Source organism: Mesoplodon densirostris, chromosome 5 (assembly GCF_025265405.1).
Source record: "Mesoplodon densirostris isolate mMesDen1 chromosome 5, mMesDen1 primary haplotype, whole genome shotgun sequence".
In the NCBI taxonomy this organism is placed as follows: Eukaryota; Metazoa; Chordata; class Mammalia; order Artiodactyla; family Ziphiidae; genus Mesoplodon; species Mesoplodon densirostris.
The window spans coordinates 115,845,736-115,917,354 of NC_082665.1; the positions used below are offsets into that span (position 1 = coordinate 115,845,736).

Sequence of the window (71,619 nt, forward strand, 5' to 3'; positions counted from 1 at the left end):
CTTAGCTTCTCAGCGGCATGTGGGATCTTCCCGGGCCAGGGCTCGAACCCGTGTCCCCTGCACTGGCAGGTGGCTTCTTAACCACTGTGCCACAAGGGAAGTCCGGCAACTCACCTCTTAAAGCGAATTCAGTACTTGAATATTTGCATTGAGATAGTTATTTAAAAGAAATGTAAGTTCTCACTGCCGTTTGCCATTCAGAAAGCACCCAGCATCCTGCTAAGTTCCTACATGCCAGTATGGGAGCTGGATAACCACCCTGCCTAAAAGCCAGCAAAGGCAAAGAGTAAAGACAGAAGCTCTGCATGTTTCTGTTAATCGTGGTAACTGTTAGATTCTGTAGTCTTCTGGTACAATTTCGTCTGTGTTTCTGAATGGCTCCTGAGCCCTTATGGTATTTAACTGTCAACTCTTACAACCCCTCACTCCCCAATTTTTTATTTTGAAAAATTTCAAAACTACAGAAAGGTGAAAGAATACCTACCTAGATTCACCAACTGTTAACATTTTGCCACATTTGTTTTGTCTCTCTGTCTCCACTTGGAGCCATTTGAAATTGCAGGTATCATGACATTTTACCCTTAATATGCATCAGCATGTTTCTCCAAGGATAGTCTCCTCAGAACCACACTTCTATTGCACTGATACAATAATCTTATCTAATATGTAATCTGGGGATGGGGTGGGGGAGGGGAAGTGGATGAAGGTGGTCGAAAAGTACCAACCTCCTGTTATGAGATACATAAGTACTAGGGGTGTGATGTACAACATGATGAATATCATGAACACTGCTGTATGTTATATATGAAAATTGTTAAGAGAGTAAATCATAAGAATTCTCATCACAAGGAAAACAATTTTTTCTATTTCTTTAATTTTTTTTTTAATTTTTTTTTTATTTTACAAATTTAATCAGTTATACATATACATATGTTCCCATATCCCCTCCCTTTTGCGTCTCCCTCCCACCCTCCCTATCCCACCCCTCCAGGCGGTCACAAAGAACCGAGCTGATCTCCCTGTGCTATGCGGCTGCTTCCCACTAGCTATCTACCTTACGTTTGGTAGTGTATATATGTCCATGCCGCTCTTTCACTTTGTCACAGCTTACCCTTCCCCCTCCCCATATCCTCAAGTCCATGCTCTAGTAGGTCTGTGTCTTTATTCCTGTCTTACTCCTAGGTTCTTGATGACATTTTTTTCTTAAATTCCATATATATGTGTCAGCATACAGTATTTGTCTTTCTCTTTCTGACTTACTTCACTCTGTAGGACAGACTCTAGGTCCATCCACCTCATTACAAATAGCTCAATTTCATTTCTTTTTATGGCTGAGTAATATTCCATTGTATATATGTGCCACATCTTCTTTATCCATTCATCCGATGATGGACACTTAGGTTGTTTCCATCTCCGGGCTATTGTAAATAGGGCTGCTATGAACATTTTGGTACATGTCTCTTTTTGAATTATGGTTTTCTCAGGGTATATGCCCAGTAGTGGGATTGCTGGGTCATATGGTAGTTCTATTTGTAGTTTTTTAAGGAACCTCCATACCGTTCTCCATAGTGGCTGTACCAATTCACATTCCCACCAGCAGTGCAAGAGTGTTCCCTTTTTTCCACACCCTCTCCAGCATTTATTGTTTCTAGATTTTTTGATGATGGCCATTCTGACTGGTGTGAGATGATATCTCATTGTAGTTTTGATTTGCATTTCTCTAATGAGTAAAGATGTTGAGCATCCTTTCATGTGTTTGTTGGCTGTCTGTATATCTTTTGTGGAGAAATGTCTATTTAGGTCTTCAGCCCATTTTTGGATTGGGTTGTTTGTTTTTTTGCTATTGAGCTGCATGAGCTGCTTATAAATTTTGGAGATTAATCCTTTGTCAGTTGCTTCGTTTGCAAATATTTTCTCCCATTCTGAGGGTTGTCTTTTCGTCTTGTTTATGGTTTCCTTTGCTGTGCAAAAGCTTTGAAGTTTCATTAGGTCCCATGTGTTTATTTTTGTCTTTATTTCCATTTCTCTAGGAGGTGGGTCCAAAAGGATCTTGCTGTGATTTATGTCATAGAGTGTTCTGCCTATGTTTTCCTCTAGGAGTTTGATAGTGTCTGGCCTTACATTTAGGTCTTTAATCCATTTTGAGCTAATTTTTGTGTATGGTGTTAGGGAGTGATCTAATCTCATACTTTTACATGTCCCTGTCCAGTTTTCCCAGCACCACTTATTGAAGAGACTGTCCTTTCTCCACTGTACATTCCTGCCTCCTTTATCAAAGATAAGGTGACCATATGTCCGTGGGTTTATCTCTGGGCTTTCTATCCTGTTCCATTGATCTATCTTTCTGTTTTTGTGCCAGTACCATACTGTCTTGATTACTGTAGCTTTGTAGTATAGTCTGAAGTCAGGGAGCCTGATTCCTCCAGCTCCATTTTTCGTTCTCAAGATTGCTTTGGCTATTCGGGGTCTTTTGTGTTTCCATACAAATTGTGAAATTTTTTGTTCTAGTTCTGTGAAAAATGCCATTGGTAGTTTGATAGGTATTGCATTGAATCTGTAGATTGCTTTGGGTAGTAGAGTCATTTTCACAATGTTGATTCTTCCAATCCAAGAACATGGTACATCTCTCCATCTATTTGTATCATCTTTAATTTCTTTCATCAGTGTCTTATAATTTTCTGCATACAGGTCTTTTGTCTCCTTAGGTAGGTTTATTCCTAGATATTTTATTCTTTTTGTTGCAATGGTAAATGGGAGTGTTTCCTTGATTTCACTTTCAGATTTTTCATCATTAGTATATAGGAATGCCAGAGATTTCTGTGCATTAATTTTGTATCCTGCAACTTTACCAAATTCATTGATTAGCTCTAGTAGTTTTCTGGTAGCATCTTTAGGATTCTCTATGTATAGTATCATGTCATCTGCAAACAGTGACAGCTTTACTTCTTCTTTTCCCATTTGGATTCCTTTTATTTCTTTTTCTTCTCTGATTGCTGTGGCTAAAACTTCCAAAACTATGTTGAATAAGAGTGGTGAGAGTGGGCAACCTTGTCTTGTTCCTGATCTTAGTGGAAATGGTTTCAGTTTTTCACCATTGAGGACGATGCTGGCTGTGGGTTTGTCATATATGGCCTTTATTATGTTGAGGAAAGTTCCCTCTATGCCTACTTTCTGCAGGGTTTTTATCATAAAGGGGTGTTGAATTTTGTCAAAAGCTTTCTCTGCATCTATTGAGATGATCATATGGTTTTTCTCCTTCAACTTGTTAATATGGTGTATCACAGTGATTGATTTGCGTATATTGAAGAATCCTTGCATTCCTGGAATAAACCCCACTTGATCATGGTGTATGATCCTTTTAATGTGCTGTTGGATTCTGTTTGCTAGTATTTTGTTGAGGATTTTTGCATCTATGTTCATCAGTGATATTGGCCTGTAGTTTTCTTTCTTTGTGACATCCTTGTCTGGTTTTGGTATCAAGGTGATGGTGGCCTCGTAGAATGAGTATGGGAGTGTTCCTCCCTCTGCTATATTTTGGAAGAGTTTCAAAAGGATAGGTGTTAGCTCTTCTCTAAATGCTTGATAGAATTCGCCTGTGAAGCCATCTGGTCCTGGGCTTTTGTTTGTTGGAAGATTTTTATCACAGTTTCAATTTCAGTGCTTGTGATTGGTCTGTTCATATTTTCTATTTCTTCCTGATTCAGTCTTGGCAGGTTGTGCATTTCTAAGAATTTGTCCATTTCTTCCAGGTTGTCCATTTTATTGGCATAGAGTTGCTTATAGTAATCTCTCATGATCTTTTGTATTTCTGCAGTGTCAGTTGTTACTTCTCCTTTTTCATTTCTAATTCTATTGATTTGAGTCTTCTCCCTTTTTTTCTTGATGAGTCTGGCTAATGGTTTATCAATTTTGTTTATCTTCTCAAAGAACCAGCTTTTAGTTTTATTGATCTTTGCTATCGTTTCCTTCATTTCTTTTTCATTTATTTCTGATCTGATTTTTATGATTTCTTTCCTTCTGCTAACTTTGGGATGTTTTTGTTCTTCTTTCTCTAATTGCTTTAGGTGCAAGGTTAGGTTGTTTATTCGAGATATTTCCTGTTTCTTAAGGTGGGATTGTATTGCCATAAACTTCCCTCTTAGAACTGCTTTTGCTGCATCCCATAGGTTTTGGGTCGTCGTGTCTCCATTGTCATTTGTTTCTAGGTATTTTTTAATTTCCTCTTTGATTTCTTCAGTGATCACTTCGTTATTAAGTAGTGTATTGTTTAGCCTCCATGTGTTTGTATGTTTTACAGCTCTTTTCCTGTAATTGATATCTAGTCTCATAGCATTGTGGTCGGAAAAGATACTTGATACAATTTCAATTTTCTTAAATTTACCAAGGCTTGATTTGTGACCCAAGATATGATCTATCCTGGAGAATGTTCCATGAGCACTTGAGAAAAATGTGTATTCTGTTGTTTTTGGATGGAATGTCCTATAAATATCAATTAAGTCCATCTTGTTTAATGTATCATTTAAAGCTTGTGTTTCCTTATTTATTTTCATTTTGGATGACCTGTCCATTGGTGAGAGTGGGGTGTTAAAGTCCCCTACTATGATTGTGTTACTGTCGATTTCTCCTTTTATGGCTGTTAATATTTCCCTTATGTATTGAGGTGCTCCTATGTTTGGTGCATAAATATTTACAATTGTTATATCTTCTTCTTGGATTGATCCCTTGATCATTATGTAGTGTCCTTCTTTGTCTCTTCTAGTAGTCTTTATTTTAAAGTCTATTTTGTCTGATATGAGAATTGCTACTCCAGCTTTCTTTTGGTTTCCATTTGCATGGAATATCTTTTTCCATCCCCTTACTTTCAGTCTGTATGTGTCTCTAGGTCTGAAGTGGGTCTCTTGTAGACAGCATATATATGGGTCTTGTTTTTGTATCCATTCAGCCAGTCTGTGTCTTTTGGTGGGAGCATTTAGTCCATTTACATTTAAGGTAATTATTGATATGTATGTTCCTATTCCCATTTTCTTAATTGTTTTGGGTTCGTTATTGTAGTTCTTTTCCTTCTGTTGTGTTTCTTGCCTAGAGAAGTTCCTTTAGCATTTGTTGTAAAGCTGGTTTGGTGGTGCTGAACTCTCTCAGCTTTTGCTTGTCTGTAAACGTTTTAATTTCTCCATCAAATCTGAATGAGATCCTTGCTGGGTAGAGTAATCTTGGTTGCAGGTTTTTCTCCTTCATCACTTTAAGTATGTCCTGCCACTCCCTTCTGGCTTGTAGAGTTTCTGCTGAGAGATCAGCTGTTATCCTGATGGGGATTCCCTTGTGTGTTATTTGTTGTTTTTGCCTTGCTGCTTTTAATATGATTTCTTTGTGTTTAATTTTTGACAGTTTGATTAATATGTGTCTTGGTGTATTTCTCCTTGGATTTATTCTGTATGGGACTCTCTGTGCCTCCTGGACTTGATTAACTATTTCCTTTCCCATATTAGGGAAGTTTTCAACTATAATCTCTTCAAATATTTTCTCAGTCCCTTTCTTTTTCTCTTCTTCTTCTGGAATCCCTATAATTTGAATGTTGGTGCGTTTAATGTTGTCCCAGAGGTCTCTGAGACTGTCCTCTGTTCTTTTCATTCTTTTTTCTTTATTTTGCTCTGCATCAGTTATTTCCACTATTTTATCTTCCACCTCACTTATCCGTTCTTCTGCCTCAGTTATTCTGCTATTGATCCCATCTAGAGTATTTTTTATTTCATTTATTGTGTTTTTAATCGATGCTTGATTCGTCTTTAGTTCTTCTAGGTCCTTGTTAACTGTTTCTTGCATTTTGTCTATTCTATTACCAAGATTTTGGATCATCTTTACCATCATTATTCTGAATTCTTTTTCAGATAGACTGCCTATTACCTCTTCATTTGTTAGGTCTGGTGGGTTTTTATCTTGCTCCTTCTCCTGCTGTGTGTTTTTCTGTCTTCTCATTTTGCTTATGTTACTGTGTTTGGGGTCTCCTTTTTGCAGGCTGCAGGTTCGTAGTTCCCGTTGTTTTTGGTGTCTGTCCCCAGTGGCTAAGGTTGGTTTAGTGGGTTGTGTAGGCTTCTTGGTGGAGCGGACTACTGCCTGTGTTCTGGTGGATGAGGCTGGATCTTGTCTTTCTGGTGGGCAGGTCCACGTCTGGTGGTGTGTTTTGGGGTGTTTGCGGACTTTTTATGATTTGAGGCAGCCTCTCTGCTAATGGGTGGCGTTGTGTTCCTGTCTTGCTAGTTGTTTGGCATAGGGTGTCCAGCACTGTAGCTTGCTGGTCGTTGAGTGAAGCTGGGTGCTGGTGTTGAGATGGAGATCTCTGGAAGATTTTCGCCGTTTGATATTATGTGGAGCTGGGAGGTCTCTTGTGGACCAGTGTCCTGAAGTTCGCTCTCCCACCTCAGAGGCACAGCACTGACTCCTGGCTCCTCAATTTGGGATGATTTGTTGTCTATTCATGTATTCCACAGATGCAGGGTACATGAAGTTGATTGTGGAGCTTTAATCCGCTGCTTCTGAGGCTGCTGGGAGAGGTTTCCCTTTCTCTTCTTTGTTCTCACAGCTCCTGGGTCTCAGCTTTGGATTTGGCCCCGCCTCTGCGTGTAGGTCGCCGGAGGGCGTCTGTTCTTCGCTCAGACAGGACAGGGTTAAAGGAGCAGCCTCTTCGGGGACTCTATTTCTTTAATTTTATACCTATATGAGGTGATGGATGTTTACTAAACTTACTGTGAGAACCACTTCATGATGCATGTAAATCAAATCATTATGCTGTACACCTTAAACTTACATAGTGCTGTGTCAATTATATCTCAATAAAACTGGAAGAAAAAAATGCAATCCATATTAAAATTTGCTCAGTTGTGCCAATAATGTCCAGTAATGTAGTTGATTTTTTTTTTTTTTTTTGCGGTACGCGGGCCTCTCACTGTTGTGGCCTCTCCCGTTGCGGAGCACAGGCTCCGGACGCTCAGGCTCAGCGGCCATGGCTCACGGGCCCAGCTGCTCCGCGGCACGTGGGATCTTCACGGACTGGGGCACAAACCCATGTCCCCTGCATTGGCAGGCGGACTCTCAACCACTGCGCCACCAAGGAAGCCCGATTTTTTTTTTTTTTCAGTTTAGGATTCACTCATTTAGCTGTGTGTCTCTTTAGCCCAGGTCCGTTGTTTTATAGATTGTCCCAAATGTGGAATTCATCTAGTTGTTTCCTCATGATTATATTGAGGTTAAATGCTTTTGCAAAAGCAGTACAAGGTGATGTCGTGTACTCCCTAATACACTGCATTGGGGGTGCAGAATGCCAGGCTGGAGTTCCACGGGTGATGCTGAGTTTGATCACTTGTTTAACGTAGTGGCTGCCAGGTTGCTCCATTGTAGAAAGCACTTTCCCTTTGAATTTAATAAGTAAGGGTGGGTGATACTTAGAGGGGTGTGACTATCCAGTTCCACAACGACCTTTCACTCAGTGCTTTCAGCATCCGTTGGTGATCTTGCCTGAATCCTTGATTTCGTTGATGGTTACAAAATGATGATCCTATCATTCCTTCTACATTTTCTCCCTGGGGTTCTTGTGTAAAAAAGATTCCCTTCCTCTCCCTTTTTTGAATATTACTATGGGTTCAAAAATCCTTTTTTAAAAAACTCAATGGTTTATAATCCAAAAGATTATAAGTGTTTTAAAACTGTGTGTTGCCTACTTTAGAAGTGGACAAGATGTATAAATTATAAATGTGAAATTTACCCCTATTCTCCCCCAACTCTGAAAAAAATCTCATCATACTGACCTTTGATTGTTGGGTCAGGCAGGAGTTAACAGTCATTACCTTTAGCAGTTAACTTCTGAAGATGTCACTAGCCACACTGTAAGTGCTTAATAGTCACATATGGCTGGAGTTACGTACTGGACAGCACCAATTATAGAACATTTCCATTATAGCAGGAAGTTCTCTTGAACAGCACTGTATTACAACATCGATGGCAGCACTATTTTAAAAAACCAAAACCCATTGGGTGATAAGGGTGTGTTACTGTAGGTTCATCCATTGTAACAAATGAGGCACTGTGGTATGGGATGTTGACAGTAGGGGAGGCTCTGTGTGCGGGGGGGACTGGGGGTAAATGGGAACTCTCTGTACTTACTGCATAATTTTGCTGTGAGCCTACAACTTGTCTAAATAATAAAGTTTATTAATTGAAAAATTAAAAAAATCCCAAACCTGAGAAACCTCTACAAGTCCACCAATAATAAAACAGATAAATTGTGATATATTCACACCATAGAATACTATTTGGCAATGAGAATGAACGATTTACGATTACAGGTGAGAATATGGACGAATCTCACAAGCCCTGATTAAAAAAGTGAGATACGTAAGGGTATATACCATTGATTCTGTTTCTATGTAATATAAAGTGAGGCAAAAAGGTTAGAACAGCGCTTAGGTGGGTGCTGGTCACGCTCTGTGCCTGCATCAGGGTGCTGGCTGCATCAATGTGTTGCTTGTGAAAATTCAGCTATCTGTACACTTATGATTGTGCACTTTCTGTATACATATTGCACTTCAATAAAACATTTAAAAATTTTATTGAGGGTCTACTTTTTGCTAACATAATGCCTTTTTTTTTTTTTTTTTTTTTTGCTGTACGCAGGCCTCCCACTACCGTGGCCTCTCCCACCGCGGAGCACAGGCTCCGGACGCGCAGGCCCAGCGGCCATGGCTCACGGGCCCAGCCGCTCTGCGGCATGTGGGATCTTCCCGGACCGGGGCACTAACCCGTGTCCCCTGCATCGGCAGGCGGACTCCCAACCACTGCGCCACCAGGGAAGCCCCTGCCTTTTGTTTTTAAATTGCTCAAAATGGTTGTTGTTTCCTCTTTATACTGGAGACTTTTTAAAAAAACTATTTATTTGGCGGCATCGTTGCGGCACATGGGCTCTAGAGCACGCAAGCTTATCTGCGGCATCCATGTGGGATCTTCATTCCCCAAACAGGGATCGAACCTTCGTCCCCTGCATTGGAAGGCGGATTCTTAACCACTGGACCACCAGGGAAGTGGAAACTTTTGAAAGCACCATTTTTCCTTTCTGTAGGGCCTCTCACCCTCACCTGGTACACAGTACGTTGAACACAACAGACAACAAATGGTTGTTAAGGGTGGAAATTTAAAACGATTTTCCTCACTTCTCCACAAAGACCGAAGATGGGAAAAGGCTGGTAAAACAAGGTGGCAGTAAGTAGATTTCTGGCTTGCTGCCGAATTTTTCCTGGTTCCCCGCCAAGAAAACATGCGCTGCTATTGGTTTCTTGAGAGAAACCACACTTCCTTCTAATTTCCTGAAAAGTAAACAGATGACAGATGTATAGCAGGTTCTACTTGAAAAGGGTGGCATAGTCCGTGTAATTAAATATTGGAAAAAAGATTTGAAACAAAGAATTTGATAATGTGATAATGATAATGACTGCACTTCGTAAATTTAAGTACTAACCTGTAAAACAAGGGTGAGAATACTTAAAAATAAAAATTGCGAGGATGCTTAACGAGACGTATTCTGGGCAGAAGCAAAGGTGAAAATAGAAATTCCCTTTTCGTGGTGTCCTAGTTTGGGTTCCTCAGACTGTAAACAAAGACTTAGGTTCAGTTAGTTTATTTGGGTGGCACTTCCGTGAAGCAGAAATGAGAAAGAGGAGAAAGTGAGACCGGGAAGGGAGAAAAGGTGAATTAATGAGACAGTTTTAGCCGTGGGCGAGCGTGGCTCAGTTCCACTGAGGACGAACATGTAGAATGTACACATTGGGTGAAAGGGAAGCTGGGGTGCTTACCAACTGGCCCCCATTCCTTACTGGTTGGGGGTTACCCCAGGGAGTGTTAAGCCCCCAGCCCTTCTAGACTGCCCTGTGTGCAGGCTGAGCAAGCTCCTGGGGTGCAGAAAAAGTCCTCAGGTGGGAAAGCAGAAAACACAGGGCTTGTGGAAAGCTGTGAGCCTGCACCGGAACCGTGTATTGGGCTGCAGGCGAACTCCAATTAGGCTAAGGGATGTGGAGTGGGTGGGGCATCTGCACAGACATCATCTCTTACCAGCAATACGTGCTAGGAAATTGAGTCAGATACTCTTCACAATTGTTACACACCCATGAATGTTAAATATCAAAGGCATACATCAAGGAATAAGTCCTCACATTTATGTTTGACTTTTGACAGGGGTATCAAAATAATTCAATGGGGAAGGGCTAGTCTTTTCAACAAATGGTGTTGGGACTACTGGATATCCACATGCAAAATAATGAAGTTGGTTTGTCCCCTACCTCACACCATATACAAAAATCAACTCTGGCCCAAAGACCTAAATTTAAGAGCTAAAACCCTAAAACTCTTGGGAAAAAACACGGGAGTAAATCTTAGTAACCTTTTATTTGCCAATACTTTCTTAATTATAATACCCAAAGCACAAGCAACCACAGCAAAAAAAGATAAATTTGAACTTCATCAAAATTAAAATTTGGTCAATGAATACTTATTAATGAACAAAAATTTTAAATTTCCCACATATAACAATTTTCAAATATACCAAATACATTAAGGTCGGTTAAAGGCAAGCCTTCTTTAAAAAAAATTTTTTTTAACACTTTTTTTTTTGGCCACACCTCATGGCTTGCAGGATCTTAGTTCCCCCACCAGGGATAGAACCCAGGCCCTTGGCAGTGAAAGCAGAGTCCTAACCACTGGACCACCAGGGAATTCCCAAGGCAAGGCTTCTTAACAGTGAATTCATGAACTTTGGGGACCTGTGAATGTTCTGATACATTTTGCAAAATTGTGTAGGTGGGAATGTGCATTTTTCTGGAGAAAGCATTTATAACTTCCATTAGATTTCCAAAAATATCTATGACACAGAACAAGGTAAGGATCTGAATTAAGGGAATAATGAGGCTCAGAGAGAAAGAGAGACAAAAGTAAAGAAGTGAGAGGCTGAAGCAGCCATAGTGTATTATAAAGGTGATTGTAAAAGGTCAACTGCCCTTGTTGGTCAACTACTCCTGATGGTCCTAAGTGCTGAGGACATCAAGGATCCCTACACCTAAAACAAGAACCAGCTGCTTAACTGCTACTTTTCTCACTCGTTGTGGGTTTGGCTATAGAAAAACCCACGCTCCCCTCTGGGGAAGAGACTCACGGTGACTTTCAACAGAGGATTATGCTCTTCAAGGGCTTTTAAAAATCACCTGTGCTAGCCCCATTCCAAGATCTGATATGCCTTCTGCCATATTAGGGGTGTGTTGGGTATGTGTGTGAGATGGAGAATCACAAATCTCATAATGTACTCAAAAATCCATCTAAAATCCCAGCATGTTTTAGTAAATTAAAATTGTTTAAATAATGTGAAATGTCCAAATTGCAGTGTAGCTACACAAATAAAAAATCCATGTGGCAATTTAATTTTAATATTTCTTCAAAAAATTCCCAGTTTACAAATTACTATGCATTTGTATATATGTTTACACAAATAAACATACATCATTTATTCCCTCATCTCAGATTCAGCCTCCTACAGGAACAGGTTTCTGGGGCTCCAAGATGACCCTGTTAATTGGAGTTGGTGCTCTGAGGAGCCCCCCGGTCTTCATATCAGCTGTTGGGTGTGAATCACAAGGGCAGGGTCCACCCTATCGCACCACAGATGCACAGTGCAGATGCTACTTCTGTTGCAGGCCAAATTCACGTATCCAGGTGCTTATAGAGTCTACGACTTTTCTCTTTTTTATTTCTGTTGCCATGTTTTTTCCAGGGCTTCCCAGCCCCCGTCTCAGAGCTCACAGTAGCTGCCGTCACCAGGCCACTCCCAGGCTTGTAGCCCATCACAGCCTGGACTCCTTTGGTCAAAGCTCTCACATTTTCCTAGGAAATAAGAGAAAATATTATTGGCAATGTCAGCAGTCTCCTTTACAGGATATGCACAGGATTGCTTATGGAGAACTCCAAGAGAGTGGACTTCCATCTCTCACTGGTCCTCTTTCTCTCCCCATTCCTTAATAAGTTTCTCAGTGTTTTGTCTTCACTCCATTCTCTTTGTCCTCAACTTTGTTTAGTCCATGGCTTCAAACAACATCTATAACTAGGCTCAATACCAGCTATTTTCTGGAAATCTCTATCTTGATATCAAACTTCAACTGGCCACAACCCAAAGTTAGTTAGAAGCTGACTCTCCATTCTTTATTTCGGCCAGTGGTATAAGAATCTGCCCAGCCCTGAAGATGGCACACACTCTGTCTTCCTTATCTATCACATACAGCCAGGCACTAAGTTCTGTGGATTCCACTCTCAAGAACTTTGTACATCTTCCCCCCTCTTCTCCATCCCCACTGCTCTAACCCAGGTGTTCATCAGCTTTCACTGGACTTTCACTTTCACTGCAAGACTCCTCAAATCCAGTGTGTACATTTCTATCAGAGTTCTCTATTCTGTATCTCTCTAGTCCTGTCCTCACAGATCTCTGATGGCCGCCTGTGGCCTGGGGAATCAAGTTCATATTCCCTCACATGGCACACAAGGCCACCTACAACATGGGCTCTTTACTGAAAAAGTCCACTCTCACATCTTTTTGCCTTCGTTCATGCTACTCCTTCTGCCTGGAAATCTGGCCCTCACCGCTTCTTCCAACTGACACATTTTTATTTGTTCCTCAAAGTCCAGCTTAAATAGCACTTCTTTGCTGTAGTTTAGCAAGGATGTGGAGAAATTAGAACCCTCATACATTGCTGATGGGGATGTAAAATGGTGCAGCCACTTTTGGAAAGTTTGGCAGTACCTCAACTGTTAAACTTAGAGTTCCCACATGGCCCAGCAATCCCACTCCTAATGTATATACCCAAGAGAAATGAAATATATGTCCACACAAACACTTGCACATGAATGTTCATAGCAGCATTATTCATAATAGACAAAAAGTGGAAACAACCCAAATGTCCAACAACTGATAAATGGATAAACAAAATGTGGTCTATCCATTCAATGGAATATTATTTGGCAATAAAAAGGAATACAGTACTGATACATGGGTGAACCTTGAAGCCATTAGGCTAAAGAAGCTAGTCACAAAGGATCACAGAGAGTATGATTCCATTTACATGAAACGTCCAGAATAGACAAATCTTTATATGGAGAAAGTAGCTTAGTGGTTGGCAGGGGATGGGGACAGAGGGGAGTGGAGAGTGAATGCTAATGGGTACAGGGTTTCTTTCTGGATTGAGTGGTGATGGTTACATAACTCTGCAAATATCCTATAACCTACTGAAACGTATATTTTAAAAGTGTGAATTTTATGGTATGCGAATGTTATTTCAATAAAGCTGTTAAACAAAATGTACTGGATCAGAAGTTAAAAAAAAAACTTTAAAACTTACCTGATGGAAAAAAGTTTTGTCCACTACATTTTCAATCTGATTTGCTTTTTTATTTCTGCGCAGCTGCATTTTTATTTCCCCACCATTTGCTTTTTTCTCTAGGAGTCGCTGGTGTTGATACTGAAAGGTCAGAGGATCTCTTCCAGGAGGAGGATGACAGTACAGGAGTTTACCCTGCAAAGACAACATGCATGGTAACAGCACATCCTCAGGGCCATCTGTGTGAGAGTCCACAGAGGAGGCCTCTCCATGGTGCACCCTCTGATGGAACTTTCGGCCTTTTGACAGCTGAGCTGAGTTTTGGTCACTGCAACTGGAGAGTCCCTACTTACACCCTGATGATGATCCTTAGTGTTCTCGAGGCCTACCTCTTCCCACAGCTCCCACACAAGAACGAAATCTTCCCTGTGCCCCCTTTTACCTTGTTTACCGTACTCTTCAGTACATGTATATGATTATACTTAAGAGAATATTTTCCAAAACAAAATCCAGGACGTAGTTGGACAGTGTGGCTGTACTAATGGGGACACTGGGCCTGCTGCTGTTGTCCACTGGGTGCCAAGTTTCCTCTTTCCACCATAAACACTCTAAAAACTGTGGTTGTTTTTAACTCATCTCCCCCACCCTCCATAGTTTTACAAATGGTAAATGAATAAATAATTCATCTATACAAATATTCTATTAACTGTTTTCCTACCGAATTTAAAAAAAAGAGAATATGGCTGCCCTTTTTTCTATGCTCCAAGCTCTGCTGATGGTGTATTGAGAAGAGGACGGAATAAAGTGAAATCCTCACAACCAATTAAGCCCCTGGAATGCTTTTTTGTGGAAAGAAGTAGCTTAATAAATAAAAACTATTGGGGCTAATTAAGTGCCAGGCACTGAGCTCAGTGATGTGCGTGCGTGCCTGAGTGTGTGTGTGTGTGTGTGTGTGTGTGTGTGTGCGTGTGTGTCTCCATACACTGTTCTCATTTATTTCCCATAATAATCTCATGGGATAGGTACTATTAATTCCTATTTTACTGATGAAGGAAACCCAAAACTTAGCATGTCCTCACTTGTAATAAGAGAATAACACCTCACAGACTTACATATATATATATATTTTTTTTGCGGTACACGGGCCTCTCACTGTTGTGGCCTCTCCCGTTGCGGAGCACAGGCTCCGGACGCGCAGGCTCAGCGGCCATGGCTCATGGGCCTAGCTGCTTTGCGGCATGTGGGATCTTCCCAGACCGGGGCACAAACCCGTGTCCCCTGCATCAGCAGGCGGACTCTCAACCACTGTGCCACCAGGGAAGCCAAGACTTACATATTTTTAATGAGATGACAAATGTAAAACATTTAGTACTATTCCTAGCAGGGCTAGCTTTGAATAAATGTTAGCTATGATTATTATTGTTACTGGACAAGTGTTGGAAGACAGGTATATAAACAGCTACACTGCAAGGAATACTGTGATATAGCTGCAGTAGGAACACCCAAGGGCTGGAGATGGAAACACTGGAGACATAAATTTATCACCTTCCCTGCGAATGGGTATTCAGAGACCTTTATCTCTGTCATATTATGTCAGTCACTTCTATGATTCATACGATGCTAGCTCTCCTGGATCAAGAACGTAATTCCAGTTACGGCACAATATCAATGAGAAGGTATCTCCTTTATAAACCAGCCGGTTGCCATTACCCTAAGCATACGCTGTGGAGAAAGAAGACCTACTTATTCCAGAGGAACAAGAAGCAGGGTTCACTTACATTGACATAATCCTTCAGGATGTAGCGTGCAGATCGAGGTTGGTCTGGCTGTCCATGTGCTGTCATGAATCCTCGCATACCTGTGAGGATTTGCAAAACCTAAGTTAGAAAATATCACAACAAAGACAACTGAAGTGATGGAAATCTAGCCTTTTCTGTTATTACACTGTGCATTCTTACTTAACCTTAAAAAAAAAACAAATCAATTAATAATGTAGAAAATATTTTGGTTAGCATTACAAAAACATCTGATAATCCAGGAGAATAGACTATATTGTTACATCTGATCTTCTGACAACCACCTAGCAACATGCTGTGACACATTCAACCTCTCTCTACTCCAGTCATTTCTTCTATCTCTCTGATTTTAATGATTGATTCCAGGAGGCTACTTGTACAATGCTATGTTGTCAATATTATTAGCAAAACCCAAAGCAACAGAGCAAGTTTTCTTATTTAATGATATGTCTACACCTTTTTCAGTTTCCCAAACATACAATGAAGATCCTTTTAATACTAACTCAAGGGCTTCCCTGGTGGCACAGTGGTTGAGAGTCTGCCTGCTGATGCAGGGGACACAGGTTCGTGCCCTGGTCCGGGAAGATCCCACATGCCGCGGAGCGGCTAGGCCCGTGAGCCATGGCCGCTGAGCCTGCGCGTCCGGAGCCTGTGCTCCGCAACGGGAGAGGCCACAGCAGTGAGAGGCCCACGTACCACAAAAATAAATAAATAAATAAAAATAATACTAACTCAATTAGAAGGGAGTAGCAGAGCACAGCGGGTAAGAACACAAGCTTTGGCCGACAGGTTCAAAACTCAGTTCCCTCCCATACTAGCTGTATGTTGGCTCCTTCAGTTTAGAAGAAAGTATCAATAGTTATAACCGTACACAAAAATACATTTAGGAAAAGGAAAAAAAAATCTAAAGATTAAAAAAAAAAAAAAAGGATTACAGTAAAATAGTTTTTCCCAAGTAAAACACCAAACCCAACAAAACTAAGAAGGAAAAACATTGTTGGGCTTCCCTGGTGGCGCAGTGGTTAAGAATCTGCCTACCAATGCAGGGTACATGGGTTTGAGCCCTGGTCCCAGAAGATCCCACATGCCACGGAGCAACTAAGCCCGTGTGCCACAACTACTGAGCCTGCGCTCTAGAGCCCACGAGCCACAACTACTGAGCCCGTGCGCTGCAACTACTGAAGACCGTGCACCTAGAGCCCACACTCCACAAGAGAAGCCACCGCAACGAGAAGCCCGCGCACTGCAAAGAGTAGCCCCCGCTCACCTCAACCAGAGAAAAGCCTGCGCGCAGCAGCGAAGACACAATGCAGCCAAAAAACACCCCCCAAAAAACAAAAAAACCCCACATTGTTTATTAAAGTCGTTAACTTCTACAGGGCTAAAGAAACCATAAATAAACACTGGGAAAAACATTTGCAGCACAGGTAACAAAGAACTCCTACAAATGATTATGACAAAAACAAATGATGCATAGAAAAAAGTGATTCTCAGAACACCAAATGGCTAACAAATATATGGACAGATGTTGAATTTCACTAATATTTTAAGAATGTTTAGTCATCTGTTTTTACAAACTGGTTTTGTCCTCACTCTCTTTGATTTCATCAGAGAGAATCAGATGAAAAATCTTAAAAGACTCACATTTATTTCAGTTTTATCTGGAAATCAAACCAGATGCAAAGTTTAGTGCAAGTCTACCTTTACCCATCTTTCAGGTTAGCACACTAGAGAGGTCTAGATTAGGAAATCTGGGTTCTCACTGAGGCTATGCCACTGACCAGACACCACCTTGGGCAAGTCATTTCATGCTCTGATTTCAGATTACTTGTCTTAAGAAAAGGGGGATGAGAGGTGGGGGAATCTTTAAGGCCCCTTCTTGCCTGTGATTTTGTGACTATAGCAGTCTTGCAACAAGTGCTTAGTATTCGTCCTCTTTAAAGTCGCTCAACTATAGTAAATTCAAGGTCTGATTTTAACCATATAAGTGTGGTTTATATCAAATCACCTTTCTCTGCCAGTAAATACTCAAAACAGCCTGAACTCCTTCCCTGCTGGGGGCAATTCCTTACAAAGGCAAGCCACACATGCATGGAAACTTTTTTAACCCCACTTTTTCTTTAGGTAGATATGCATCTTTCCAGATTACCTTTAAAGCTTGTGTTTAAGGTAAATAAATCACAATGAATTGGAGAAATGACAGACAAAGATAATTCCCACGCAGAAAAAGAAAAAGCCAACATAGCCTTAGATCAGAAGCCCTGTGTCTACACTTGAGTCCTAGGCCTCTCATAGGAAAGGGCCTGAGAGAGCCTGGGAAGATGTGTCTCCCAGGCACTTGATTTCTATGATGAAGACCTGGGGAAGAGGCAAAGGATACAGAGCAGCTCCTTCTCTAATTCTAAAAAACACTTAACACTGACGTAAAATACCACTCAGGCAGTGGCCGGCTCTCCCTCCTTTACTGCCGGACCAAGTCAGCTACCTGGAGGCCACTTGGTGGGCAAGACCAACAGGACAACAAAAATATCAAGGCTGAAAGATGACATGACAAATACTAAGGAAAAATTCTGAACTTGTACCTTTGCAGAGTATTTCTCTTAGTAGCTATACTATTATTTTTTGTTCATATTTTAAAATAAATCACAACTCACATCCATAAGCCGTCAACAGTTCTTCTGACGTTGGAGGTCGCTGGGGATCTTCATCTTCTCTAGGCCTTATGATGTCAATGCCGTATGTAGCTTCTAAAACACGTCTTGGAATATTCTGGCAAATGTAAGATTGTCAAGGAATCCGTTTCTTTGAACTGACCCCCTCCTCCTCCCCTTGGTGTCTTCTAAGAACATGGTATTTCAGCACCTCTGTGACAAAAAAACTTTTCACCTCTCCAAAGAAGAAGTATGACTATTCCTTAATTTAAAAGACTTTTCTCCCCTCTTTTAAACAAAGCCTTATGCACAATGATCACTTCCAAATGTATCCTTTAAAAATATTAAAATATTATCTCTGAAACAGACCTTAAAGATGACACATTTTTATGTAAATACACTATAGATTTGTGAGATGACCCTAATTCAGACATAAAGCACCGAGTCTTTGTTTCTAATCCTTACAACTATGTAAAGAGTGATTATTTTTTCCTCCCCTATCTATTACCCAGATTTTTCTTAAGCCCTAATATACACATAACAACCAAAATTTTGGCACAGCACAGAGGATATTAGTGATATAGGTGGGAGGTGATCTCTCATCTGGTCAATCGGGAGGATTCCGCTGCAAATCATCTCGGCTTTGGTAGAGACAAAGGATGGCATCACCAGGCCTGGGCAGTCACATAAGCAGAGGCCAGGTTCCACATAGAGAGTCTGAAAGACAAGTAAGAGGTTTATGCTGGGCATACAGCACAGGAAGGGAAAGAAGAGCAGCACACGAGTGGCAAAGAACTTCAGAAAACACCCAGAGGGAGGAACTGGCGGAGAAGGAAATACAGAGGCCGATGCTGTCGAAATACCTGAAAATGCTTGGTGTGACCGGGCGTGGCAGACACAGACACCTTCTTGTTGCCCATGATGGTGTTGATTGTCGAACTCTTACCAACGTTTGGGTAGCCCACCTAGAAGGGTGTCAGAAGGAATGTTTACAGTATAAGTTGGCAAGGATCACGGGATGCCGAAAGCCTACCCTATCTAACAAGCCTATCTAAAGGTAAGAACATTGGACTGGAAGTCTGAAGACAACCCTGAAAGCTCTCATTCTAGTATCTCTTGTAAGTGACGTTGACAGGTAGGGATGAACTGGGAGACTGTAGAAGATAATTAATATGAACAGTGGTGTAACCAATATAAGCCTTGAGAAAGTTCGTTCTTTGAGTTGGGCTTTGCCTGTCACCCAGTCTGCTCCCAGGATGCCCGTGGGCAACAAGAGGGCATCAATGTTCCCTGTGACGCCAGGGCCTGACTGATCTCTGGAGTTCCAGTGTAGCTACCAAAGGATGGGGAATACAGACCCTCACGGAACAATTTTATGACATATTTCATCTTACCAGTCCAACAGTAAGTTGTCCATTCTTCACCTTCTTTCCAGAGTGTAGCTGCTTAAAGATCTCCAGTAATTCCTGCTTCGATACCAGGTGGCTAAAATTCTGTATCTGCCTCTTCTGTGGGGTTTTCCTTCCTTGCGCCTCAGAACGCACAGCACAGCGTTCCTTCCCATCCTGGCCGCGCGCCTGCTCGTCGGGGCTGCTGCCATCTTCTGAGCACGTCTGCCAGTCCTCCTCCTCCTCCTGCCGACAGTCCTCATACTCGCTGTCATCTTCATCACTCCTGGCAACTTCATTAAGTGAAAGATGTTCAGTCTCTTTGTGTAGAGTTTCAGCTTCGTCACAACTGGAGTTTTCAAACTCAGCTGTGATGGCTTCTCCACTGTCTCCGTTTACTTCTTCCTGATGAAATAACAGAAACCACAAAAGTTCAGAAGTGTGTAACAAATGCACTCTTCACTCTGGTGAACAACATTCAGAGTTGGTTATCTAAGATGAACAGAGGACAAGGAAAGTTACGAAGGAGAAAGAAAAAGGGGAATAGAGGGAGAAGACAGCATGAGGATATAACCAAACTTTCAACAGTGGTGTCCTCTGGAGTGGTGGACCTTCACTTTACACAGTTTTGTATTATTTGAACTCTGTACAAATAACATGTATTACTTTTCTAATAGATAACTCTTTTCACCTATTTTTAATAGGTGAGCAAGGGTTTAGAAAAACCTGTATCAAGCTGAACTCCTTGGCAGTACGCTTTTTTTGCAATGGGCTGTAGAATAAAACAAAGCATTTCTCATGAACGATAAAACATTTAACATTCTCTTCTCTGCACAAAGCAAGAAGGGTATGATTTGTAATTTGAGCTTCATTGTATATTTGCATTTCAAAGACAGTGGTTTGCATAGTTAAGGAAACTGCTATTCTTTTATAACTGCCTTTAATAAATCATAGCACCATGGAGCATAGGTCCCTGCGTGTGAAGTATGAGAGCAATAAAACTCAACTCTACACATGGAAATTATTCACCAACCAACGATTTCCTTTGGAAAGAGAAAGGTAAAAATCATTTACGATTCATGGGTGTGTTAATCCTTCTGAATTCCTATGGATAACAAAGCAGAAATATGGCAATTTATAGTATTAACAAGCAGTATCAACAAGGGAGAATTGATTCAGATTTAGAAGTGATGGAAACCTATCATTTCCAAATAATCTAGCATTACAATGAGTAGCCACCACAGGAGAGGGCATGATGAACTCAGTTAAATAGGCATCCTACATTTTAGGAAAGAGATATTTTAAAAAATGTCAGGGAAAAAAGGTATGATTTCATTGTCATTCCTGGGAACTCAAAAAGAAATATGGAACTGGAAGCAGTTTCTATGATAAATGAGCAATAAATGTAAAGAAGTCACTGTGTGCTCTTCTGCAGAACACAGAATGTAAGCTGAACATGAATGTGTATTAGGAAAACTAAGGCTAGAAGCAGTTTTGGTTCAGGAAAAATGATAAAGGCAACAAAAGGACTTTGCAGTAGTTACATCAAAAATAGAAAGAAAGAAGGGAAAAGTCAGTCTTTTGGGGGAACACAGTGCAATTTAAGAGATGGCCAAGAGAAAATCAAAGTACTCAATTCAAAAAAATGTCCTATTTTTTTAAAATAAGAAAGGTTAAGCAACCATAGAGAAAGAACCAAACTTCAGATAGGTGAGAAAACAGCAAATATCTATTTTTAGTAAGTTCGTGTTTGACACTCAAATGACAGATGTGATTAGATATATCACAATGGTAGCTGGCTACTTGACTTGGAAAATCATGAATAACAGATTTCAGAAGACCTGGGAGGAATAAATAGGGTTCAACTTTTAAAAAGGAAGAAAGAATATCTTCCATAAATCATGTCCTGTTAATCCAGAGTCTGACAGGGAAGCAATTCCTCAAGTTAGGAAATTCCTCCAAACAACTCCTCCCCTGACAGCAACGGGAGGCAACAAGGGTTCCCTGAGGACAGATGGTGCAAACAAATCCCACTTCCCTTTGCAATCTACTCCTTGGCTGATAGGTCGGGGAATACCACAGATGTAAAAGATGAAATGAAACACATAAAGTACTCAGAATAGTAGTGCCTGGCTAGGAATAAGTTTTCTATGGGTTAGTTTTTATTAACAGTAATAACAGAATAACTATTGTTATAGCCTTTCAAATACATCTGTATGCATCACACTAAAATGCTTGGTACTGAGCGCTTATTAAGTCCACAAAAGTTCACAGGGCTCTATCCTTGGCTCTGGTCTACTCAACAGCGTTATCAATGACCAGAAAGAATATATAGAAGGGCCAATACAAAACCTGCAGATGATTCAAAGCTGGAAGAAGAGAAAAGCAAATGACACATGCAAAATGAATTCTACCTTGTTCCCAAATCACTAATATTTAAGAGGAACAGCATGATCCTAAGCTGAGCTAAAACCAAAATGAAAACCTTTTCCCACATGTAAAGACAGGATGAGATCTGCTTAGTAAGTCTTATCTTTTAAATATTTGAGGGATGTGGTTGTTCACAGGTTCAATGAGCCAAGAGCGTAAGCTTCTTTGAAAGGGGGTGAATTAACAAAAACTCTGAATTACTGGGAGTATCCTGATCACAAGAAATAAGAGTGCATGTCCTGGGCAAACCACACCTGGAATACTGTACTTAACCACCTGCCACCCATTTTAGGTGTGTGACACAGGCAGACAGGCGCTCAGGGTGAGGACTGCTCTGGAGGTCATGTCTATAAGGAGCAGGAAAGCAGACAATGTCTCTTCTGCAGAAGAGAGAACATGGGGAGAGAGGAAGAGGCCTCAGATCAAAGGTAGGGAAGCTGACTTAGCTTCACTGGACTAAAGAACTTTCTAACCTTGGAGATAAAAAGGAATGAGACACCTGGTGTCTGCCATTTAAAGCAGTCACAGAGACAGCATGTGACTGCCAGGGAGGTGGAGGGAAGAACTCCTTCACAGAGTTAGAGCTCACTTACTTGTGAGCTCACCAAGGGAGGGTGTTGTATTCATAGCACCCAGCTCAGCACACTAACCAGTCAGTAAACAGTTGATAAATAGAGGTGAGAGGAAAGGAGGTGGAGAGGAAAAGATATGACTTTAAGTCTCTTCCTGCTCTAAGATTCTATTACTAATTTCTTTTCATAGTTGGTTACCATTAATTTTTACTAGAAAATAACTCCTAAGCTGTTTCTGTAAAAAGTGGATTAAAAGATACAGAAAATAACATGGTATATCTTAATTTAGGACTACTTCATTTCTTTGTTTTCAAAACAAAGTCAAAAGAGAGTCTAATCAAGTCCAGAGAAGTTACTACATTCAGTTTTATCTGACTTTTTGTTCTGACTTCTCTTAAAAGCAATTACAGGGCTTCCCTGGTGGCGCAGTGGTTGAGAGTTCGCCTGCCGATGCAGGGGACACGGGTTCGTGCACCGGTCCGGGAGGATCCCACATGCCGCGAAGCGGCTGGGCCCGTGAGCCATGGCTGCTGAGCCTGCGCGTCCAGGGCCTGTGCTCCACAACGGGAGAGGCCACAACAGTGAGAGGCCCGCGTACAGCAAAAAAAAAAAAAAAAAAAAAAAAAAGCAATTACATACAAGGTCAGTATGAAACTTCCTATACAATTTTCTGCCTAAAATTAAAAAAAAATTAAAAATTATAGCTACTATCAGTGTGCATCATAGACCCCTGGGATAGCAGCCTATTTAAAAACCAGAGAAAGCAACCTTGTGGCTTACTTTCCTATAGATCACCCGACTATCACAGCAAAAGAAACAAATAAAACCCAACAATAAATAAAACAAATAAAACCCAAACATCAACAATCAAAAAATTTAAAAAAAAAACAGAGCACACTTAACAGAAGCCAAAATCCTCCTCCTTGAAACCCAACTTGAAAAAGTCCCCCAGGTTACCTTAGAGTCATCAATCAGTTGAATGGCTTCAGACAAAGCCGACCAGAAAATGACCTTCACATTTTCCTTTTCGAAGAACTCGGCCCAGGCACTCCGCTGCTCGGTAGTCATCAAGTCAGCCTTATTTATCAGAATAACATTCTCCTTGTTGTCATCAATTGTTTTCACATAACATTCCTATGCAAGATAAAGATATTTACATATTTCTCCAAAAGGGGGAAAATTAGGCTAATTATACTGAAGATCCCCAGCTATGACTAAAAGTTTTTACTGTCCCCAGTTTTAAATCATTCCCAATTTAAAGATTTTTAATCATGATACATTCTATGGATCCTTTCAGCAAGCTCTGAAAAGAAATTAGGTCATCTATACTTAGAAAAAATACTCTTCACATAAGAAACTGGAAAGGGTAAAAAGAAATGCTTTCCTGCCCAGTTTAAGTAAAACAGGTTCTTATTTCTTTAAATTATATAGTTCCTCTCTTTAATAATCTTGAATTTTTTTTTTAAGCAAAGTTAAAGAACTGTATAACTAGATTTGTCGGCCAGCGGGACTATCTTCAAGCCAAGTGATGATAGCTAATAATAATCTTACCTATTAATATAACAAAAATATTTTTGAAGGCTAAAAGGAAAACAAGACCCAGTGATTAATTCCCAAGCACAGCTCTCCATTAGGAAATAGACCAAAAGTATGAAGCTGAATTAATAAGAGTTTCCCCATTAAGACTGTTATTCACCAGTGGATTTTAAAATAATCAGTACTATTCCTACTCTGGTCCTCAAACAAAAATAGGAATACTTCATGTGTGTTCAGTGTCTTATTAATTGAAAGCCTGTATCACATTATTTCTTGTGATCCTCACACCTTAATGATTACCCCCTGTGGTGTTTTACAAGCTTAGTTCATTTGTAAAATACTACAGGAGGTAATAACTACGGTGTGAGAAAAGAAAGCTTAGTGGGATGGGTAAGTGAAGGGACTAGGCATATGCTAAAGTAAGCAAAATGCTATTTCAACTAGAGTCTCTTAAAAAAGGAGAAACACTGGCAAATGCCTATTACCAAAGTGGCTTCGAAACTAAAAGTAGAAAGTTCAAGTGTTTGTGCCTTCCTGCAGATGGAAACAACTGTTTGAAGAAAACATCTATCCAAACAGTCCCAAAATGCAAGCTCCTGACCTTGGGAGGAGCAGGAGGCCAGATTAAACAAAGCTAGAGGAGGGTGCAAAGGCCTGCCTAGGGTCACTGTTATCGGGGATGCTGTCCTCCCACAGCTACCCAAGGACTTAAAGTTTGAATCATGTCACATTTTACTTACCAAATCCTCACACCTAAATAGGAGTGGATTTCGAGCATCTACTATCTGGACCACGATATCACTGAAAAACAAATAAGAGATACACCAATCACTGTGAAGTGAAAGGAAATAGTAGCCAACACTTTCCACATATTAAGCGCTGATATATTTAACTTTTTAAGGTACAATTATCCCCAGTTTATATACGAAGAGGCTGAAGTTTAGAACAGCTAGGTGGCTTGTTCAAGGTCACCAGCTACTAAGTGAGGGAGCTGGAATGAGAACGCAAGCACTCTGGACCGGAGCTTGTAGTCTCTGATGATGTTTCATTGTTACAACTTTTATCTGTATCTTCTAGTAAACTCTCCTGGAGAGATCAAAGAGTATTCCAAAGACTTCAATCCCAGGTGAGGTCTACTGTATACTCAGTGCCTAGTTTACACTTGTGTTAAGTAAGGCCTCAAAACCCCTAATATGTCACTTGCTCACAGCTGCCACCATCAAAGCCTATATCTTATGTAAACCTAGGGCTGACATGTGTACATGTAGCAAATCATCATCCACCAGTTCCAAGAATGTGTTTAAATGGTAAAAATACAAAACAGCAAAATATCAACTTAAGTTGCCATAATGAAGCAGGAATGATGAGTCCAACATCTTCCATCACATGTAAGATGATGCAGCAATATGAAAAGTTTCTGCGGCTGACAGCAAGCCCCTCGAATCCCTCACAAATGTAGTGGGGACGACAGCAGCTGAGCACTGTAAGAATAAATACTGCACTTCTCCGGCAGAATCCTCCCTCCCTTCAGACCCTGTGGCTAGGAAAGCTACTTTAAGGGCCAGCTGTGACTGCCACTGGAAGGAAACAAGCTGTGGATGTGCTAACACCAGTCTCCCGCAAATCCGTACCTGGTCAGCTTTTCCTCAGGTAACTCCTATGCAACTGAAGGAAATGTATTAAATCAAGGTTACCATTTAGGGCAGAGCTTTTGACAAAGTGCATTTTCCTTCAGAATAGTTAAATTTCCAGCATGATCTTGTGAGTCAAAGAAACTCACAGACCTGCTAATTTATGACAAATTGCTTTTAAGTTCTCTAGTTAAGTGGGTCCTAGTATTTCCTTCTTTAAGGTAATATCTACCACTTTCCAACTGTGAGGATTTAACAGTAAATGCAAAAATGACTGCAAAAAATGGACAAAGCCTAATGAACTAAAATTACAAGGTCCACACACATTATGTCTACCTACCAAACAGGTAGAAAGAATAACCAGCTTAGACACACCAGTAAGAAAAGAAGGAAAGTTTAAGGCAGCTTGCTTCATGTGCTGAATTAGGATGCCTAGATAAGTGCCAGCTATGTACTGGGAAGGGTTGATGCAACACAATGGAAGCGCCTTGTCTTACTGGAATACAGCGTTCTGCCCTCCGTGCCTCGGCAGTTTCCGCCATTTCAATGACATATTATACATCAAATCTTTTCTGATAACTACTCTTGAAATTAAAGAGGCAGATGGCGTAGCTAGCCTGTTACCAAACAGGAGACATCTGCTTTACAGAACATATCAATAAATATTTCCTATTAAAAGACACAGCAGTAGTCACTTTATTGATGTTTCTATGTGACTCAGATCCACTTCTGTGTGATATAAACTATATTCCTTGAGTCAGAAGCATGTTCTCTCTTATAAAACCACAGAGAAATATCACAAAAAAGTAAAAGAGCAAGTAATGCTGTAATCCAATAGAAGCTACTAGTTTCAATAGTACAGGCTCACTCTGGGGAAACAAATTGCTTATTTAGGGGCATGAAAAGCAAGGGAAGGGCCTTGCTGTTGTTAAACCTGGAAGAACACATATGGCTACCTCTGTTCCCTCTCAAAGCCTGCAAAACATGAAAGCAAAGACTGGAACTCATCAGGACAAAGAGAAAGAAAGAACAGCAACTAAGAAATGTCAGCCCAATGAGAAGTGAGCCTGTTCATGCCCCAGAGCTCCGAGAAAGCTCAGGATTAGAAGCATCACGTCTAGCTTTCATGGCAAGAGTGAGGTAGAGGACTGAAATCATTCTCAGCAGGGAGCAATTAGGTCCACGCCCCTGTTCCATTCAGCCAGGCAGCCACACGTCACCCCGCAGCCCCTGTGGAGAAAATGAACCCTGGAGAAAATGAACCTGAGAGGCTCCTGAACTGGGACCTCAAGCAAAGGAGAAGGTGGGAAAGAGGTGCTATACTGAAGGGAGGAGGATTAAGCATAACTCTACACCCCAAATTATGGAAATGCCCAGCTCCCTTGTATTACACCACCACCTTTAGCCCTGTTCCTGGCAGGAGATAGTCCTCCTCTTTAAGAAACTGACTGATCCTAGGGAAAACACCCGTAGATACTAATATCTTGGCATATTCCAAAAAAATAAAATTGATCCCTGCTCAGTTACTGTACAGTGAAGTTCACCAGTGGGCAAACTCCACCCAAACAAAAGTCCTGTCAATCAGCTTTGTAATGCTTTGTTCTTAAATATGAACAGACAACAAACATCATTTGACATCGGAGGAAGAACTCTTACATAGAAGTCAGAAACCAGAATAAGTAGGAAAAAAAAAGAATGCAGAGGGAAGACAGACAATAAAGGAAGTAGGAGAAAATCTAGAATTAAATAGTAAACTATAAGTGTGCAAATGGGGGGACTCCCTCAAGCGTGAGGTTTCAATATTCCATATTGTTACCATTTATCTTTGGAAATAAGAAAACAGACGTTTTCAGCAGTACACATCCCAAATGCTAATGAGGCCCTGAAGGAGAGATTAGCTCACTCTGTTCCCTGGGAGAACCACACTGGGTCTTCCCAAGCCCCATTCAAGCCTGCATGGAGCCCACGATCAGGAGCAAGCTTCCCCTTTCCTCAGGCTTAGAGATTTGCCTTGCTACTCTGACCTCCTCACATCCCAGGCCAACAGCCCTGTCTGCCCCTGAGGGAGCAAGATGCGGGGGGCAGGTATATAAGTGACTTAAAAAAGAGAGAGAGAGATAGATAATTCACATATCATAAGATCCATCTTTTAAAAAGTGTACAGTTCAGTGGTTTTTCGTATATTCACAAAGTGGTGCAACCATCACCACTATCTAATTCCAGATCATTTTCATCACTCTAAAAAGAAATGTAAATAACTTCTACAAATTTAATCCAAGTCCTTTTTCTTAGTAACGGTGCTAAATGTGCTAATATTCTTTCCCAGGAATCCCAGTTAAAGCACCCTGTTTCCTAATGTTCTTACTGGGTATATTCTATGGACTAAAAAACAAACAAACAAACAAACAAACAAACCCACATCCTAAGGGCTCCTTGTTAAAAGCATCATTTCAAATATAAGGTTCATTTATGATCTCCAAAATTTACAAGCTGCTCATGCAGCTCAATATCAAAAAAACAAACAACCTAATCCAAAAATGGGCAGAAGACCTAAAAAGACATTTCTCCAAAGAAGATATATAGATTGCCAACACACACATGAAAGAATGCTCAACATCATTAATCATTAGAGAAATGCAAATCAAAACTACAATGAGATATCATCTCACACTGGTCAGAATGGCCATCATCAAAACATCTACAAACAATAAATGCTGGAGAGGGTGCAGAGAAAAGGGAACCCTCTTGCACTGTTGGTGGGAATGTAAATTGATATAGATACTATGGAGAACAGTATGGAGGTTCCTTAAAAAACTAAAAATAGAACTACCATATGACCCAGCAATCCCATTACTGGGCATATACCCTGAGAAAAACCGTAATTCAAAGAGTCATATACCACAATGTTCACTGCAGCTCTATTTACAATAGCCAAGACATGGAAGCCACCTAAGTGTCCATCAACAGACGAATGGATAAAGAACATTATATACAATGGAATATTACTCAGCCATGAAAAGAAACGAAATTGAGTTATTTGTAGTGAGGTGGATGACCTAGACTCTGTCATACAGAGTGAAGTAAGTTAGAGAAAAACAAATACCGTATGCTAATACATATACATGGAATCTAAAAAAAAAAAAAAAGTCATGAAGAACCTAGGGGCAGGACGGGAATAAAGACGCAGACCTACCAGGGAATGGACTTGAGGATATGGGGAGGGGGAAGGGTAAGCTGTGACAAAGTGAAAGAGCGGCATGGACATATATACACTACCAAATGTAAAATAGATAGCTAGTGGGAAGCAGCCACATAGCACAGGGAGATCAGCTCAGTGCTTTGTGACCACCTAGAGGGGTGGGATAGGGAGGGTGGGAGGGAGATGCAAGAGGGAAGAGATATGGGGACATATGTATATGTATAGCTGATTCACTTTGTTATAAGGCAGAAACTAACACACCATTGTACAGCAATTATACTCCAATAAAGATGTTAAAAAAAAGTTCATTTATGGAATCCTTATAAATAATTCATATACTCTTTGACAAAAATAGAAACCTTTTAGCTATCAGGATATGGAAAAGACTTAAAAAATCTCCCAGTCTCAACTTATCAAAGGCATTCTCTTCTTTTCAAAGCCCAATTAAAACAAATCATTCCTAATTTCCCCCAATACTACTAAAACTGCTCCTTCCTCTGCTCTGACTCAGCCCACTACCCTCTCTCTAATACAATAGGAATCACACTCCAGTTTGTATTTTACTAATACCTTAGTGCAACGATCACGTTTCATCCATCTGTGTGTCCCTGGTGCTTGGTCCTTTGCTTGGCCTCCCCCATAACATATTTGCTCTTTGCAAGCAGACACCTACCCCTTTCCCAGCCATATTTTCCATATTACCGGTAGGAACTCATACACATTTGCTGAAATAACTACAGGTGCTTCAGAACTCATCTTACAGAAAATAGTCACCACTCTTGCAAGTTTATCAATGTGTTTATCTAATAACAAACACCCCTTATATTTAAAAAGAAATACAGTATCCTACTTTCAGGTTTTATAATAATTCTCAGTAGCCCTGTACATAACTTGATCCTGTCCCCTCAGCCCCTCCCTGGGCTCACAAACATATATAACTTCCCAATCTAATAGACCGCCGCCACCACATACTCCTTACACAAAAAGAAAACAGTAACCTACCTTCTTTCAATCACCCTCCAGAGCTGGCGCCAAAAATCCAAATTTCTTTCAAATGGAGTCAATATCAGGTTTTGTTCCTCTTCCAACCTGATTTTAGAATGAGAAGTTTATACCTCTGCCAGCTTATAATAGTAGGGTTCAAGTAGTATAAACACCCAAATTCACTGCATTAAAAAAATAAGTACACAAGTATTAACTGTCAAATGATTTTTATATACTTTCTGCTGAGTCAATATGCAAATCAAATGCAAATTTTATACTTAAGCTTTTTAAGCCCTGAAAGTTTATTTAACATACAAAGTGACATTTCTCCCAGACATCTCTTCCTGGAAGAATGCTCCAGAGAGCAGAGATCAACTCCAGGGTGACTAATGGCTAGAGAAGGGTATGAAAAGGAGAAAAGGCCAGGAATGGAGCAATCAACTCACCATCTTTGTGCAAGGACACATGTGCACAAAGCAATGCGGTTTGCACACAGGCCAATTTGCACTTATAAGATGAAATCTACCATTTCCCTTTTAAAAGAACAAAGCCTTCAAAATGCAAATAGCAATGCAAGCACACTAAAATGCCTAACTCAGAATTTCAAGGCAATCTTCCTGTAGACTAACACTCACCGGACAAGTTGACGTCTCCATTCTAGAAAGCTATCTTTCTCTGCCTGTCTGAGTTCTTCTGCGCTAGTTTTTTGGTCCCACTTTGGTCTGCAACAATCACAAAGGAAAAAAAATTCCAAATGAGTTGCCAAAATAATATAGGAGATTGGGATTTAATAATAGCAGCTGAGAAAAGAAAGCAGAAAAACATGAACACCAAATAAAAAATTTTATATTTAGTGGCCTTGTTATGCCTTTTAATGTCTTATATTTTTATTCAACTTACCTCCTTGGGATACACAAGAACTGTTTGTTTTCTTCATGGAGTTTCTTAATTCTCTGGTTCTCCTCAAAAGACAGTAGTCCAGTTCTAGCCTCAGGAGGTACAAATTTAATATTAAGCTTCTCTGTTTGTAGGGAAAAAAAAGTACTGTTATTTAAGAGGAAGTATAGAGAGTGAATGTTGGTCATTACTTAGAAAACTAAAAATATGAGCACCTAAAACAGAATTTAAGCTTTCTTGATTTAGATAGATTCCCCTAGCCTTGAATTAATTATAATTTCTAAAGGAAGTTTTCTAGCCACCCCCCCAAAAAGAATACAAGAACAGATCTTTATTAAAACTTTCAAAAGGTCAACCACTTTTTCAAGTACTGATTTTATAAAACTCCACATGCTAAACGCATTTCATGGAAACAGAAGCAATAAGAGTGGGAAGGGATTGTAAACAATCATTACAACCAATCTCTTCATTTTACATGTGGAGAATAATTGTAAGCCAATGGGAGTGAGGGGGGAAGCAACGATTCAGCAAGGAGACTTACTCCAGTTAGAACTGGTAAACTACTTCACAGCTATAATTTATATGAAATATTTATGAACATCCACAATTAAGCTATATAAGAATTCAAAGGAATAAAAAAACGTCCAGTCTATGTATGAACCAGAGACCTCTGCTCTAGGGCTCTATCCCCCTCAAGTTGCTTCAGGCCCCTCTACTGTACCACACATGGCCACCTAGTCTCCCGGGCAGGTGACTCCACTGAGATAAGCACCTGAGAAGCCAGCTAAGCTCCTTACCAAAATGCCAAGGGGAGGTCCTATCCAAGGATAACAGGACATCTTCAGCAATGTTCCTCTTAACCTTGAAGCAAAGACTGCAATCTGCTACCCTCATTGGACCACCAATACTGCATGGTCCAGTCACCTAGAGCAGCAGTCCCCAGTCTTTCTGGCACCAGGGACCAGTTTCATGGAAGGCAATTTTTCCACGGACTGGCGGGGGGTGGGGGTGGGGTGGGATGCTTCAGGCGGTAATGCGAGCCATGGGGAGCGGCAGATGAAGCTTAGCTCACTCGCCCACCACTCACCTCCTGCTGTGCGGCCCGGTTCCTAACAGGCCGTGGACTGGTACCTAGGTTGGGGACCCCTGACCTAGAGTACAGCCAATTCAGTCCCCATTCTCATTCATGTCATCCTCAACCAATAGTCAGTTTAGCCTCATACTGGATAATTCTTTCACATTAATTCCTCCTTCCAATGGTGATCTCCCACCCAGTGTTCCCACTTTGCTTGGGCCAACCTCTGTAAACGTCTCCAGCCCCTTGATTCTTTCCTCTTCTCCCAGTGTACCACCCAGCTTGTAGCTTCATTTCTTTCCCTATTTGGCTAAAACCACATGGTCCATCCATTCCACCACTCTCCGACCAAACATCAAATTCCTTAGCCCACTGCACCGAGCCCACTATCCATTCTCGTTTTCATTTCAGTAATGATGCTGAGTTCTGCTGGAGGTAATCACACAATAATGCAGCCACCTGTCTCTGAACTGTTTTTACTACCAACACTTCTGACACCGAATGTGTGGGTTTTCCCACACCAACAACCAGTTCTCCAACTCTCCAGACACCAACTGGGTGTCCTACAATTCAATTCTATTCTGACACTAACTATCAAGTGACTTCCCCACTTCAGATGCCAAATCTCTGAATGTATTTTTATGGAGGCCCCATAGATTAAATCATTGGCCACTGGTGTGATTAACTCAATCTCCAGGACGTCTCTGCTCCCCAGTGGTTGAGGGAGGAGTTTCTGAAAGTCCCAACCCGCAAATCCCAGGGTTGGTTTCTGTGGCAATCAACCTCCACAAAGAAGTTACCTAGGGGCCCACCGGTCACCTCATTAGCATAAACTCTAGTAAAATTGCAAGGGGCTTATTATGAACAACAGAAGACACTCCTCTCACCTCTACCACTCAAGAAATTACAAGGGTTTTAGAAGCTCTTGTATCAAGGAACCAGAGGTGAAGACCAAATAGAAATGTATTTCTTATTAGATCACAATATCACATCGTTCTCTTACTTGCTGAATATAAGAAGTGAGTACGGCCTGTGCCATCTTTTAAAGGTAAAGAGTTCCCAGTGAATACTTAGCATTTCTCATTGTTTTGCTCTCCTGTGCAAGGTCAGGGATCCATGTGAGAACCGGCTTAAAAACCATGGACCTAATCTGATTCAAAACACACTATGTACACACACACACACACACACACACACACACACACACACACACACACGTACAATTTTGCCTGCAATCTGAGGGGTTCACATCTGAAACTTGTAGCCTCCAGGTTAAATCCCTGTCCCTCTGTGTCCAGGAGACAAGTGCTGTCTGAAGGCCATAGAGAGTTGAGATAAAATTCTATCATTTCTACATTATTAAGGAAAAGGGGAAAAGGCATGAAATTAATTTCAATGAGGAATTCTTACCGATTTTTGAAAGGCTTATGGAAACTTCATTATGTAGGTATGACTGCTCAAGTCACTGGTCATTCGTGATTAACTTCACCTCCAGCTCCTCTCCTCTCCCCAGTGGGGCTAAAAATTCCAACCTTCTAATTATCCTTACATTGCTCACAAGACCAACCCCCATCCTGAAGCTATTCAGGGGTCCTCATTAAAATGCAAAAAGACACTCCTCACTCTTCACTTACTCCATCCCCTCCATAAAGTCTGGTTTATTCTAGCTCACTAAAAATCTTGTTCCTATTCTTTTCTCCATTCTTCTACTACTACTATTTCAGTTCTGGCCTGATTCTCTTGCTGTACTAAAGCAATAGTTTCCTAACTACTCCTTCTTCCTCAAAATCCATCAGTGTTCTTTCAAAAAATGTTTCCTACTTGCTTACATCCCTCTAAAGACTCCTTTAAAGTCCTTATTCTCTCCTGGCCCTGGCCCTCCTCCCTAGTGTTTGTGCATCACATCCTGTCCCCATGTACTTGAAGCACCAACAGGGCGAAGCTCCTGTTTTTTTTTTTTTTTGCACATTATTTTATTTTATTTGCACATTATTATTTTTGTTTTATTTTTTTAATTTTTTGGGGGGGAGGGGATTTTTTTTAATTCAAACAGAAAGTCACAAAAATTATAATCACCCTCATCAGTTCCCTCAGTCCGTTTTCTGAACACAGTGGACGGCTGCTCAGATCGTAGCTTGAAGTGCTCTGCCTGCCTGTGTATAATGTCCTGTGTCATCTCACCTGCCTGCTAACAGCTACTCATCTTTTAAGACTCAGCCCCAGGGGAAAGCTTGCCCTGACTGGCCCTAGTGTTCCTTCAGATAGGAATGAACACCAACTCCATCTTTTATGACCCTATTCTCTGCTACAGACTTCTTTTGTAGCACCTTAGACAAAATTCTGCAGAAACAAAATTTGTCTTAGTCAACACCATACTTTCAGGAGCCAGTACAACACCTGAGAGTAGCTGGGGCTCAATAAAAGCATTCTGAACAAATGAATGAATTTGCTAAACAACATAATAACACTTATAATAAGAGAAGAGCAATAGAAATGGTAGTTTATAATGCTGTCTCTGTGCCAGGTAGTTTTCTAAGTGCTTAGAAAAAAACAAAAACAAAAACAACAAAAAAGGGAAAGCAGTGACTAAAACAAATTACATGCATGGAAAAATTCACTATAATGTGTTAACAAGTGCTTTAAAATACAATTCAAATTGCCTAAGTTACAGCTGCAGGCCCAGGATTTTGCTTCTAACAATGGTATCAGAAAACATTTTCTGGAAAATGCTGGTATTGTCCACTGTAATGTTGACTGGTCTCTTTCCTTATGAGAGACTGAGGTTCTTGAATTTGATATGATGATGGATAACCTGAAGTGTTTTTGAGAGCTGAATTTGAAAACTGTGGCACATTCTGTACCTCCCAGTTGAGTTCATCTCGACCTTCCCACACTGCTTCTGGGATATGTGCCTTTGGTTTAAAGACAGCTCCTTTATGAGTTTGGTAGGATTGGCAAAACACTTCCAAGCAGACTTATTTGTATATAGTCAGCAAAGACACAAATGTGCTGTAGGCACTCAGCAACAACCTACCAGCTACAAACTCTGTTCCTGCAAGTTCTGCAGTGGCAAGGAAGTCATCCAGGGAGCTCTGTTCAGTCACGGACTGAAGATTAAGACGACCCCAATCATAGCCATCATTGAGTTCACTTGTGTGCAACTATGAATAAAACACAAGGTGGTAATACAGCTGCTCTCTTCTGCTCTTAACATCCAAACTAACTCCCAAGTAACTATTCTATGGTCTTGAGGGTGGTATCAGCCCCTTTAGAGTCAATATTAATAACAGTTAACATTTAAATGAGCACTTTCTTCCCTCACTTTCTTATCCATCTTACAGATGGATAGTTACTCTCCATTTATTTTCTCATTTTATTTTCAAAATCTTTTAAGATAAATTTTATTGTATCTCTATTTTATTGATGAGGAAACAGGATTAAATTAGATAAAACAACTTGCCTATAGTGGCAAGCTAATATGTGGTAGAGATAAGAACCTGAACCCATATACCATATACTCTGGTCCTGGCAGCCACTGTTAGTCAACTTTTTTTGACGGAGACCCACAGTAAGAAATACATTTCACATAGTGACCCAAATGCTGCGAGAAACTTAGTGATACAACTGTGTACCATTCAGTATAGTAAAATGGAAACAAAGGAATCCTGAAACAAAGTTACTTTATTACATGCCACACAGACTGGTATTTTCTTGAATTCTATTCTGTAGGGTGAAAAACCTGGCTAGTTGAGAGTTACTGAAATGATTTCCAGACACAACCCATAGTTTGATAAGATAAACACCATCCTAAGCTCTACGTTCTGTACAGGTGCAAGTAAATGAAAAAATTAAAGGTTAAAAGGCTAGGTGGTTTGCCCAAGGCCACAGAATCAGCAAAAATCAGCATAAGGATTAGAATCCAGTTCTTTAGAATTCATAATCGAATCTTCCCACTACTTCCTAATGGGTACATTAACAACAGGTTGCTTCAAAATCAATTAAAATTACTGGCAATCTAATGTCCAGAGTAACTCTGACCTGATGAATATTGATGAGCTCTGTATGCTGTTTACTCTGCAGATTATACAGATGGAAGTTAGATGGTGTTTAGTGCACATGGATAATTTAGAGACACCTTTGACTTTGCACAGATTCTTACAGAGAACTTCGCGAGTTCTCAAATACATGAGAGAATGAATGTCAAAATGACAAACACAAGTAAAACTACTTCATCCGCTTTACAAGGATACTAAGAATTATGATCGTTCCCAGGCCCAGGGAACTATTAGGCCCGCCAAACTTTGGAGATAAGTTGTTCAGCTTTGAGTGAAACCACTAGGGAATAAAAAGGGTGAAGCAGGAATCTGAGTTATTTTGTACTTCTGGTACCAACCAGCGGCTCTTGGAGGGTCAATTCTTTGAACAAATGAATACAAAAAGTAGTTTTTATGTCTTTCCTGTACAGAAACTTACAAACGCTTTCATGGCTTACAGGGCAAAGACCAAACTTTTATCCTGGCATTCAAGATCTCACTGCAACCTCATCACCACACTGGCCTCCACCTCTGGGCTCTGTGCCTTGCTAGAAGGAGGGCCTGTTAATCTGCCTGGTAGGCTCTAAGGGACTTGAACATTTGCGCATTGTGGTATCCGCGGGGGGCTGGGGGGTCCCAAACCGATCCCCGCGGTTAACGGGGGACGACTGTACTCATCCTTAGAAACCCTATTTTGGCATCATTTCCTCTGGAAAATTTCCCTGTGACCTCTGACCCCAAGCTTCGCAGCTTTCAGACTCTCATAACTAGACAGACTGGGAAAGACGACAAGCTCTTACCCAGGAGTCGGTGTGACGATGGCTACGGCTGCGCTGAACTTGCTGGCGGATAAGAGCCCGACCGAGGGTCCCAGCCTCCGGCGCTCTCCTCCGACCCATAGCTGCCCCGTCGGCCCACGAATCTTCCTCGCCGTACCCGCTCCTGTTTTTTGGATAGTTAGGCGATAGATCTCCGGAAGTGACGTATGAGCTAGCCCAAGTAGTTAAGGCCCGAAGTTGAAGGGAAACACAATAATTGTTTCAAATCGCCACTTATATATGTCATATTTGCCACTATGATGGAAAATAAATGTAAAGTGGTCTGAGGACTTAATTTTCAATATCTTTCTTAGGAATATCTCAAATTTTGATAAGTTGATTAAATTAAAAGAATGGTACCTTCCAAACTTGTGCGTCGGTCTTTAGCGTCCGGTGTAGAACTAGGAGACGTGGAAAACGTGGCCGTTCATATTAGGGATACGAGCCCCGCCTCCCGGCTACTTTCGTCAGAAGGAGGCGGAGACCCGGGTGAAGGGTGTTCCTGCAGCGCTAGGTGGCGTTGCTTCCCGGCGCTAGTTTTCGGCCGGTGTTCTAAGGTGTGGCCTCGCTGCTGTCACGCCCGGCAACTAAACAGATTTTTGTATACTTGGTCTTCCGGAGCTGTGAATTGGTGAGAAGAGTCCCATCCTGGATGGCAGTTCGGAATGGAAAGAGCTTGGCAAGGTTGCAAGGAAAGCCAAATGGATCTGACTTAAATGCTTTTTTTTTCAAATAATTTTTTTAAAAGCGTTTAAAAGTTCCACCTGGAATTGTATTTAAATTTTCCTATAAATTAAAATGAAGTGAAAAACAGTGACCCCACTCCACTCTTTTCCGCCTGGATTTTGTTTCTCACTTTATCGTTAGAAAAGTCGGGTTAGAGCTGTGTGGGTGTTGGGCGTTTAAGCTCCATTCTCCTTAATCAGGAGAAACACCTCAATGTTGTGATGCTCCGGAGAGGAAGCAGCTTGCCCAAGTCAGAGATGAAATATATTCGGAGTCAGGCATCAAACCCAGATCTCCTTACTATCTTATTCGTTCCTGGGGCAAGGGGAGAATGTGTGTATTTCAGAATCCAGTTCTCAAACTTTGATGTGCATGTGAACCCCCTGGGAATCTTGTTAACGTGCAGATTCTGATTGATAAGGTCTTGGGGGGGGCGCGGCACTGTGTACTTCCAGGAGATGCTGATGATGCTGGTCTGGGCCACAGGCCACTCTGAGTAGCAAGAGAAGTCCACTCCCTGCTAGTGAAGATACTGAAGTGGACTGGCTAAAAGTCAGTCCCAGCAAGTTTGGGTCAGGAAGAGCTGGGACCCTGACCGTTGTGTGCTACACCTCACTGCTGACTCTTACTGAATTGGAGTGAACTTTGGGAAATACCCAAAGGGCTGCTGACAAGCCATGTAGTAGCTGGCAAGGCTTTGGGAAGGCAGTGCTCACAGATCAGTGAAGGAATACATTAGAACATGGTTTCTCCCATTTCTCAACTTAGAAACAGTGTATCTTTAAAAAACCCGAACATCATTTCCAGAAGTAATATATGGAGAAGACCCATGGAAGAGAACTAGCAGACAGTTTCTGGCATTCTCTTGGAGCTGAGTGGTTAAAGATAAAACTAACTCATACAGTAAGATTCAATGAACTTCATATTCTAGTGACAATAATTTATGACATATATAAACTACCAAACGTAAAATAGATAGCTAGTGGGAAGCAGCCGCATAGCGCAGGGAGATCAGCTTGGTGCTTTGTGACCACCTAGAGGGGTGGGATAGGGAGGGTGGGAGGGAGGGAGATGCATGAGGGAAGAGATATGGGGACATATGTATATGTATAACTGATTCACTTTGTTATAAAGCAGAAACTGACACACCATTGTAAAGCAATTATACTCTAATAAAGATGTTAAAAATAATAATAATAGATGATATAAAGAAACCTGCCACATCATTCCTAGAGCTCAATCAGAAACTTGGGACCTCACCCTCATTTCCTCTTCCAGATTTTGTCACCTTCAGAGATTTAATGAAAACAAACACTTTTGGTTTCTATTGTCATTCCTCTTATGGGCTCCAAAAAATCTTGACCAAACAAAGTGATAATTTAATCGGGATGGGTGGGGCGTCAAAAAGACACTGACATTATAAAATTAAAATAGCAGCAACTATTCCTGGCTGACAAGTAAGTCATAAATAATTCTATCCCCCCAAGATGCTCCTCAAATCTACCATTGAAAAAGAACTAACCGAGGCTCAGTTTTCTTATGTGGTTCATGGGGATAATAATAATTCCTGTCCGGCAGAGGTAGCAAATGAGATAATGCTGCAAGTTCATTGCCTGGTATTTTGTGGGGTACCCATTTTCACAACTGAACAATTTTTTCCCCAGAAGTGGACAATGCAGGTGAGAATCCAGATGTATAATTGGTCCATGTTGAGGGATTATGAGGCTAGTTCAGTGAGAAGGGCAAGGAGGAAGGGGACTTGAGGATGCTGATGAGACACGATCATGGGATCCAGATTCAGAGAAACCAAGTGAGATGAGGAGGGAGTGATGATGGTGGTGGTGAAGGGTGAGGAAGGTGTTGGCTGCTGCTCCCGAGTGAGGGGGTTGCAAAGATGAATCAGCCCGGTCCGTGCCCTCTAACTACAAAAGCCATTCCACCCACACACTTCAGGGAACAACACAACCCAGCCAAACTGCCCTCATCACTTTGTCACGACAGTGGAAATGTATCTGTCTGGAAGACTGGTCAGATCCTCCTGAATGCCCATATAGCTTAGACCTTCTGTTGAAGCCAAGACTTTCTGAATGGCTGACTCTTGGAGAAAGTTGCATTGATTTTGAGATTGGAAGCCTCGTATCCAGTTTCCAAATAGCAATACGGAGTGTTGCTCATTCATGATGTTGCATACTACTTGATTTACTGTGATTCAACAAATGTAGTTCCAAGCCCCACAAATCCACACCCAGGAACAAACCTTGGAGTAGCTTTCTGCTCTCCAGCTCCACACTGTTCTGCCTCTGGGCTCCACCTCTCTCTAGGAATGGAGAGGGGTGAGTAGGTGGGTTTCTGTTTTGGTTTTCTTTTCACCCCTTGGCCAACGATGTGTCACTGGTAGAAAAATTGTTCCCAGGCAAGCTTGCAACCCTGCCCCTCCCTCTCTCCCATTCTCTACACCAACTACTTCCACAAGGACATTAAAGCAGTTTGCATAAGGCTAAGAGTTGTGAAAATAGAAGCCTGACAGTCTCTGCAGAGACACTGAATCAGTAGGGAAACGCCCTTCGGTTATCTGCGATTCTCAATTTATCCCTGTTGAAAATGAGTGGAGTCTTACACATAATCAAGTTTCAGTAGCTCAGCAACCCTTTGTGGTTATTATAGATGATTAATTTGAGTCACTTCAAACATCGATTTCCTGCTTGTGCAAGTCATTGTGTGTGCAACGAAACGTGTAAATGACCTCTCGTTTTGGTGTGTAGGCTACAAGATCCTACGTGTACTGTATTTGAACCTGTGGATTTTTTTCCCAACTCTTGTAGTTATATGTGGAATTTCTGGGGTCTTTTATTCACAGATGACTTTGCCATTCTTTTTTCCCTCACAACAGTCAAGTGAGAAAGGGCACTGTTGTTTTTCTGAACTTTTAGTTGTAGGAATTGAGACCCAGTAAAGTTCAGTGAAGTAATACAAAGTAAAGAAGGCTCCAAGTAGAATGAATAATCACCAACTCTAGGGCTTCCCTGGTGGCGCAGTGGTTGAGAGTCTGCCTGCCGATGCAGGGGACACGGGTTCATGCCCCGGTCCAGAAAGATCCCACATGCCGCGGAGTGGCTGGGCCCGTGAACCATGGCCGCTGAGCCTGCGCGTCTGGAGCCTGTGCTCCGCAGTGGAAGAGGTCACAACAGTGAGAGGCCCGCGTACCGCAAAAAAAAAAAAAAAAAAAAAAAAAAAAAAAGATCACCAAGTCTAAAATCTGCAGATGGAAAGTGCCAGGTTTCTCTTGTTTGTTCATTCATTCATTCATTCATTCATTTATCTCTAGGCTCTGAGGATTCAGCATTGGACAAACTCCTTGCCCCTATGAGCTTGTAGTTTAGTGGTGACCAGCCTGACAGAAGGACTCATCCAAGGTTAAATAGCTCAAGTCACTGGTGGAGCCACGAAATATACCACCAGGTAGACCCTAATCCACTGGGAAAGTCTTCTGACTACTGGGATTTTACTTTTTGTGTCTAACTGTGGGCCTTCCCCTAAGTCACTTTAATAGATACATTGATAATGTTAGCAGGTACACTTGCATGGTGAGGGAATGAGGAAAATGTGGAGGAAGTATGGCTAGTCTCAGGAGAAGGTATGATGGGCCATTTCTATTTATGTGAAGGACTACCCTAGGACAGGAGAGAAGAGTGTTCTGAGTAGACATGAGGCAAGCAGAACTAGAACAAATAGGGAGAAGCTACAGAGTTGCCACTGCCATCTGTTTCAACCTACTTACAATTGGAGTGGTTCAAAGATGGAATGGATAGCTTTGAAAGGGAGTGAGCTCTCTGCCACTGGAGCTGTTTAAGCAAAGGCTAAATAACCAGGCATCAGGATGTTCTCAAGTAGGTTCATACTTCAAAGTGGGTGTTGGAATACATAATCACTAAGGTGCTTAACAGACTCCTTACCTCAGTGGGCTCCCTTCTGCTTCATGCTACCCTTTGTTTCACCCCAGTCTCTGAAATAACAGGGGCACAATGACGTCTAAGAAAAGGTGCCCAGGCTGTCAATAGCAGGGCAGTTCCTTTACCATATAACCCAGGGAGAAGACAACATTGCGCCCTCTTTGTCATGTGAGGGTTGAGGGCACCATGAACCAACCATCTAGCAAATGTGGTCATCATTTGTTACAGTACTGTTAGCACAAATGGAAAAGTGAAGATACAAGGTTTCAGTTTTAAAAGGAACCATGCAGGCATAGCAATTTCTCTGCCCTCTGCTTTTGGAGGGGACAAACTTGGCATTCTTTGCCTCTGGTGGCACTGATGAGAAAGGCTCACTTGCAAGGCTCATCGTTCTTCTCTTGACTGCCTTCTTATGCCTTTGCCTTTCTGCCTGGCCCTTGTCCAGGTGGTAAATATTCCAAGCAAGCAGCGCATGAAAGGAGGGGCTTCAGGGCAAACAAGGTCATGGTGAGAACATCTCTGGGGGCTTCAGACACAGGGTGACCTTCAGAGTTTATAGACATCTAACTTGTCTATTTTCTTCTCCTACCCCTGCAATTTCCTATCATGGCCTCTGCTTTGAGTTGAATGGTGTCTCTCAAAAACAGAGGTTCCAAAAAAAAAAAAAAGAGAGCTTCCAGTCTTAACCTAGATGTGATGTTATTTGGAAATAAGATCTTGGTAGATGTAATCAAGTGAAGATGAGGTCATATGTGATTAGAGTGGGCCCTGCTGTAATGACAGATGTCCTTATAAGAAGACACAAATTTGGTCACACACAGAGAAGACACAGGGGGTGAACACCATCAGAGGATGGAGATAGAGATTGGAACGATATGTCTACAAGCCAAGGAACGCCAAGGATTGTGGAAACTAGGAAGAGGCAAGGAAGGATGCTTTCTTCTTCCAGCCTCAGGACCTGTGAGAGAAAAAATGTCTATTGTTTTTTTTTGTTTGTTTGTTTGTTAAAAAAAAAAAAACTTCCAGCGCCATCCATTTTCAGGGCTAGTTGATTCGGCAGGTGAGTTGTTACACACTCCTTAGCAGATTCCGACTTCCATGGCCACTGTCCAAAATGTCTATTGTTTTAAGCCACCCTGTTTATGGTAATTTGTTATGGCAGCTCTAGGAAACCAACACAGCCTCCTATGACCTTAGAACCAGAGGGGAATTTGCTCAGCTCACAAGCAGGAAGGTGAGGGTCAGAAAGGGGCAACATCTTGCTCTGGGACCCTCACTGGGTGAGAGCTGGGATGTGGGTGTCTGAACTCCGGCTCTGATCAAGGCACGTCCTTACTCAAATGCCTCCAATGACTCACCCAGTTTGTGAGATGCCTCCACCTGCTATTCAAGGTCCTCCAGAGTCAGGCCTGACTTGACTCAACAGAAAGAGCATAGGCTTTGTATGGACTGGAAAAAAAGACTTGCAAATGATGTAACTGACAAAGGCTTAATTTCTAAAATATACAAGCAGCTCATAAAACTCAATAACAAAAAACCAAACAACCCAACTGAAAAATGGACAGAAGACCTAAATAGACATTTCGCCAAAGAAGACATACAGATGGCCAACAGGCACATGAGAAGATGCTCAACATCGCTGATTATTAGAGAAATGCAAGTCAAAACTATAATGAGGTATCACCTCACACTGGTCAGAATGCCCGTCATTAAAAAGTCTACAAATAACAAATGTTGGAGAGGGTGTGGAGAAAAGGGAACCCTCCTACACTGTTGGAGGGAATGTAAATTGGTGCAGCCACTCTGGAAAACAGTATGGAGGAGCCTCAAAAAACTAAAAATAGAATTACCATATGATCCAGCAATCCTACTCCTGTGCGTATATCCAGACAAAACTATAATTCAGAAAGATACATGTACTCTTATGTTCATAGCATCACTATTCACAATAGCCAAGACATGGAAACAATCAACAGATGAATGGATAAAGAAGATGTGGTACATATATACAATGGAATACTACTCAGCCATGAAAAAGAATGAAATAATGCCATTTGCAGCAACATGGATGGACCTAGAGATTATCATACTAAGTGAAGTAAGTCAGAAAGAGAGACAAATATCATATGACATCCCTTATATGTGGAATCTAAAATATGACACAAATAAACTTATCTGTGAAACAGAAACAGACTCAAAGACATAGAGAACAGACGTGGTTGCCAAGGGGGAGGAGGGATGGGGGAGGGATGGCTTGGGAGTTTGGGATTAGCAGATGCAAACTAGTACATATAGAATGGATAAACAACAAGGTCCTACTATATGGCACAGGGAACTATGTTCAATATCCTGTGATAAACCATAATGAAAAAAATACGAAAACAAATGTATATATATATATGTATAACTGAATCACTTTGCTGTACAGCAGAAACTAACACAACATTGTAAATCAACTACTAGAATAAAGTAAATTTTAAAATAAAAAGAGCATAGGCTTTGGAAATCTTTGGCAGGTTTATTTTCTTTTTTTTAAATTGAAGTATAGTTGATTTACAATATTATATTAGTTTCAGGTGTACAGCCTAGTGATTCAGTGTTTTTGTAGATTATACTCCATTTTAGGTTATTACAAGATAATGGTTGTAATTCCCTGTGCTATACAGTATGTCCTTGTTGCTTATCTATTTTTTACACAGTAGATCGTATGTTAATCCCATACCCCTAATTTGTCCCTTGCCCCCAACCCCAACCTTTCCCCTTTGGTAACCACTTGTTTGTCTTCTGTGTCTGTGAGTCTGTTTCTGTTTTGCATATTCACTCAATTGTATTGTTTTAGATTCCACATATACCTGATATCATACAGGTTTTTTAACTTCTCTTAGCCTTAGTCCTTTCCTTCTGTAAAATGAAGGGAATATCATGAACCTCACAACAGTCTTAAGAGGATGAAACACTCAGATGGATGTGAAGCATCAATGCACTGACTATGTGTAGTAGGTGCTCAATACGCTTGAGTTTCCTGCTTTTGCCCTGTCATTTAGGGTTCAACACTAACGCCATCGCACAAGCCCTTTCCTCCCTCTAGACTTCCCTCTCCCATCTCTGTCCACACCAACCTGCCCATCCTTCAGTGAAGCCTGTAACCCACCCCCTCCATGAAGAGGGCCCTGGTCTCTCACTGATTGACTAGAACTTCTTTTTCCCTTTGAGCCCTCAGAGCGCTTTAGCTCAGCCTCCACTATCTCAGACTAAACCTATTTGCACCTATGTTTCATCCCCTATGACAGAGGTCCCCAAACTTTTTGGCACCAGGGACCGGTTTCGCAGAAGACAATTTTTCCATGGACTGGGGTGGGGGGTGGGGGGGGATGGTTCAGGCGATAATGCGAGCGATGGGGAGCGAGGGGGAGCAAGGGGGAGCGATGGGGAGCGAGGGGGAGCGAGGGGGAGCGAGGGGGAGTGAGGGGGAGCGGCAGAGGAAGCTTCCCTCACTTGCCCACCGCTCACCTGCTGCTGTACAGCCCAGTTCCTAACAGGCCACAGACCGTTAGTGGTCCGTTGCCTGGCGTTTGGGGACCCCTGTCCTACCACATACCCAAAGTACCTCCTCAAGTCCTCTCTGAATCAATGAACATTGGATTATAGCCTCCTTAAGGGTGAGACCCTGTGCATCTCCCCAGCACCCAGTGCGGAGAGGCCAGTGCAGTTAATATTTGTGATTGAAGAGCTGTGACTTTGCCAGCTCATTTGTGTGGCCTAGTTAAAGATCCGTCAGGCCCACATGCCCAGAGAGAAGTTCAAAACTGAGAGACAAACTAAAGCACAGATTGCATAATATCCTCTCTACCCTCAGTTTGAAAATCTCCAAGTATTTACCACACTCATTTCATTTTACTGTACGTCTTTTACTATTTCCAGAGAAGTAAGAACTGCTACAACGCTCATTGTTTTGGAGGTGAAAACCCCGGCGAGGTTGAGGGTTACTGGGCAGAGCAGAGGAACCCAATGGGCCACCAGACTGTCGTGGACCTGGGTGAGATCTCGACCACTAGGGAGACCAAAGTCCGACCATGTAGATCCCATGACAGTCGTGTTTGCCTTGAACCTCTTTGGTGGCATGAAGGCCAGTGACAAGGGGACATTTCAAGGGGCCTAGTGAGTGGAAGCTCAATCGTGTCACAGGGAGATGTATGTTTGATTGATGAGGGCGGCTTCTGCCCAGTCCACCCATGAGTCCCCAGACATAGCCCTTCATAGAAGGGAGAGAGTGCAGAACATGTGTGCCACACATGTGTGCCTCTGGCTTTGGGGGCTTCCATGGTGGCGCAGTGGTTGGGGGTCCTCCTGCCGATGCAGGGGACGTGGGTTCGTGCCCCGGTCCAGGAGGGTCCTGCGTGTCACGGGGCGGCTAGGCCCATGGGCCGTGGCCGCTGGGTTTGCGTGTCCGGAGCCTGTGCTCTGCGGCGGGAGGGGCCACGGCAGTGAGGGGCCCGCGTACCGCAAAAAAAATAAAAATAATAATAATTTTAAAAAGCCTCTGGCTTTATGTTTAGCTGAACAAATTGCCTGGATTGAAATTCAGGCCACATGCGTCCTAATCTTGGCCTGGTCAGAAAATAACTGTATGGCCAGTGCATGTACTCTCAGGACCTGATTTTCCTGTCTATAAAACCGAGGAGCAGGCTAGATTATCTTGAGGGGCCCTTCCAGTCCTGCCAGCCTGTACTTATGACAATTCAATTGCTATGAAAATAAGCACGTGGTTGACGTCCAGTCCACAAATGTTTATCGTATACTGACTTGGTGGCAGGCCTGTGCTAGGAACTGGGGACAGAAAGATGAATTAAGTACAGTCACTCCTGTTGAGGCACTCACAGCCTAGTGAAGGAGGCGGAGAATTAAAGGAACTACTATGACAAGCAGGTGATCACAGAGGTCGAGATACACACAAGGGGGTGTGGAGAAGGAGTTAGGGATCTCGGGACATTTTCCTGGAGAGGGTGGGACCCCAGTCTGGGTCAGCCAGGGGACATGGTAGGAGGAGGCCGTTCCAGTTAGAACCACATAAGCAATGGCAGGAAGACAAGAAAAACAGTCTCACGAGCCCTGGAGAAGCATAGGCTCTTCTCCATCGCTGCAGCATAAATTACGAGGCCAGGAGAGGTGACGAATGAGGCTGCAGAGGTGGGCAGGTGCCAGATCCGAACATTCTCACGTGTTATACTGAGGAGCTGGGGCTGTAACCTGCAGCTGGTGGGAAGCCACTGCAGGGTTATAATGAGAGGAAGTACAAGGTCAGATGTGTGGTTTGGTGATAGCATGAAGGGTGGCTTTGAGGGGGGCAGGCACAGAGATGGGAATGGGTATAGATGTTGGCACACAGTTAATGTTGCTCTAACCGCCTTAGTTTTTTTAAGGAAGCACCAGGTCCTCTGCTTGGCTCTGATGGGGAGTGGGGGGCTTCTAGAAAGTGCAAGGATTCAGGGTACATAGTGAGGGGAGTGACAGGAATGGACAGCTAGATGGGAGGTGTACTGCTGCTGTAACAAGTTACCACAAGCTTGGCTTAAATCAACATAAATTTACAATGCTGCAGGTTAGAAGTCCAATACAGGTCTCACTGAGCTAAAGTCAAGGTGTCGGTAGGGCCTCTTTTCTGGAAACTCTAGGGGAGAATTCATCCTTGCCTTTTCCAGCTTCTAGAGGCTGCCTGCATCCTTTGGCCTGTGGCCCCTTTCTCCATCTTCAAAACCAGCAAGGGAGAGTTGGGTCTTTCTCATATCGCACTACTCTGACCCTCTCTTCTGCCTCCTTCTTTTTTTTTTTTTTTTTTTTTTTTTTTTTTTTTTTTTTTTTCTTTTCATTTTTTTTTTATTTTACAAATTTAATCAGTTATACATATACATATGTTCCCATATCCCCTCCCTTTTGCGTCTCCCTCCCACCCTCCCTATCCCACCCCTCCAGGCGGTCACAAAGAACCGAGCTGATCTCCCTGTGCTATGCGGCTGCTTCCCACTAGCTATCTACCTTACATTTGGTAGTGTATATATGTCCATGCCGCTCTTTCACTTTGTCACAGCTTACCCTTCCCCCTCCCTATATCCTCAAGTCCATGCTCTAGTAGGTCTGTGTCTTTATTCCTGTCTTACCCCTATGTTCTTGATGACATTTTTTTCTTAAATTCCATATATATGTGTCAGCATACAGTATTTGTCTTTCTCTTTCTGACTTACTTCACTCTGTATGACAGACTCTAGGTCCATCCACCTCATTACAAATAGCTCAATTTCATTTCTTTTTATGGCTGAGTAATATTCCATTGTATATATGTGCCACATCTTCTTTATCCATTCATCCGATGATGGACACTTAGGTTGTTTCCATCTCCGGGCTATTGTAAATAGGGCTGCTATGAACATTTTGGTACATGTCTCTTTTTGAATTATGGTTTTCTCAGGGTATATGCCCAGTAGTGGGATTGCTGGGTCATATGGTAGTTCTATTTGTAGTTTTTTAAGGAACCTCCATACTGTTCTCCATAGTGGCTGTACCAATTCACATTCCCACCAGCAGTGCAAGAGTGTTCCCTTTTTTCCACACCCTCTCCAGCATTTATTGTTTCTAGATTTTTTGATGATGGCCATTCTGACTGGTGTGAGATGATATCTCATTGTAGTTTTGATTTGCATTTCTCTAATGAGTAAAGATGTTGAGCATCCTTTCATGTGTTTGTTGGCTGTCTGTATATCTTCTTTGGAGAAATGTCTATTTAGGTCTTCTGCCCATTTTTGGATTGGGTTGTTTGTTTTTTTGCTATTGAGCTGCATGAGCTGCTTATAAATTTTGGAGATTAATCCTTTGTCAGTTGCTTCATTTGCAAATATTTTCTCCCATTCTGAGGGTTGTCTTTTGGTCTTGTTTATGGTTTCCTTTGCTGTGCAAAAGCTTTGAAGTTTCATTAGGTCCCATGTGTTTATTTTTGTCTTTATTTCCATTTCTCTAGGAGGTGGGTCAAAAAGGATCTTGCTGTGATTTATGTCATAGAGTGTTCTGCCTATGTTTTCCTCTAGGAGTTTGATAGTGTCTGGCCTTACATTTAGGTCTTTAATCCATTTTGAGCTTATTTTTGTGTATGGTGTTAGGGAGTGATCTAATCTCATACTTTTACATGTCCCTGTCCAGTTTTCCCAGCACCACTTATTGAAGAGACTGTCCTTTCTCCACTGTACATTCCTGCCTCCTTTATCAAAGATAAGGTGACCATATGTCCGTGGGTTTATCTCTGGGCTTTCTATCCTGTTCCATTGATCTATCTTTCTGTTTTTGTGCCAGTACCATACTGTCTTGATTACTGTAGCTTTGTAGTATAGTCTGAAGTCAGGGAGCCTGATTCCTCCAGCTCCATTTTTCGTTCTCAAGATTGCTTTGGCTATTCGGGGTCTTTTGTGTTTCCATACAAATTGTGAAATTTTTTGTTCTAGTTCTGTGAAAAATGCCATTGGTAGTTTGATAGGTATTGCATTGAATCTGTAGATTGCTTTGGGTAGTAGAGTCATTTTCACAATGTTGATTCTTCCAATCCAAGAACATGGTACATCTCTCCATCTATTTGTATCATCTTTAAGTTCTTTCATCAGTGTCTTATAATTTTCTGCATACAGGTCTTTTGTCTCCTTAGTTAGGTTTATTCCTAGATATTTTATTCTTTTTGTTGCAATGGTAAATGGGAGTGTTTCCTTGATTTCACTTTCAGATTTTTCATCATTAGTATATAGGAATGCCAGAGATTTCTGTGCATTAATTTTGTATCCTGCAACTTTACCAAATTCATTGATTAGCTCTAGTAGTTTTCTGGTAGCATCTTTAGGATTCTCTATGTATAGTATCATGTCATCTGCAAACAGTGACAGCTTTACTTCTTCTTTTCCCATTTGGATTCCTTTTATTTCCTTTTCTTCTCTGATTGCTGTGGCTAAAACTTCCAAAACTATGTTGAATAAGAGTGGTGAGAGTGGGCAACCTTGTCTTGTTCCTGATCTTAGTGGAAATGGTTTCAGTTTTTCACCATTGAGGACGATGCTGGCTGTGGGTTTGTCATATATGGCCTTTATTATGTTGAGGAAAGTTCCCTCTATGCCTACTTTCTGCAGGGTTTTTATCATAAATGGGTGTTGAATTTTGTCAAAAGCTTTCTCTGCATCTATTGAGATGATCATATGGTTTTTCTCCTTCAACTTGTTAATATGGTGTATCACATTGATTGATTTGCGTATATTGAAGAATCCTTGCATTCCTGGAATAAACCCCACTTGATCATGGTGTATGATCCTTTTAATGTGCTGTTGGATTCTGTTTGCTAGTATTTTGTTGAGGATTTTTGCATCTATGTTCATCAGTGATATTGGCCTGTAGTTTTCTTTCTTTGTGACATCCTTGTCTGGTTTTGGTATCAAGGTGATGGTGGCCTCGTAGAATGAGTTTGGGAGTGTTCCTCCCTCTGCTATATTTTGGAAGAGTTTGAGAAGGATAGGTGTTAGCTCTTCTCTAAATGCTTGATAGAATTCGCCTGTGAAGCCATCTGGTCCTGGGCTTTTGTTTGTTGGAAGATTTTTAATCACAGTTTCAATTTCAGTGCTTGTGATTGGTCTGTTCATATTTTCTATTTCTTCCTGATTCAGTCTTGGCAGGTTGTGCATTTCTAAGAATTTGTCCATTTCTTCCAGGTTGTCCATTTTATTGGCATAGAGTTGCTTATAGTAATCTCTCATGATCTTTTGTATTTCTGCAGTGTCAGTTGTTACTTCTCCTTTTTCATTTCTAATTCTATTGATTTGAGTCTTCTCCCTTTTTTTCTTGATGAGTGTGGCTAATGGTTTATCAATTTTGTTTATCTTCTCAAAGAACCAGCTTTTAGTTTTATTGATCTTTGCTATCGTTTCCTTCATTTCTTTTTCATTTATTTCTGATCTGATTTTTATGATTTCTTTCCTTCTGCTAACTTTGGGATGTTTTTGTTCTTCTTTCTCTAATTGCTTTAGGTGCAAGGTTAGGTTGTTTATTCGAGATATTTCCTGTTTCTTAAGGTGGGATTGTATTGCCATAAACTTCCCTCTTAGAACTGCTTTTGCTGCGTCCCATAGGTTTTGGGTCGTCGTGTCTCCATTGTCATTTGTTTCTAGGTATTTTTTAATTTCCTCTTTGATTTCTTCAGTGATCACTTCGTTATTAAGTAGTGTATTGTTTAGCCTCCATGTGTTTGTATGTTTTACAGCTCTTTTCCTGTAATTGATATCTAGTCTCATAGCATTGTGGTCGGAAAAGATACTTGATACAATTTCAATTTTCTTAAATTTACCAAGGCTTGATTTGTGACCCAAGATATGATCTATCCTGGAGAATGTTCCATGAGCACTTGAGAAAAATGTGTATTCTGTTGTTTTTGGATGGAATGTCCTATAAATATCAATTAAGTCCATCTTGTTTAATGTATCATTTAAAGCTTGTGTTTCCTTGTTTATTTTCATTTTGGATGACCTGTCCATTGGTGAAAGTGGGGTGTTAAAGTCCCCTACTATGATTGTGTTACTGTTGATTTCTCCTTTTATGGCTGTTACTATTTCCCTTATGTATTGAGGTGCTCCTATGTTTGGTGCATAAATATTTACAATTGTTATATCTTCTTCTTGGATTGATCCCTTGATCATTATGTAGTGTCCTTCTTTGTCTCTTCTAATAGTCTTTATTTTAAAGTCTATTTGTCTGATATGAGAATTGCTACTCCAGCTTTCTTTTGGTTTCCATTTGCATGGAATATCTTTTTCCATCCCCTTACTTTCAGTCTGTATGTGTCTCTAGGTCTGAAGTGGGTCTCTTGTAGACAGCATATATATGGGTCTTGTTTTTGTATCCATTCAGCCAGTCTGTGTCTTTTGGTGGGAGCATTTAGTCCATTTACATTTAAGGTAATTATTGATATGTATGTTCCTATTCCCATTTTCTTAATTGTTTTGGGTTCGTTATTGTAGTTCTTTTCCTTCTGTTGTGTTTCTTGCCTAGAGAAGTTCCTTTAGCATTTGTTGTAAAGCTGGTTTGGTGGTGCTGAACTCTCTCAGCTTTTGCTTGTCTGTAAACGTTTTAATTTCTCCATCAAATCTGAATGAGATCCTTGCTGGGTAGAGTAATCTTGGTTGCAGGTTTTTCTCCTTCATCACTTTAATTATGTCCTGCCACTCCCTTCTGGCTTGTAGAGTTTCTGCTGAGAGATCAGCTGTTATCCTGATGGGGATTCCCTTGTGTGTTATTTGTTGTTTTTGCCTTGCTGCTTTTAATATGATTTCTTTGTGTTTAATTTTTGACAGTTTGATTAATATGTGTCTTGGTGTATTTCTCCTTGGATTTATTCTGTATGGGACTCTCTGTGCCTCCTGGACTTGATTAACTATTTCCTTTCCCATATTAGGGAAGTTTTCAACTATAATCTCTTCAAATATTTTCTCAGTCCCTTTCTTTTTCTCTTCTTCTTCTGGAACCCCTATAATTCGAATGTTGGTGCGTTTAATGTTGTCCCAGAGGTCTCTGAGACTGTCCTCTGTTCTTTTCATTCTTTTTTCTTTATTTTGCTGTGCAGCAGTTATTTCCACTATTTTATCTTCCACCTCACTTATCCGTTCTTCTGCCTCAGTTATTCTGCTATTGATCCCATCTAGAGTATTTTTTATTTCATTTATTGTGTTTTTAATTGATGCTTGATTCGTCTTTAGTTCTTCTAGGTCCTTGTTAACTGTTTCTTGCATTTTGTCTATTCTATTTCCAAGATTTTGGATCATCTTTACCATCATTATTCTGAATTCTTTTTCAGATAGACTGCCTATTACCTCTTCATTTGTTAGGTCTGGTGGGTTTTTATCTTGCTCCTTCTCCTGCTGTGTGTTTTTTTGTCTTCTCATTTTGCTTATGTTACTGTGTTTGGGGTCTCCTCTTTGCAGGCTGCAGGTTCGTAGTTCCCGTTGTTTTTGGTGTCTGTCCCCAGTGGCTAAGGTTGGTTTAGTGGGTTGTGTAGGCTTCTTGGTGGAGGGGACTGCTGCCTGTGTTCTGGTGGATGAGGCTGGATCTTGTCTTTCTGGTGGGCAGGTCCACGTCTGGTGGTGTGTTTTGGGGTGTTTGCGGACTTTTTATGATTTGAGGCAGCCTCTCTGCTAATGGGTGGTGTTGTGTTCCTGTCTTGCTAGTTGTTTGGCATAGGGTGTCCAGCACTGTAGCTTGCTGGTCGTTGAGTGAAACTGGGTGCTGGTGTTGAGATGGAGATCTCTGGAGGATTTTCGCCGTTTGATATTATGTGGAGCTGGGAGGTCTCTTGTGGACCAGTGTCCTGAAGTTCGCTCTCCCACCTCAGAGGCACAGCACTGACTCCTGGCTCCTCAATTTGGGATGATTTGTTGTCTATTCATGTATTCCACAGATGCAGGGTACATGAAGTTGATTGTGGAGCTTTAATCCGCTGCTTCTGAGGCTGCTGGGAGAGGTTTCCCTTTCTCTTCTTTGTTCTCACAGCTCCTGGGTCTCAGCTTTGGATTTGGCCCCGCCTCTGCGTGTAGGTCGCCGGAGGGCGTCTGTTCTTCGCTCAGACAGGACAGGGTTAAAGGAGCAGCCTCTTCGGGGACTCTGGCTCACTCAGGCCGGGCGGGAGGGAGGGGCACGGAGTGCGGGGCGAGCCTGCAGCGGCAGAGGTCGGCGTGACGTTGCACCAGCCCGAGGCACGCCGTGCGTTCTCCCAGGGAAGCCTCCCCTGGATCCCGGGACCCCGGCAGTGGCAGGCTGCACAGCCTCCCGGAAGGGCGGTGTGGACAGTGACCTGCGCTCACACACAGGCTTCTTGGCGGCGGCAGCAGCAGCCCCAGCGTCCCACGCCCGTCTCTGGGCTCCGCGCTTTCAGCCGCGACTCGCGCCCGTCTCTGGAGCTCCTTTACGCGGCGCTCTTAATCCCCTCTCCTCGCGCACCAGGAAACCAAGAGGGAAGAAAAAGTCTCCTGCCTCTTCGGCAGCTCCAGAGTTTTCCCGGACTCCCTCCCGGCTAGCTGTGGCACATTAGCCCCCTTCAGGCTGAGTTCTCGCCGCCAGTCCCAGTCCTCTCCCTGCGCTCTGACCGAAGCCCGAGCGTCAGCTCCAGCGCCGCCCGCCCTGGCGGGGGAGCAGACAAGCCTCTCGGGCTGGTGAGTGCCGCTCGGCACCGCTCCTCTGTGCGGGAATCTCTCTGCTTTGCCCTACCCAGGTATGTGGGGAGTTTCTTGCCTTTTGGGAGGTCTGGGGTCTTCTGCCAGCGTTCAGTAGGTGTTCTGTAGGAGTTGTTGCACGTGTAGCTGTATTTCTGGTGTATCTGTGGGGAGGAAGGTGATCTCCGCGTCTTACTCTTCCGCCATCTTACCCGGAAGCCCCCCTGCCTCCTTCTTTATCTAAAAAAAATAATTGAGGTGAGATTCATATAATATAAAATTAACCCTGTAAAAGGGAAGAATTAAGTGGTATTTAGCATATTCACAATGTTGTGCAACTACCACTTCTATCTAGTTCCAAAATATTTTCATCACCCCAAAAGGAAACCCTGTATCCATTTAGCATTTGCTCCCTCTTCCTCCATCCCTCCAGCCCTTGGCAACCACCAATCTGCATTCTGTCATTATGGATTCACCCATTCTGGATGGCTCATATAAATGGACTCATACAGTATGTGACCTTGCGTGTCTTCTTTCACTTTAGCATAATGTTTTTGAGGTCTCCACTTTCACTTTTAAGGACCATGGTGATTACATTGAGCCCATCTGGATAATTCAGATTATTCTCTTTTTTTGCTGTACGTGGGCCTCTCACTGTTGTGGCCTCCCCCACTGTGGAGCACAGGCTCCGGACGCGCAGGCTCAGCGGCCATGGCTCACGGGCCCAGCCGCTCCGTGGCATATGGGATATTCCCAGACCGGGGCACGAACCCACGTCCCCTGCATCGGCAGGCGGACTCTCAACCACTGCGCCACCAAGGAAGCCCTATTCTCCCTTTTTAAGGTCAGCTGGTTAGCAACCTTAATTCTATCTATTGTAGAATCTTCCTTCCCCTTTGCCATGTACTGTAACATATTCACAAGTTCTGGAGATTAGGACATAGACATCTTTGGGGGGGGTCATTATTCTGCCTACCATAGGAGGGGTCAGAATGCGTTGAGGCACTGCCCGAACAGCTGACAGATTCTACTCAGCATTATAGCTCCAGAAGCAGAGCATAGAGATTGTGGTAGTGGTCCAGGGGTGGGGTGGATGCAGTGCACAGAAATTGTGGACCCAATGCTCATCCAGAAGGTCTTGGATGGGGAGGAAGGCAAGGATAAGAGGCTAGGAAGGAGTTGATAGTGGGAAAAATGAAGTGGGCTAGGACAGGGCTCATTAAACTTTAGTAACTGTTCTATCATGGAGGAGTTTAAGCATGTATACGCCCAGCCCCTAACTCCAGAAATTCCCATTTAAGGGTGGGATCCAGGGCTTGTCCCAGGGAATTCTGATGCAGCCAGTGGGTGAGTCTACTTGTGAGGAATGCTGATGTAGATCCTGGAGGTCTTGAGAAGGTTAAATAACTGATGTGATAGAGTAAGGAATGAAGAGGGCTGGAAGGGTAAGAGACTGTGATCACAGTGGGATTTTGAAGCCAGAGAGTCCTTGAACCCACTGGAATCATTCCCACCTTGGGGACTTCGTATTGGGTGTGCCCTTTGCCTAGCACAAAGCTGTCCATATGTATAGTTTTAAATGTTCTAGCAGCCACATGAAAGAAGTAAAAGGAAACAGGCAAAATTAATTTTAATAGTATATTCTATTAACTCAAAAGAGCCAAAATATTATCATTCAATATATAATTACTATAAAATTATTGAGATATTTTACATCCTTCTTATCTTACTAAGTCTTTAAAATCCAGAGTGTATTTCATGTTTGCATCACATCTCAATTTGGATCAAGTACATGTCAAGTGCTCATTAGCCACACGTGGCCAGTGACTACCATTTTGGCCAACACGGGTTGGAATGTTCTCCCTCCATATTTTTGCCTGCCTGGCTCCATCTCATCCAGGTCTCTGCCCAGAGATACCTTCCCTGGCTCTGCTGTCTAAGCCAGCTACTTTCTACTCCTAACACTGTTTTCTTTTCCTCAGAGACTTATCACTGATATTTTATTAGTTATTTGTTTGCTGATTATCTGCCTCCCCATAGGATATAAATCCCATGAGGGCAGAGACCCATCTGTCTGCTTTGGGGCAGTATCCCCAGCAACAACATCACATCCACAGTATAGCCACAAATCACATCCACAAATATTTGTTGAATGACTCTGAAGATCCCAGATACGTCATTTGTCGTCTCTGAAGCCCATGTTCATTCAGTGGGGTGTAGGGGGAGGGGGACCAAGAGGCAGGAGCGTTATCCAAGAAATCAGGTGGGAGAAAACCAGCCCGAAAGCTTCCTGCGCGCTAGAAGGCTGACTCTTATGTGTTACGTTAGAGGTTGGGTTTCTTTCCAGCTGTGACTTGGCTGTGTATTGATTCAACCACTGGCTTATCCAGTTCTATGAGAAACCACCTCATCAAGTGTCACTTCTGCCTGGCACCAGTAGATGGGGCAGTGTCATAAAAAACAAGTGCGGTCTGCGGTCCCATGCAGTTTCTAAGCCGTTTCCGGCTGACATTGCTGAGGTCTCTTCTGGAACTGCTCTGTGTCTCAAATCTGCACAGAGCGGGACTCACATGTCAATGTTGACATTTGCCTAGAATTTCTCTGTCCTCCCCACGTTGAAAACAGGCTTATTAAGAAGAGAGCCCAGGGCCTCCCTGGTGGCGCAGTGGTTGAGAGTCCGCCTGCCGATGCAGGGGATACGGGTTCGTGCCCCGGTCCGGGAGGATCCCATATGCCGCGGAGCGGCTGGGCCCGTGAGCCATGGCCGCTGGGCCTGCGCGTCCGGAGCCTGTGCTCCGCAGCGGGAGAGGCCACAGCAGTGAGAGGCCCGCGTACCGCAAAAAGAAAAAAAAAAAAAAAAAAAAAAAGAAGAGAGCCCAGGAGCAGCTCTGTGGGCCTGTGCATCTGGGTCTGACACTCTGGCTCCACTGGAAAGCCTGGCCCGCCAGTGGAGTCCTCCCTGCTGCTGTGGTCCACTGGTTTCCCTGCCACCGCATGAAGCCCAAAGAGGTGCCTCTCGCGGAGGCTGAGACCAGCCTTAGCTCCCACCACTGGTCCCTTCCTCTTCCTGCTCAAACACTTCTGGTCCCTGGACCTCTGAGTAATTTGGAAATGTTAACTGCTTGAACATGATGCCTGCTTTTGTAGAGTCTAGACTTTGAGATTATGGGCCAGCTAAAGGTCACTTAGCACAGGTTAATTCGGTGGGTTTTTTATCGGAATTTTTTGTGTGGAGCACATACCATCTACTTCATTGCCACTGCAAGATATTCCAGAAATGTGAGCAGAAGAGGAATTAACCTTGGTTTAAATGGCTTATTATAGTCCTAACCAGCTCATTCCAACACCGTACCTCCATTAACCCGTCAGTGTAGCTGAGGAGTAAGGCATTAGAACTTTGGTCTAATGACATTCTGGGACCAGCCAGCCATGAAAAGGCCATTCCTTCCCTCAGAGACTAGGAGGGCATGATCAGGAGACTTCCTTGTTTGATCAGGAAACTTTCTTTTTTCATTGTCACAATTTTCAAATGCCATCCTCAACTACACATGTGCATGCATTTTTATGTTCTATAATTTTGCTGTTCTCTATATCTGGAAAGCCCTTTAATTCTTCCCTCCGTGACAAAATCCTGTCCATATTTCAAACTTCACCACCTCCATGGAACCTTTTCTGATTTTCCTAGTCACAAAGAACCTTTTCTTCCAGCTTCTCAGAGTACTTTGGGTCTTGTCTCAGGGCACTTAGTTCACTCTGTCTTCTTGTTTACATGCATGTTTCATTCATTCATTCAACAATTAAGTAGTGTCAGGCACTGGGGGAGATAGGGTGCTCTCACAGAACTTACATTTCAGAAGAAGCCCAGAGGTGGGTGAAGTTTACATCCTTCATTGGACTGGGAGCTTCTTGGAGACAGGAATTAGGTCTGTTCCCAGCTCAGGGCCTGGTACCAAAAGGTACTCAGGAAAGTTAGTTAAATTGAAACGCAGCACCAGTGACTCTAGAAAATTGGGTTAGAGTTCAAAGAAAGGTTAAAAGTTAGTAAAGGGAGAGGGCCAGAGAATTTCCATGAGGAGTTACAGTTGTTCTGAAATCAGAACCTGGCATGGAAGCCAGAGCCATCCAGATCCCCAGTAGACTGGGCCTGGGGAGTGGGAGGGCCTACTCTCCTCTGGGATGAGCTTGGGAGTTTGATGCAGGGTCACCTGGACATTTATCACACATTCCAGCTAGAAGTGGTTTTGCTTTGATTGAGCAGAACGTAGAGGCAAACCGGTTGTTTTGAGGACCCAGAAATGAGTTACTAGCCAAGGGTCACGCCGGCCAGATGATTAAAGCGACATTATCTAGCTGGCACAAGAGAAAAGCATGATTAATGTTAATCATTCTCTGTGGAGGGTGGCCGGGCGTTATTTGACACAAATAAAAAACGTCATTTGAATTTTTACTAGGAATTCTCATCCATAATGTGACAATGATGTAATAAAACTGAGTGACTGGCCTGCCAAATTATAAGCTGAGTTCTAACCACACACAAGCATGACTTAGAAATTGAATATATCTCAGAAAACTGCTCTACTCTGAGGCCTGACAGACGGAGGGGGCACTGCTGGGGATTAGGAGCTGGAAGCACCTTATTTACCAAACACATACTATAGTGTTCACTCTAATCATCCTATTACCACTCATCTCTCTTTTCACTATCTGCTCTTTGCCTGTGGAGAAAGGGCTCCAAGACAGTGAAAGATAAGTCTCAGCGTTTTCTTTGCCCCTCTTTATTTTCTTTAATAGAATAAAATTCAGGAAAAAAAAATTAAACAGCACCCAGTCAGTTTCAGAAAGCTATTACACACGGAAAGAATCACTATTTCCCCAACCTTTTTGTATTGTATAGTGTAAATCCCACCTTCCACCACCTCCCTCAGCAGTTCCGATGGAGACACACATCAGTGAGTTGCAATTCAGGCTGGGGGTGGAGTGTCAGAATTCAAGTTGCTTTTCTTGCGGGGTAACCAAAGGTCTTGGCGATTTTTGTAGATAAATTCTACAGAATTTCTGCTGGTAAACTTCGGATTTAATTGCCAGGCTGGACCGTTCTCCCCTTTCCCTCAACCAATGGCTGCAACCAGGTCCCTTTAAGAGACCAGGAACCCGCCGGGCTTCCAAGCCCGAAACAGATCCTCTTCTCTGCTCCTCCCCTGTCCCCGAGCGGCGAATGGTTCGCGCCGGCCTATATTTACCCGAGATCTTCCTCCCAGACGGCAGAGATGTGAGGCTGGCGAGGCAGCTACCGCTCGCGACACCGGAGGGGGCGCGCTGTAAAGGCGGGCAGCCGAGCCAGGGGATCCCGGGAGCGCAGTCGGACACCCTCCGGAGGGAAGAAATGAGGTAGCGACCATCCCCGGAGCCGACCATGCGCACGCCCCGCCCTCGGAGCCCGGCGCTGCCCTGGCGGAGCCAGCCCGGACAGTGAGCCGGCGAAGCCGGAGTCCCCGGCGTCCTGCGGGAGACAAGATGCAGTGAGCCACGGCGGGACTGCTGCGCTGGGCCCGCCGCGGCCAGCCGGACCCACCATCTGAGCGCACTTGGGGCAAGCAGCTGATTCTGGGACCCGCTCAGCCGAGGGGCTCTCTGCCTCCAGCACCCCTTGCGGGTGGGCAGCACCGACCCCTGGGCACACTCGCATTTGAGTTTCCGCGGTTTCTGGCCCTAGCCCTGGGGATTGTGTATGTGAGTGTGAGAGGGGGCCCCTTTTCACCTTTGCCGAGGAGTTCCTGCGTATTCTCGCACCATCCCGGCTGCTTTTGCTGCACGCGCGCATCCCTTTTTTCTAAAGACATTTTCTGCTCCACTCTCGTGCTTTCTCTCATTTTGCTTGCCCAAGACTTTTTGCCCTGGTCCTGCCCAGGCTGGGGTAAATCTGTGTGCTCCCCCCCCCCACCAACTCCTTGCAGTTAAATCCTCTTTAAAAAATTTCTACCCCTACCTCTTTCGGCGGGGTTCTCGAACATCTCCCCCGCCCCCACTCCCTCCGACTGAGCCACTCCCAGCAGAGTTTTATTTTTCGGTCTTGCCCCGGCCGGGCCCGGCCGGGGCGGGTGGCTCAGCCGGGCTCTCAGTCGGCGCTCCGCCGCCGCCGCCCAGCTGCGCTGGGGCGCCCTCCAGAGATGCTGCCGTGGAAGAAGCACAAGTTCGAGCTGCTGGCCGAGGCGCCGCCACGGCAGGCGTCCAAACCCAAGGGCTACGCGGTGAGCCTGCACTACTCGGCACTCAGCTCTCTGGCACGGGCGTGCCCCGAAGGCGCGCTCAGCCGGGTGGGCAGCATGTTCCGCTCCAAGCGCAAGAAGCTGCACATCACCAGCGAGGACCCAACTTACACCGTGCTCTACCTGGGCAATGCCACCACCATCCAGGCCCGCGGCGACGGCTGCACCGACCTAGCGGTGGGCAAGATCTGGAGCAAGAGCGAGGCGGGCCGTCAGGGCACCAAGATGAAGCTGACTGTGAGTGCGCAGGGTATCCGCATGGTGCACGCCGAGGAGCGTGCGCTGCGCCGCCCGGGCCACCTCTACCTGCTGCACCGCGTTACCTACTGCGTGGCGGACGCGCGACTGCCCAAGGTCTTCGCCTGGGTGTACCGGCACGAGCTCAAGCACAAGGCGGTAATGCTGCGCTGCCACGCGGTGCTGGTGTCCAAGCCCGAGAAGGCGCAGGCCATGGCCCTGCTGCTCTACCAGACGTCAGCCAACGCTCTGGCGGAATTTAAACGGCTCAAGCGGCGAGACGACGCGCGTCACCAACAGCAGGAGCTGGTGGGCGCGCACACCATCCCGCTAGTGCCCCTGCGCAAGCTGCTCCTGCACGGACCCTGCTGCTACAAGCCGCCGGTGGAGCGCAGCCGCAGCGCGCCCAAGCTCGGCTCCATCACCGAGGATCTGCTCGGCGAACAGCAGGAGCAGGAGCTGCAGGAGGAAGAGAGAGGGGTGCACACGGAGGGCTGCCCGGAGGAGGAGGAGGGGGATGAGGAGGAGGACCGAGCCGGGGAGGGAGACCGGGCAGAGCAAGAGGCCGAGGCGCAGCGGGCGCTGGTGGTGGCCATGCACTTCGAATGCGGGGACTTGCTGGACACGCTGGAGAGTGGCCGCGAAGAGGTGCTGGGGGGCGGCGGGGTCTCGCCGGGCCCTGAGCCTGGGTCGCCGTCTCTGCTGCTGGGCAGCACCTCCGACATGAAGGCCGAGCTGTCCCAGCTTATTAATGATCTGGGAGAGCTCAGCTTCGGCAACGACGTGCGCAGCCTGCAGGCCGACTTGCGGGTGACGCGCCTGCTGTCGGGTGAGAGCACGGGTAGCGAGAGCTCCATCGAAGGAGGGGGCCCGGAAGCCACCACTACCACCGCCGGGGACCAGTCTGACCCCGCCGACTGCGCCAGCCCAGACGAACCCCACTCGGGCTGAGCTCCCAGCAATGTCCTGTGCGCGCCCCTGTTGCCCCATCGTGATCCCCGCGTCTCTCCACCACTTCCTTACCTTCCCGACCCCCCCCCCAAGAAAGGGGAAAGGGGACACTTGAGGCTCAGACCCTCCCCCACCCCCATACGTTTGGCTCTGTTTGAAGCAGGGCTCAGATTGCACGTGGAGATATGGGGAGGGAAACCCTACAAGGAAGGGGAGAGAGGCAGCCCTCTGGGGTCTGGGGAGGGGAAGGGCAGCTGGTGTTAGCAAAGCCCCGCAGGCGTGAGGTGCCTGCTGGCCAGTTTCCTGTTTGTGGGCAGCTGGGGCCTGAGGAGGAGGGGTTAACTTCCTCCACCAGCCCCCAACTGGGAGCGGCCTGGCGCTGTCATTGACGTGTCATTAAAAAAAAAAAAAGGATTTGCTCTCAAGGTTTGAGGCTTTCGTGCCACCTCCTTGCCCCCAGTCTTTTTGGTGCGAGAGCTTGGGTTGTTTACCTCAGACTCAGACCCTTGAAATTCTGCCAAATTCCTCAAATAACTGGTGGGGAAGGGAGGGGGAAAAAAAGAAAGTTGCATTTTGTTTACAAGACATCTAATATCTAAAAAAGGAGTTTTCCTTTAGAAACACAAACACCTTGCTCCCGCTCAAAAGATCTCACTCCATGATACTGTGTAAAATATTTTTGCACTGTTGTGAAGTATTTTTGACATTTTTTTTTGTACATAACTGTGTTCTCAGAGTCCAATGTTTATATCTTTTGCTGTGCAAAAGGGACATGTAAAATGTTGTTCAGTTGTATATACAGAAATGTGTATAAAACATTTTGTTATTTTTAAAGAGTAGGACTGCTCTGGTTCTGTTTGCCTGCCAGTGGGGAGAGAATAAAGAGGAAAATTTAACAGAACAGGTGAGCGTCTAGACCTGCTTGAGAAAATGCTTGGCCGTGGGGCTGGGCGGCTGAGGGTGTGACCATGGCTGGGATGAGGGAGGACAGTCTTTGTCCTTTTCGGGGCTTGGAGGTAATTAGGGAAGGGGAACCCACTCTATGTGTAGCCTGTGGCCTTTCTGGTCCTCTGCAACTCTGTGTGCTGCAGCTGGGGCCATGTTCTTCACTTACTATTAGTTGTGTGAGCATGGGCTTTTTCTGGCTTCTTTGAGGAAATTCTTGGAGATGCCGCGTGAGTTCTGTTCCTCATTGCCAAACCTGTGAGGTTATTTAGGGAGGGGTGACTTTCAAGGTCTTCTGAGGTTTTACCACCTCCTTCTGTGGTTCACCTTTTCCTTTCCAGACAGCTCAAGGAGCTTTAAAGGTGTGAATTAGAGAGCTAAGGAAAGTCCCCATGATGCTCTCTGAGGAGTGGGAGCATCTCTGTTTTTCCTGGGAGGAAAGTCAAGGAGAGAGGAAAGTGGGGAGGTTCCAGTCATGGCTTGAATGAGTCATGGTGCACGTGGGGTGGGGTCGGGGCAGGGGCAGGTGGAAGAGCCTATTTCCTTTCCTTCTACAACCCAGCATGACCCAGTGGGAGAATGGTTTGGAGGTCAAGGCGGAGAAGGACTGCTAGAGCTTGGTCTGTGTGTGTGTCTTAGCGTTTTCATGCTTTCCGTGTGTTTGTTTCTGTTGTAAACTCCAAACAGATGTCTCTAGTTTGGCTACACCCGATCAGCTGGAAGCTGTAATAAGATTCTGCCAAAACTGTGCCTTCTGCAAACTATTTTTTCCCTTTGCCCTTATGGGCCCCTTTTCCTATGTTGCAGAAATTGATCGCTCTCCTGACCTTCCCTAGTGTAGTGTCCTGAGGCCCTTGGTTTTGTTTTCATCATAAATATGTTCTGAGCCGCTAGACCCAGTGATCCTAAGGAGTCTGGAATTCACTGGAGCCATAGAGGAAGGGGGGTGGTAGATTTTCTTCCTAATTAACAGGAGTGGTTCAGGCATAAGATGATCTTTAGAAAAGCAAAGGGTGGGTGGGTGTGTGGGAAATTGAAAAATATTCAGAGTCACTTTCTGAGGGCATTAGAACAAGACCTATCTTATATTTCTCTTCTATTATATTTTGGTTTGGTTGAGAGTCCCTATCCCTTTCGCTGAATACCTCAGCTACACATTATTGGATGATGTTTTCAAACCCCCAGGTAGAGAGAGGGCAGGAAAGTCAGCTGTGGGTCATTGCTAGTTTGCATGGTTAGATTTCACATTTCAGTAATTTCATATTTCAAATTATTTCCATGCACTGCCAGTTCCTTTGCTGTTTGAAACTGATGAGAACATTAATCACGGTGAAGATCATTTGATGAATACTTGGGGGTGGGGCAGGGTCTTCATGTCTTCCTTCTTAATCCAATTGATGTGTCCAGTGAGAATGCCAAGGTGGCTTTCGTCTGTGACTGATGGGGGTATGGTGATTGGTCAGAAAGTTCAGACAAATGACATTTACACCAACACCATCAATAAATATAAGGTAACTGTCTCTTTAAAGTCTGATTTTTCCTGTTATCTGATTTATAAATAGGGAAGGGGTGTTTAGGGGGTGAGGAAGGAGAAAGAAGAAAATAAGCAGACTGCAAAAAAACCAGCTTTCTCTTTCCCTCCCCCCACCGGCGCCCTCCCTTTCCCTCTTTCCTCCCCTCTACTTTTTGGCTTTTATCCCCACTGCACCCCAGGGCTCTGGCTGATGTAATTCTAGAAGAGATGCGAAGGTGATACATGATTCACCTCTTCTTACATCTCAGTCTTCCAGGGATGACATCACTAGCGTAAGGAGAGATGTTTTAAATGAAAAAACAAAACAAAACAAAACCGGAAAACCAACTTACTCTTGACACTCAGAGGGAAAAGAGTGGTGTGACAAAAGCACAGCAAAGTAGAGGAAATACACGTTCCAGAAAGCACCTGAGGTCTGGTTTATTCATCAAATTTAGCTTTTCTGTCTCGCAAGGTGAGGCTCACGTTTCTCCTTTACTACCTGATGGTACTTTAAATGCAGTGAAACTCGCCGCAGTCTTCCCCAGCCTAAGTAATCCTCGGTGTCCAACACTGCAGCCTTGAGTGCATGAAACACGGAATGACTTCTGGCTGAAAGAGAGATAGTTGCAGGGGTGGCCGCATGCGTCCACGGAGGAGGTGTTTCTCCACCTCCCTCGGCACAAACATCCCCTGTTTGTATAATTTCTGTGTGTGTTGAGGCAGAAGGAGAGAGGAGTAGGACAGAGTAAAATAAACAGTGGTATTACACAGCCTCTCAACTATCACAGTGTCAGGCAACACCCACTCTACACACACGCATGCTCCCTGCTAAAGAAAACCTTCCCCCTCACTGCCCCTCAGTCAGCAGACGAGTAGATTTTAAACAAATTAGAAAGGCTCTGTTATACTGAGAAAGCACAATGCCCTCCCAGGGACGGAGTTGCTTTTAAGGGTTCTACTTGTGAAAGGAGAAGGAAATGGCTGGTAGAATCCACCCCTGGCACCACACTGGAGATTAGAAAACCTCCTGGGAGTCACCAAGAACCATGAGAAATGTAACAATTCTATTAGGAGCTCGTTGCCCTCATTTCTAAAGGGTTTAGTAATGTAATAAGGAGAACTCTTTCCTCTGTGTGATATGCAACTGTAGCCTTAGCATCTGCTGGTAAGTGATGCGTGACAGAGCTAGCAATGTGCGTGGTCTGTCGGTGCTAGGAGCCTTGCCTGACACGTGGGAAACTACTCTGGGCTCCAGGCGGGCAGGAGGCCCCTAGGGCCAGGGCGCTCTATACTCTTGGCACCAGGTTTTTCTGTACTTGGCCACATCTGTCTCTAGGTATTTTTTGATTTCCTCTCTGATTTCTTCAGTGATCCATTGGTTCTTTAGTAGCATATTGTTTAGCCTCCACATGTTTGTGTTTCTTTCAGTTTTTTTCTTATAGTTGATTTCTAGCCTCATAGTGTTGTGGTTGCAAAAGATGCTTGTTATGATTTCAGTTTTCTGAAATCTACCGAGGCTTGCTTTGTGACCCAGCATGTGATCTACCCTGGAGAATGTTCCACGTGCTCGGCCCCACCTGCATCTGGCTTTATGGTTAGCTGGGGCCTTTCCTGCTCCTGCTGGCTCATCCATGTTCATAATGTGCCTGGGACCAACCCCACTTCCTGTCCTCCCCCCACCCCCGCCAGCTCTGGAGTGACCCAATCTGAACAGCCTTGACTAACCATCATTTTGGTGGTTTGAATGGCTAGGTGGCCCTGCAGCTTGGCACTAATTCCTTCACAGCTCTAGGGCTGCTCAGTGGCAACAGCAAAGGCCCTTGTTTCTAACCCCCAGGGAGAGCAGCCCTTCTGACCACCTCCTTTCCTGTTTCTCTTCTTCATCTGTCTCCCACCCCGCTTCCTCCTGTAACACATCATTCCCCTTGGGCTTCTCCTATTACCCAGCTTCCCACCTGATCCTGGCTTCATTTTTACTTCTTCCCACAAACCTAGTTCAGACTTTAATCACATGGAAGAAAAGAAAGCCCAAACTTTAAAGGAAAAACAAACCAAGCACACAGTCATCCATCAGCACCAATCCTGCAGCTCCAGGGCATGCTTCGGCCCTGTCCACCCCCCACTTAGAAATGAACAAATGAGGTACAGAGGGGTGATGTCCTGCCCAAAGTTATACAAGGAGACACCAAGACCCAGGGGTTCAAACTCCTAAACCCATGCTCTTTTCACATTCATCCAGTTTTTATGGCTTATAACTAGATTTTTAGCTTTGGGATGGCAGAAACTGGCAGGTGAATTGTTCTTTGTTTCCCCCTTTCTTATGTACCCCTACATTTTACACGTGGTAGATGCTGGATGATAAACTTGTGTGCCATTCTTCAACGTGCCACTCCCACCAACAAGTGCACGTGAGTGTCTACTAGCTGCACGATGCTGAAGGTAGAGGGGCCAGGTGTCTGTCTTCCTGGCAAGAATGCTGCTGGTGGGTGGGGTGGCCACCCCCAGAGGAACTTGGTCTCCTCTTATTTCCACCCCTGAGGTCTGGTCTGGCAAGGCCCTGCCCTAGAAGAGCAGGTGTAGTTTGAGGGTGGGGGTGCTCTTTCCCTTGCGCCATATTTATTAATCGTCTGTATCCCTTCTGGTTGGCTGAGTTCTCCCAGGACAGGCATGTGACTTTAGGCATCACTGATTCACCAAACTTAGCATAGAGCCCAACACCTAGTAGGTGCTCAGGAAATGCTAAGGAGGGAGTAAAGGGGGCAATTCCACTTCATGCTATGAGAATAGGGCTGATAAAGTTCAAGGTCATCACTCAGATGGAGGAGCCAAGGTTTTAAGGATATTATGTTTGGAAGGGAGGGAAGACTGGGATTCAATTGACTCTTCCACTCCACATCAGGTAGATTCTGTTCTCAAGATTTTCCTTTGAACTTCCCCAACCCTCTTAGGGAAGGGATGGTTCTGGTTTGGAGAAGGATGGTTTACTTGGAATTAGCTTTAATGGAACTGTAGTCACCAAAGTTATTGCCCATATCCCTCCCTGTAATCTGAGCCAAATGAAGGCTTGCAAAATGCGGCATGGCAGAAGCCTGAAGGAAGAGCCTTGAATCCAGACCTTGAAGTGATCCGGACTCTGTCTGCACTGACCCAGTCAAGTCACTTCCCCTCTCTAGCCTTGGGATCCTCATAGGTAAAATGGATGGGTTGTATTAGATAATAGCAAAACTAATGTTCTGAATCAAAGAAGGAGCAAAGGTTAAGGTCAAGTGTGTTTCTGCCTTCCTCCATCCCCTAGTGGGTGAGAATAGAAGAAACATCTGACTGTGGGCTAGAAACTGGGGCTCTGAGGACATCTTTAGGACTCACTGTGGCCTGGACCCTCACCAGATTCTAATTTGGAGGTAATGTTCTCTTGGCCAAGCCAGAGCAGGAGTTGCCTGCTAGACATCCCTTTCACTGCCTCAAAACTTGGAGGCCATGCTGTGTCCTAAAATGCAGACTGATACTGTATCTAAGGGCCAGGTTAGGAAACATAAAATAACTTGCCCTAAGATCACTCAGCAAGTTGGGGCCAGAAGTCAGGTCTCCTAACTCCAAGTCCTACCCTCTTTTTCTCTGTAGTTTTATGGTTGGGATAAGTTAGTTTGAAAGCAACCCAGCCACTCTCCAAGGAAATTTGGCAGAGCCCAGGCATCTGATCAAAGACCATAAGGGCACCTGGTAACACGGTGTTTTGTTTTTCTAACAAGGGAGACCAGGATCCACCGGCAACAAGTCTGGGAGTAAGAGGGAGTAGGGGGCTTCCCTGGTGGCACAGTGGTTGAGAGTCTGCCTGCCAATGCAGGGGACATAGGTTCATGCCCCGGTCCAGGAAGATCCCACATGCCGTGGAGTGGCTGGGCCCGTGAGCCATGGCCGCTGGGCCTGCGGGTCCAGAGACTGTGCTCCACAACACGAGAGGCCACAACAGTGAGAGGCCCACATACCACAAAAAAAAGAGGGAGTAGGCATCCTGGGGCATCTTCCCTACCCTCTTGCTTCTCCCTACTCCAGGACCCATCCCAATCCTGGATCCCTCTCCTAGGGGAATTTATTCTTTGCTGCCTGTCGGGGATTCTCCCCTCTGTTCCAGGATTAGCCAACAATGAATGGCTCAGGAGGTCACCAGCTCACTCCAAGATCATCGACTCTCCCTGAGAGCCTGAGAGCCAGACAGAACCTCAGTGCACTTTCAGACCAGTCCCTTCCTTTTATAGATGAGGACACTGAGCTCAGAGAAGTGAAAGGACTCATTCAGGTGTTGCAGGGAGCTTACAGTGGAGCCACGATTAGAACTCAGGCTTCTAATTTCTCCCCTCACTGCCTTGGTGACATGGTGTGTGTGTGAAGCACAGGGCCTGCTTCCCTCCCTTCCCTAAGTGGTAATGTTCACACTTTTGCATCCTCAAGCTATTGTTCCTAAAGCCTACAGTGTGTCCCAAACTCTTACCTAAGTGGCCTTTTCAGGGAACTGACATTTTAATAGGGTATTCTTGGATGTTAAAAGCCTTTGAGATATAAAACCCTATAATAAGAGAATTTCAGGTGCCGTGATGTAGGCGGCCAGAGTAGGCAGGAGAAAATGTTTTAGTGCAGGGAATACCTCTCCTAACATTACAGATGTTCTAGCGTCATAAGCCACGTTCCTAAAGGTCACACTCTTGCAGCTGAACTCATACACAGAGAAAGTGATGTTCCCAAGGTCTCATGAGTTCAAGGAGGGAGGGTGGGTAGGGCCACTGGGTCCTACTATCAGTTCTGTGTGCCAGATCAGGGCTTGCAAATGATTCCCAGGCACCATCTAAAGATCTACAAAACCATCAGCAGTTCCTTGTCCACAACTGCTGTCTGTCCTCCACCAAGTCTTCCTCTGCAGGTAAACCTGTCTTAGCCTTTGTAGGCTAACTCATCCTCCATGTTCTCGATTCCCAGGGAAAACGCTCACACTACCTGATTTCCAGTAGAGGAGCTCATCTTTTTAAAGGAACACCATGAGATCAGGTGATCCTGTTTGTGCCCGCACCAAACCACACTACTTACCCGAAGGAGATGTGGAGCCACACCAAGGTGTGTGGGACCCTTCCTCTCATATCTGTAGCAGTTGTTGCTGATAAAGGAAGCTCACAGAGCCCATGGCTGGTCAGACCCTTTTGGAGGTGTTCACGCTGATGAAGTCCAAAGAGGTTTTAGTTATGTAATATCTCTGCCACTTCATTTCTTTGACCCAGGTCTTAGCAAATGTCCAATATTAACTGACAAATGAAATAACTGGGGGGCTAGGGTGGGGTGGGGGGCAGTATTCTGGTGGATGAGACTGTGGGTAGAGCCAAAAGAGAATTGGACTTGAGACCTGGTTCTAGCCTTGGTTTTCCCGTATATCAGCTCTTTGACCTTGGGCAAGTTTCTTTTTGTGAAATGGAGGTAATGATAGCTAACCAAATGATCTCTCAGGTTGCTTTGAGGCTCAAAATCTAAATGTTGGATAAATCAGTACTCTTGGTAAAGAGCAGTCCAGGAAAGGAGTGGTGGCTGCTGGAATATTCAGATTGAAAAACACAGTCGGGATGAGTGAGCCTCAGTGGGGCTCCTCCGTGGAGGGAATGTATAGCTGGGCAGGGACATTTTCCATGAAACATATTCCATGGACCCAAGGAGGGAAAACAGGCAAACACAAGGAAGTAATCTATTAAGAATAGGAAACAGTAGGTGGGCGTTCAAATGGCATGCTTTATGTGGAAAGATTATGGGCCAATTTTCCGTCTGAAGCTCTAGATAGCCACCTGAACTATGTGGCTCCACCTTCAGCCCAATCTCTTCCATCGGCTGTGGTGGGAGAGTGTGGCAACTGCCTGTGTTCTCTGGCTAGATTTTTATTTGTTCTCTGTAATTAGATTCATTTTGTCAGCATGTGATGATCAGCCAGATCAGTATTTCTAGTGTGATTACTGTTCTACACTCAGACTGACACACACACACATACACATGCACTACTTCCCGAAACTTTCCACAAATATTCACAATCATGATTTCATTTACTTCTCAAATGGATGTCCCTGAAATGGACACGGTTCTCTTAGAGTGACTCTTTAGACTATTTTCTAGAAATGTGGAAGTTCTGAGGGGTTCCTTGGAGACACGCTATGTAGATAGAGTACACACAGGAATAATTAGGATCCTCTTGTTCTGATGGAACTGGTGTGTGTGTGTGTGTGTGTGTGTGCACGCATGTGCAAGTTCCTGTGGGTATGCCTGGGACTGTGCTTTAGGGCGCAGCTGAGCTGTACTGTAAACTCAAGATGTTGTGCTTGGCATTAGTGTGAAATGATCAGTGAAAACTCACAGCGCAATGAGAGAGCTATGCTGATCCTCCCAGATTTCGGCCAAGAAAAACTTCAAATCACGTCACCCTTTCCTTTCCATTGTACTCTGAGTCTTCTTTTTGGCTTGTTTTTAATCTTAAAGGATCCTTAAACTAATAGAAATCACCAATTTCCTTGAGGAATGCTCTATATCGTGGGAGACCACAATCCACAGGGGCCTCTGCTAGGATGACCACAGATTCTGGTTTGCTCAGGACAGTCCCCATTTATGCCTGATGTCCTCACATAATTATAGTAGAGCCACATGTCACTCTCAAAAGTGTCCTAGTTTGGATGATAAATTATATGTTTCCCTACCTATTACCTAGATAATTTTGACCTTAACCTGTGCATGTCTTTATCTATGCATTCCAGTTCTCTCCTTCACTGGAGAAACATTTATAATGCACCTACTGTGTGCCAAGCACTGTGCTGGCTGTGGGGTGAGGTGGGTGAGTCTGAGGTGGGGGATGGGGTGCACCTAGGGAAACAAGAAGGCATCCCTGCTCTAATGGAGCTTGTAATCCAGTGGAAGAGACCAAAACATGTAATACCTGTACAACCTAAAAAGAAGTATGGGCAGTCAGTGTGTAAAGTATTGAGGGAACACAGGACAAGCAGCCAACCCACCGCTACCCAGCCAAGTGAGGGAGGGATGGTCATAGAGGGCTTCACAAAAGAGATAGTTATCCTTTTCAACCATCAAGATGGTCTTCTCAAAGACCCTGACTGAGCTAAAACTTTGCCTCATCTAGGTTCTGGGGGAAGTATAATCCTCCAGAACTTTTTTTTTTTTTAAAGGGCGAGATTGGAGGATGCTTTTGAAAAGTTCCTACCTGCAACCTCTCTCCAGCCCTGTACTTCTAAAGGCCATTTTAGAAGAATATTTGGGTTTTCTTCCTCATTGGTCCATTTCCTGATCCGTGAACTTGGCAACCAGAAGGAATAGAATATGTTGGGTATAATTAAATAGGGTAAAGAATGTTAACTGCTTTAACAAATCCCATAATCTTACTGGCATAACATAAGGAGAGCTTATTTCTCAACTATGCAATATTCAGTGTGAATACTTGTGGTTGTCAAGCAGTCATTTAGGGACCCAGGTTCCTTCTACATTGTGGTTCCACCACCTTCTAGAGCAGGAGACTTGGGCCAAGTTGGACTTGCTGGCTGTTTTTGTATATGAAGTTTAATTGGAACACAGTCATGCTCATCCATTCACACATTATCTATGACTGCTTTGCACTATGGCAGCAGACTTGAGTAGTTGCAACAGTCTGTAGAGCCCACAAGCCTAAAATATTTGCCATCTGGTCCTTTAGAGAAAAAATTTGCTGACCTCTATCCTAGTACCTCAAAATTCTCTCTGGGTCACCTGCTTCCGGCCAGAGAATGTCTTCCAGTGGACAGAGAAAAAGTGTGCATGATCATTTGGAGGTCTTAATGGGCAGGCCTAGAAGTGACACACACAACTTCTCACCATGTTCCATTGACCAGAATTCAGTTCGTGGTTACATGTAACTGCAAAGCCAGCTGGGAAATGTAGTCCACCAGTGTGTTCATAAGGAAAGGGAAATGGACTTGGGGAAGAGATACACAGTCTCTGCAACAGAGACTCTTCATCTTATGACCACAGGCCCAGGTTTAGATGAGCTGAGACTTTAGGAGGATCAGAGAAAAACTGTTATTTATAAAAGTTTGTGGGGGCTTCCCTGGTGGCACAGTGGTTGAGAGTCCACCTGCCAATGCTGGGGACACCGGTTTGTGCCCCGGTGTGGGAAGATCCCACATGCCATGGAGCAGCTGGGCCCGTGAGCCATGGCCACTGAGCCTGCGTGTCCGGAGCCTGTGCTCTGCAACGGGAGAGGCCACAACAGTGAGAGTCCCACGTACCGCAAAAAAAAAAAAAAAAAAAAGAGTTTGTGAAGACAGTCATCATTCAGTCTGCACTTGGTCCTAAGGGCTGCTTTGAAGAGCTCAGGACCCAGAGTTCAAGTAACTTTTCAGAAA

General features: G+C 43.6%; 2 protein-coding genes across 2 annotated transcripts; one reads left to right on the forward strand and one right to left on the reverse strand.

The window, feature by feature from the left end:
• Window positions 1-11,436: 11,436 nt before the first annotated feature.
• Window positions 11,437-36,543, reverse strand: LSG1 (large 60S subunit nuclear export GTPase 1). The gene is made up of 14 exons (XM_060099320.1): window positions 36,388-36,543; window positions 34,588-34,714; window positions 30,482-30,602; window positions 30,217-30,303; window positions 29,600-29,686; window positions 24,508-24,568; window positions 23,189-23,365; window positions 19,236-19,634; window positions 18,705-18,806; window positions 18,413-18,558; window positions 17,845-17,966; window positions 15,173-15,252; window positions 13,416-13,589; window positions 11,437-11,910 (listed from the first exon to the last, which is right to left on the reverse strand). The coding sequence occupies exons 1-14, from the start codon at window positions 36,484-36,486 to the stop codon at window positions 11,731-11,733; spliced, it is 1,962 nt and encodes a 653-aa protein (XP_059955303.1). The 5' UTR covers window positions 36,487-36,543; the 3' UTR covers window positions 11,437-11,730.
• Window positions 36,544-58,562: 22,019 nt separating this feature from the next.
• FAM43A (family with sequence similarity 43 member A) lies at window positions 58,563-61,584 on the forward strand. The gene has a single exon (XM_060099321.1). It carries the CDS (start codon window positions 59,464-59,466, stop codon window positions 60,748-60,750), a length of 1,287 nt encoding a protein of 428 aa, XP_059955304.1. The 5' UTR covers window positions 58,563-59,463; the 3' UTR covers window positions 60,751-61,584.
• The last annotated feature ends 10,035 nt before the right edge of the window (window positions 61,585-71,619 follow it).

What these genes read in the sequence shown, in the direction of transcription:
- FAM43A (XM_060099321.1), top strand. Translation starts at nt 59,464, where the DNA reads ATGCTGCCGTGGAAGAAGCACAAGTTCGAGCTGCTGGCCGAGGCGCCG.
- LSG1 (XM_060099320.1), bottom strand. Translation starts at nt 36,486, where the DNA reads ATGGGTCGGAGGAGAGCGCCGGAGGCTGGGACCCTCGGTCGGGCTCTT. An exon ending in TGGAGACGTCAACTTGTCCG is followed by an intron (nt 29,687 to 30,216) that starts GTGAGTGTTAGT and finishes TTCTAAAATCAG; the next exon opens with GTTGGAAGAGGAACAAAACC. An exon ending in CTCCCACCTATATCACTAAT is followed by an intron (nt 17,967 to 18,412) that starts ATCCTCTGTGCT and finishes ACAATCTTACAT; the next exon opens with TTGCCAGAATATTCCAAGAC.